The sequence below is a fragment of the Mobula birostris genome, chromosome 11 (assembly GCF_030028105.1).
Source record: "Mobula birostris isolate sMobBir1 chromosome 11, sMobBir1.hap1, whole genome shotgun sequence".
NCBI classification, from domain to species: Eukaryota; Metazoa; Chordata; class Chondrichthyes; order Myliobatiformes; family Myliobatidae; genus Mobula; species Mobula birostris.
This window is the reverse complement of record NC_092380.1, coordinates 109,575,585-109,636,532: the sequence shown is the minus strand read 5'-3', so window position 1 is coordinate 109,636,532 and position 60,948 is coordinate 109,575,585. Positions and strand designations below refer to the sequence as shown.

General features: G+C 42.7%; 1 protein-coding gene across 2 annotated transcripts; it reads left to right on the top strand.

The window, feature by feature from the left end:
* The first annotated feature begins 4,895 nt into the window (after positions 1 to 4,895).
* On the top strand, positions 4,896 to 28,868 carry LOC140205305 (ARL14 effector protein-like). 2 transcript variants are annotated; one of them, XM_072272831.1, is made up of 3 exons: positions 4,896 to 5,007; positions 21,053 to 21,189; positions 28,141 to 28,868. In XM_072272831.1, the coding sequence occupies exons 1-3, from the start codon at positions 4,969 to 4,971 to the stop codon at positions 28,367 to 28,369; spliced, it is 405 nt and encodes a 134-aa protein (XP_072128932.1). In that variant the 5' UTR covers positions 4,896 to 4,968; the 3' UTR covers positions 28,370 to 28,868. The 2 variants fall into 2 exon arrangements, with proteins under 2 accessions (XP_072128932.1, XP_072128933.1); XM_072272832.1 differs by lacking the exon at positions 4,896 to 5,007 and adding an exon at positions 5,014 to 5,129.
* The last annotated feature ends 32,080 nt before the right edge of the window (positions 28,869 to 60,948 follow it).

Genomic DNA, 60,948 nt, shown 5'->3' with positions numbered 1-60,948 from the left:
CTACCTCTGACATTTCCTCTTACCTTTCCTTCATACACCTTAACTGGATGCGCTCTGGTAAGTTAACATTAGAAACGATTGATGTTGACCGTTGCCAGTAACCTACCGGTCAGGAGTCAGCATGGCAGCCACGTCAAAAAGAACAGTGAAAAATAAAAGACTGTTGAAATAATGTCTCCTCAAACAGTTGTACTTTTTGCCAATTTGCGTGTTCATTGTTCCACTAAACCAAGGAACTAAGCAGCAGGGTATTTAAATACAATATTTTACATGCAATCATAATCATTAGTATTGGATCAACTTTCAAACGTTCAAGAGAATTATTTGAATGACTATTGGCAAAACATAATTACCAGTTTATGATGTCACCTTTTGTGATGTGAGAACATTCTTTATTTTCCAAAATATTTGATCATTAAGGATGTTCTTTTTAACATTTTTAAAATTCTGCAATGAATATACATTTAGTGGCTATTTCAGTAGGTATCTCCTGTACCTAATAAAGTGGCCACTGAGTGTATGTTCATTGCTCTGAACAACAACTGAACCTCTGCCTGCTTTTACACACTGAGTTTTTGCCACATGATTAGCTGATTAGATATTTGTATTAACGAGCAGGTGTACTTCATAAATTGGCCACTCAGTGTACATAAACTAATCTGATGCATTTATATTTATCGTGTTTTTAAAAAAAATTATGTTCTTTATGCGTACTGTGTTTTTTATGCTGCATCAGATCTGGAGTAACAATCATTTTGTTCTCCTTTATACTCGTGAACTGATGAATGCCAATAAACAATCTTGAATCTTGAAAAGGCTGATGTGACTTTAGTTCGGTACTCAAAGTAAAATTTATAGAGTAAAAAAGTGGTGTCCCTGTAGGCAATCCATGGTTTTCATATCAAAGAGCAGTGGCGGGAGAGGGGGCTAAATTTTTTGTTGGATTAGACATTTTATAGTCATAGTCATACTTTATTGATCCTGGGGGAAATTGGTTTTCGTTACAGTTGCACCATAAATAATGAATAGTAATAGAACCATAATAGTTAAATAGTAATATGTAAATTATGCCAGTAAATTATGAAATAAATCCAGGACCAGCCTATTGGCTCAGGGTGTCTGACCCTCCAAGGGAGGAGTTGTAAAGTTTGATGGCCACAGGCAGGAATGACTTCCTATGATGCTCTGTGCTGCATCTTAGTGGCTGAATGTACTCCTGTGCCCACCCAGTACATTATGTAGTGGATGGGAGACATTGACCAAGATGGCATGCAACTTGGACAGCATCCTCTTTTCAGATACCACCGTGAGAGAGTCCAGTTCCATCCCCACAACATCACTGGCCTTACGAATGAGTTTGTTGATTCTGTTGGTGTCTGCTACCCTCAGCCTGCTGCCCCAGCACACAACAGCAAACATGATCGCACTGGCCACCACAGACTCGTAGAACATCCTCAGCATCGTCCGGCAGATGTTAAAGGACCTCAGTCTCCTCAGGAAATAGAGACGGCTCTGACCCTTCTTGTAGACAGCCTCAGTGTGCTTTTATTTTATTTTCTCTTATTCTTTTATTTTAGGTGATATATGAAGACTGATCAACTGTAAAAATGGCATCTTGAGTTTATTGTCATGTGAACAAGGAACTTGCTGGCAGCAGCATCACAGGTACATAGATTCAAGATTGTTTAATGTCATTTCCAGTACACAAGTGTCTCCTCTGTGGATTGTCACCTTGTCGTGGTGGGGAAGCTTGTGTGGTCCTGTGATCCCGAGAGCAATGCCGTCTGGAGCTATGCTCCTGGTAGGGTCACCCATGGCGGTAAGGTCGAGGGTGAGGTCCCTGACAAAGAATAATCCAACCAAGACCTCAACAGTGGATAAGGCGGACGAAGTTACTTCGAACTCAACGGCTGTGAAGGTGGATGAAGGCTGCAACAAATCCATCAGCTCCCATCGTCGTGGTTTCCATGCCATTGGAATCAGTTGGTGGCTTTGTGAAGTATCGTGTGCTTCTTGGAGTGCAACATCAAGTACACGTTTAACAGGCATCTTCGCTCTGTGGGCCACTTCTTCAGAATGAAGACCATCATCCTTGACCTCGAGGGACAGCCACGATGACGACACAAGTGTAAAGAAGAACAAAATAATTCTTACTCCGGATCATAAGGTGACTGACAGGAAGTGATAAAGTAGTGGTGGTTGGGGGTGTGGAGGGGTTGGTTAGTGGGTGGAGGTGTTGATCAGCCTTACTGCTTGGGGAAAGTAACTGGTTTTGAGTCTGGTTGTCCTGGTGTGGATGCTACTTAGCCTCCTCCCTGATGGGAGTGGGACAAACACTATGAGCAGGGTGGGTAAGATCCTTTATGACATTTCTGCCCCTTTTCAGGCACTTTTTTTTGTATGTTCAGACAATGCACAAAATATAAATAATTCATAAATTATTATTGAATTGCCAGACATTGGTGCAAAAAAACCTCAATCAGAGACTTATGCATGATAGTGCAAGCAATAGTCCATAGTGTTTAATTGCTGAGGTAGGATTATTACAAATCCTTCAATGTTGTGAGGTGAAACTCTGGAACACTCTCACCAATGGCATAGACAACTTGCGGTAGTTGAAGGTGGCTACTTAAGAAGGCATCATATATCTCAAAGAAACTTCAATATCTAGGACATGCCTTCTTCTCATTTCTACCACTAGTAGGAAGTACAGAAACCCTAAGACCCACACTCAATGATTCAGGAACAGGTTCTTCCCCTCTGACATCAGTTTTCTGAACGTTCCATGAATCGCATTATTCCTGTCTGGTTTCACTATCTATCTATCTATCTATTTATTTATTTAGTGATTTATAGAAATGTTATGTCTTTGCTCTGTGAAGTGAGGTGAGGTGAGGGCCTCTGTCAATCAGAGTTGACTACGGATGTAGTGTCCTATCTGTCTAGGCCTGGGCATTGTGATGTGGAGAGCAGGCTGTTGCCCAGGTAGCAATCACCCCTTCTCCACACATAAGAACATAAGAAATAGGAGTAGGAGTAGGCTTTCTGGCCCGTTGAGCCTGCTCCGCCATTCAATAAGATCATGGCATCTGATGAACCCAAAAGAAAGGCAGAGACCAATAAAGTTGGTACCAGCAGCGTCACAGGAGTTGCCAGTCAGCATTGATCTCTATGTAGGACTGCCTTAGGGATTCCAGCTCCATATTTTCCCCCAGGATTTACTCCCGAAGCCTTCCCCATGAGTGGGTATAGCCATAAGGCAGTGGAGGTTTGAGATCAGAGTTTTCCTTCTCCTGGATGAGCAGCCAACCACAGCTAATGAGCTCTATCTGCATGAAGTGACTAGTTTTAAGGTGCCAGTAACCCACCTTTGACCCTTCTCCTGTCAGTAGAAACGGTTAGTAGCTAAACCACACGTGAAGGCCGGGAACTGGACTTGGATGTCAGAGGCTATCTGAGATGCACACCATTGGGAACTTGTCCCCATTACCACCCTCAGCTATAACAACCTTAAGGAACCTTTGCACTGTTTTGAAGCCTCATAACAAATTTCACAGTATGCGAGATAGTGATAATAAAGCCTGATTCTGACTATTAGAAAATAAGCAACAAATTCTGGTCTTGCCATTGATTTCCAGATCCTGCATAAACAAATAAATTTTAAAAATACAAAAATACAAAAGCAGATTAGACGGGCTGAATGGCCTTGTTCTAGACCGTGCCCCTCCTCTCAGGGTAACTTTCGGACCGCCTCCCAAAAGTCACGCCTTCCCCTCGCAACCAATGGATGACTGGGTAAATTTAATTCAGTCAGTCAAAGAACCACGCCCACAGTACGTTTGGTTCATTGTACAGTTCATGTTAAAGAATTGCTCGAAATAATGGAATACCATTGATCTCGGCTGGAATCAAGCAGTAATTAAGATTCGCAAGCCCGCATTTCTTAGTAGCTTCTGGTATTTAAATCGTGCTTAAGTACAATTGGTCAACCCTGCTCTGATGTCCTCGCAACCTTTTCCGCACTCTATTGGGTGCAGTCTGCAGTCAATCAACGTGATGTTACGGAAGGGAAAGTTTGCAGCTACTTCGTACGTAAGGTTGCTTCTTTGGTGAGAGAAACGGCGCTAACGAGCCAGGTCGAAGACCTTTCGTCAGAAATGGATATTCCCATTTTATTTTGGACCTCAAGCATCTGCAGTGGGTATTGAAATCATCATTTAAAACTGTAGCGGGTTCTGCTGTTCCATCAGCTACCTGGACAGGGGGGAGCCTACTTCATGAGCAAAAGCTTGCTCTCTGTATCGTATTGCCCTGGCTTGTGTATATGTAGACAGCTGGGACAAAACATACATGGTCGACCCCCAACCAACGAAGACCTCACTTTATTCATGCAGACCAGAAATACGAACTCAGGTGCAGTCAGGGAACGTATGTGGCAGGTTTCGATGCTCACCACCTCAATTTGCCGAGCTATTCTTGTTTGATTAAATGCAAGGCAATTTCCCGAAATCGACTTTGCCGAAAGCCAGTCATTTCAACATCTGCAGATTTCCTCGTGGTCACCTAAGCGAAGTCGGTTTCGTTCCAGCTCCTAACGTCATTGGTGTACTGTATTGTCAATCATGTGCAATCCCGCCTCCTTGCAGGGGGCGTACACTTCGTGGTTACCCCAGATTGGGCTGAAGACATAATAGACATCATAATCAGCCTATCAGTGTAGAGCATTTAATTACCATTGGTAGAGAATACTGGCAATCAACCTTTATAGCCCCGCCTTCCAGTGACTCGGTGAGTTGATTAGCAGCTCGATAGACGAATAGGAGATGAGAACTGTCAACTAGTCTGGTTGTCGATTGGTGGGTCCTGCCGTCATTGATGGTGTTTTCCCCGCCTTCTGCCGCCTCCCCCCCCCCCCCGGGTTGGAGCGCTGCAGCTAGGCGTCGTTCAACGGTCGCCTGGGGCGGCAAAATGCGGAAACTGAAAGGGGAACTGAGGCCACGGAAGCAGGTGAGCGGGGCGAGCAGGCGCGGATGGAGCGCGAAAGGCCTCCGTCCTCGGGCAGTGGCAATGGCTCCCGTCACAACGCCGGCAAGCGCGCCCAGCGAGCTCAGCCGGCGTCCGGCAGCAAGGTGAAGTATATTCGCCGAGCTTTGACTGCTGGGCAGCGATCGCGGGGGGGGGGTAGCGGAGTGGGCTGAGGGCGAGGAGAAGGCCGTCGCCGACCTTCGGGTGCGGTCCCTCCCCCCCACGTTCCGGTCATCAATCTGCAGACCACGCCCCTCTGACAATGCCCCGCCTCTCGGATTGGCCACGCCCCGTTCTTTAGGCTACTTTCCCCTTTCTGCTGCTTGGCCCCTCCCCACGTGTGTCGCTGGACACGCCCCCTGTCTATGACTTGTCCGTCATGGTAAGCTCCACCCCTTCCCTGAAACTCGGCCTTGTCCCCAACTATTTCCTCCCCAACTCCTTAAGACCTGGGAGCCATACAGGAAGCAATAGAGTACTATCAGTAAAGCAGAGGTTAAGTGTGTAATCTGGGAAAAAATCAACCAAATATGGCAAGAAAGCTGGGACAGGGAGGGGAAAGGGAGGCATTTATATCAAATGCAAAAAAGTGTTGCAGCTACTAGGGTAGGTAATGGAAACAGAAGAGAGGAAATTGTGTGGACTAGGTTAAGGCTGGGACACTGCATTAAACAAAACATTGAAAATGATAGGGAAACACCAGACAGGATTGTGTGAGGAATGTCAGGAAGAGGAGTCAGTAGAACATGTAGTTCTGAGTTGTAGGAAGTATGGGATACAGAGAGAGATGATGAGAATTAAACTAAGGGTATTGGGGATGCAGGAATTCACATTAAAAGGGTTGCTGGGCATGGGTGAGAGAGCACAGGTTAGGGTATTTTTAGCTTTCTTAAGGGGTACAGGGGTTTTTTATAGGATATGACGGATAAACAGGAATAGTGTACTAGGATGGCCAAAGATAGGTTAGGGTGTGTGTGTGTGTGTGTATGTGTGAGTGAGAGACTGGGTGAAAGGGTTTAGAATGTACGTCTATTGCACACTCCAGAACAGAAGGTGGTGGTAATGCACCATTAAGCTGGGTGCCAACCGCCATAAAACAAGACACAGACAGACAGGAAGCAATAGAGAGGAATTCAGCAGGTCAGGCGGCATCTGTGTGGGGAGGGGGCATAGGCAGTTGACATTTCCGTAAGATCATCAGATACAAGAGCAGCACTAGACCATTTAGCCCATTGAGTCTGCTAATCATCTCTGATCCATTTTCCCTCTCAGCTCCAACCTCCTTGTATCCCTTAAGTGCCCTGACTAATCAAAAATCTATCAACTTATGCATTAATATACCCAATGTTGTGTCCTCCACGGCAACAAATTCCACAGATTTGCTGCTCTCTGGCTAAAAGGACGCCTCTCTATTTTGAGGCTGCGTCCTCTGAGTTTATATTTAGTATCAAGACCTTCAAAGGGTTGACTGTCTATTTCCCTCCATGGATACTGCCTGACCTACTGCGTTTCTTCAGAATTTTGTGTGTTGCATCAGATTTCAGTATCTGCTGTTTCTTATCTCCTAACAGGAATAGAATTAGGCCTTTCAGACCATTGAGTCTGCTCGTCCATTCAATCAATCATGACTGATTTTTTTCCTTGCACCTTCCCCAGATTGCCTTTTCTAATCAAGAACCCATCAATTTGCCTTAAATACATCGAATAACTTGGCCTCCAAAGGCCAATTCCAGAGATTCACCACCCTCTGGCTGAATACATTCCTCTACATCTCAGTTGTAAAAGGATGTCCCTCTTGTTCTGAGGCTGTGCTCTTGGATCCTCGATTCTCCTATTAACAGGCATTTCTTCTCCATCTAGTCTATCCAGGCCTTTTGGTATTTGATAAGCTTCAACAAGATCTCCCCCCAGTCCTTTTAAACTTCACTTTCAGCTCCACATGTGAAATGTTTGTCATATGTTAAGCTATTCATTCCCAGAATCGTTCTTGCGAATCTTTCCTGGACCCGGTCAGCATACCTTCTACTCCCTGGGACTAGGCCACAGTTATAGGGAGAGAATCAGCTGGAATGGCTTTCCTAGGAGCAGAGGGGGCTGAGGTTATATCATCATCATCATCATCATCATGCCTTATGAGGTGGTTTTCCATTGCCTTCCTCTGAGCAGTATCTTCACAAGACAACTGCCCCCAGCCATTAAAAATACTCTTCAGGTATTGTCTGCCTGGCATCAGTGGTCATATAACCAGGACTTGTGATAGGCTGTTCATATGACCATCCACCACCTGCCCCCGTGGCTCATGTGACCCTGATCGGTTGTCGGGGGGGGGGGGGGGTGCGGTGCTAACCAGGTGCTACACCTTGCCCAAAAGTGACCTACAAGCTAGCAGAGGGCTGTAGCGCATTACACCTCCTTTGGTAGTGACGTATCTCCACCCCACCACCCTAGAGGTTAAATAAAGATAAAATCACTGGAGATGTAAATAAGGTCCCCCTAAAGCTAGAGGGGATGGATTTAAGGTGATAGAGAACTCTGCCAGGTGTTTCAGAGGGTGGTGGGTATACGGAACGAACTGCCAGTGGAAGTGTTGAGGCAGGAACAATTACAAAGTTTAAGAGAGACTTGACCATAGAACATTACAGCGCAGTACAGGCCCTTCAGCCCACGATGTGCGGACCTTTTTAACCTACTCGGAGATGGAACTATCCCGCAAACATGAGGAAATCTGCAGATGCTGGAAATTCAAGCAACACACCCAAAATGCTGGTGGAACGCAGCAGGCTAGGCAGCATCTATTGGAAGAGGTACAGTTGACGTTTCGGGCCGAGATCCTTCGTACGGCGAAGGGTCTCGGCCCGAAATGTCGACTGTATCTCTTCCAATAGATGCTGCCTGGCCTGCTGCATTCCACCAGCATTTTGGGTGTGTTGCTTCCTTCTGTACAGCCCTCCACTTTTCTATCATCCATGAGCCTGTTGAAAGGTTTCTTAAATATCCCTGTACCACCAACGCTGTCAGGACGTACCACACTCCCACCATGCCCTCTGTAAAGAACCTGCCTCTGATGGCCCCTTCAATCACCTTGAAGTGATTTGGGCAGGTTCATGCACAGGAAATGTTTAGGCCAGGGGTTCCATGGCATAAACTTTCGGAGTGTTTGTGTCGAAGCCAAACACGGAAAGAAGGGTCTCCCTTAGGAGGGCACCTTGGTTTGTGTGATTGAGCTTGGGACGAGGGCCTGTTTCTGTGCTGCATATACCTGACTCTGTTACTGGTGATTCTCCAGCACTCAAATTGGTTGCTGTTTTGTTTAGAAGCATTGCTTTATTTTGGGTTTCTTTTCACTCCCGGATATGAGTAGTGGTTGATAAACTCTGGTACTTTTTGATTAAAATACAGGGTGATAAGCCCTGAGCTTGTATTTTGAATTCCTGTATCCTCTCCTTATTAACAACACACACAAAATACTGGAGGAGCTCAACAGGTCAGGCAGCAGCTATGGAGAAGAATAAGGCAGCATTATTCCTCTCCATAGATGCTGCCTGACCTGCTGAGTTCCTCCAGTATTTTGTGTGGGTTGCTCTGGATTTCCAACATCTGCAGAATCTCTTTACGGAATGTATTCAGTGTATTTATCATTCAAAGTTAAAAGGAAATTTATAACCAAAGTGCATATATGTCACCAAATTTATTTTCTTGTGGGCATACTCAGTAAATCCAAGAAACATAATAGTCTCAATGAAAGACCCAGCCCCCCCCAAACAGAACAGACAACAATCTATGTGCAAAAGACAACTAACTGTGCAAATACAAAAGATAAAAATGAAATAATGCAAACACGAGGAAATCTGCAGATGCTGGAAATTCAAGCAACACACATCAGAGTTGCTGGTGAACGCAGCAGGCCAGGCAGCATCTCTAAGAAGAGGTACAGTCGACGTTTCGGGCCGAGACCCTTCGTCAGGACTAACTGAAAGAAGAGCTAGTAAGAGATTTGAAGGGGGGAGGGGAGATCCAAAATGATAGGAGAAGACTGGAAATAATGAAATAATGTTAAATAAATAACGAGAGCATGAGATGAAGAGTCCTTAAAAGTGATTTTGTTATTGCTGTGACAGGTAACTATGTCCACATTAGTAGCTGAAATCAAATTCTGTTGACCTTCCCCTCTTCACTGATGGTATGATGTACCTCAATTAGTTTCCAATTTCTGAAAGGAAAGATTTGACAGCATGACAAATGTCATTGGAATCTGGCATCTGTGGACACCACTGTGTGGTCTTTGTTATGATCTTCACGCAGTGACTTAAACAGGTTGAAATACTTGGCACTTTACTACAGGTTAAGACAGATACTGATATAAAGAGAGTGTGCCCATGTTAGGACGGGTAACCAATTGCTTTTAAAAAGCTGAATCTAAAGATCTCTTAAAGAGGTTGCTAAACAAGATAAGAGCCCACAGTATTACTAGTGTGGGCAGGAGATTGGATGACTAGCAGAAGGCAAAGAGTAGAAAACAAGGAAAGCAGGTTGCTTGCTGGTGATCAGTTGTGTTCGGAGAGGTTGATGTTGGATCTGTTGCTTTTTATATTTTATGTTAATGATCGAGATGACAGAATCAATGATTTTGAGGCCAAGTTTGCAGATGATACAAAGGTAGGTGAAGGGGCAGGTGGTGTTCAGGAAGCAGGGAGGCTGCAGAAGGACTTAGATAGATTAGGATAAATGGCAAAGAAGTGGCAGATGAAATATAGTGTAGGGAAGTGTATGGTTATGCACCTTGGTAGAAGTAATAAAGACATGGACTACTTTCTGAACAGACTGAATTCAGAAATCAGATGTGCAAAGTTTTTGGGAGTCCTTGTGCAGGATTCCCTAAATGTTAACTTGCAGGTGAGTCAGTAGTAGGGAAGGTAAATGCAATGTTAATATTCATTTGGATAGGACTAGAAAATAAAAGTAAGTGTATAATACTGAGGCTTTATGAAGTATTGGTCAGACTACATTATGAGCAGATTTGTGCCTTGTATCTAAGAAAGAATGTGTTGGCAGTGAAGAGGATGTGGAGGAGGTTCACAAGTGTGAGCACAGAAAAGAAAGGGTTAACATATAAGGAGCATTTGATGACTCTTGGGCCTGTAGTTGCTGGAGTTTAGAACAATGTGGGGGAATCTCACTGAAACCTATCGAATATTGAAAGGCTTAGATAGAGTGGACATGGAGAGGATGTTTCCTATAGTGGGAGAGTCTAGGACGAGAGAGCACTGTGCCAGAACGGAAAGATGGTGCTTTGGAACAGAGACGAGGAAGAATTTCTTTAGCCAGAGAGTGGTGAATCTGTGGAATTAATTGCCACAGATGACTGTTGAGGCCAAGTCATTAGGCATATTTAAAGTGGAGTTTGATAGGTTTTTGATTAGACAGAATGTCAAAGGTTACGGGGCGAAGGCAGGAGAATGGGGTTGAGAGGGATAATAAATCAGCCATGATGGAATGCCAGTGCAGATTCGATGAGCCATATGGCATAAATTTGCTTCAAAGCAACAGGTGCAAAATGCTGGAGGAACTCAGCAGGTTGGGCAGTGTCTATGGAAATGAATAAACAGGTCGAGATGCTTCATCAGGACTGGAAAGGAAGGGGGTCATAAAGGAGAATATAGAGGTATAAGAGAACATAGGATCTAAGGTTCTGACGCAAATGAAGCCTGTGTGAACATACAGGAAGAGCACATGAAATGAAGAACAGAGCAAGAACCTGGCCCTCTGAGCCTACCCACTGTTCAATATGACCAGCTTCATGTCTCCCCTGTAGCCCTTCTTTCCCATCTTTCAGAACAAGAACTGTCTGCTTCTTTAAATAACTCTGTCATCTTACCTCCATATATGACAGGATGGAAAATTGTAGAGATTCCTTACCCCTGCAAGAAAAAATTCCTCAGTTGTAAGTGGCCGCTTTCTTATTCGTAAAACAGTGATGTAGTTGTGTGGTGGGGTGGAGATCCGTCCCCACCAAAGGAGGTGTAAGGTGCTTCTCTCCTCCGCTAGCCTGCAGGTCACCCTTGGGCAAGGTGTAGCACCTGCTTATCCCCCGATCAGGGTCATGTGAAGCCACAGGAGCAGGTGGTGGATGGTCGTATGAGCAGCCGGTGCAGATCACAAGTCCTGGTTACGCAGTCACTGATGCCAGGCAGACAATCTGTGGAGCGTATTGATAATGGCTGGGGTTACCCATCTTGTAAAGACACTGCCCTGAAAAAGGCAATGGCAAATCACTTCTGGAGGAAAAAATCGCCAAGAACTATCATGGCTGTGGAAAGACTGTGATCGCCCATGTCATGTGACACGGCACAAAACAAATGAACGAGGGATGGAAGTGGTGTTGTACAGGAAGCCTGAGCAGTAGGGTAAAGGTAACACTCCTTAAAGTACAAGAGAACCATTCAAAAGTCTTATAACTGTGGGATAGAAACTGTCTTTGAGCCTGGTGGTATGTGCCTTCAGGCTTTTATGTATTTTGCCTGGTGGGATAAGGGTGAATGTCTGGGGTAGGTGGGATCTTTGATTATGTCGGCTGCTTTTTAGAGTCAGTGAGTAGTGTTGACAGTGTTGATGGAGAGAAAACTGGTTTCTGTGATTTCTGTGCTGTGTCCTCACCTCTTCTTGGCTTCTTGATGTCTCAGGCAGAGGATTTGCTATACCAAGCTGTGATGCATCCTGATGGTATGCTTTTTGGGGTGCACCTGTAGAAGTTGATCAGGTTCAGTGGCAACATGCTGAATTTCTTGAGCCTCCTGAGGAACTGTTTTTTGTTTGTAGGGCTGTTCGCCGAGCCTGGAGATTAGGTCACAAACATTTTCATCACCAGTCAAGGTGACGTCAGTGCGTAATTGAGTGTTTCTGCTGAATGCTCGTGTTTATATTGGTCCAACTTGTTCTGATTGGTTACTAGTGCACTGTCTTGGCCATGGCATCTACATGGTTGGACCAGGGCAGGGATTTGGTGATGTTTTACTCCTAGGAACTTGGAGCTCTCAACTCCCTCAATCTTAGTACCGCTGATGTAAAGAGGAACATGTGCATTCCCCCCCCCTTCCTGAAATCAATGACCAGCTTTGACTTTTGCTGAGGTTGAGGTAAAGATTTTTGTCATGACATCATGTCACTAAGCTCTCTATCTCCATAATTTACTCTGACTCACCGTTATTTCAAATTGAACTCCAATTTCCATTAGTTTTCTTGTTTGTGGGCAATAAGGCACTTGCTTCTCTTTGCATTTTCATCTGCTATGTTTTTCAACAGCTGGCACTTGTATTTGGCGTGTGCATTTTATTGCTTTTTGTTCACTTTTAGCCCTCGTCGGGGATGGCATGATGAGGTTTTAGAGCGCATCCAGTTCCCAAAGGAGCTGTTAGAGCAGTCAGAATGATGATGAGTTTCCCAAGAGTATTTTTGCATGAAGGTGTGTAAGAAATGATTATTGTCAACATTTACAGTGCCTTTGTCCCCTATTCTAATTGTAGCTGAGAGATTTATTGAGGGAAAAGGTTGGCGAGCAAGTGCACATTTGTAAGGGTTTTTAAATAAGTGCAACTTTTAATACAAGCAGGAGAAATTCATTCTCCAGCCACATCTCTGGTTATGGCCGATCCATTGTAGCTTGAATGACTGCCAAATTTACATTAGCAGAGAAAGCCGGTGTATTGTTACCCGAGTGAAAGCATGAATGTTATGAAGTGCAGCATCTTTCAAATCAATGCAGTGATTGGTTACTTACTTACTTAAGCCCATCACCTTTACTGGGGCATAGGCCGCCGACAGTAGCCCGCCAGAGTCCTCTGTCCTGCGCCAGAGTTTCACGCTGTTTCCAGGTACACCCCATCTTGGTGTATCCTTCCTTTCCCAGGGGTGAGGTCCTTGCAGCTTCTGCTGGCATATCTGTGGCTCTGGGTTTTTACGGTATGGGGTTGCTAGTTGCATGCCCAACTGTCCTCCTTTCACAGCCGGGTTTGGGACTGTCCATGGGGAGTTCATACCCAACCCTCCTCCTTTCACAGCCGGGTTTGAGACTGTCTGTTGTGGAGTTTGCAGTGACGGGTAACATATATACAAAACAGCAGGTTGAACTCAGTAGGTCAAGCAGTGTCTGTGGAGTGGGAATAAGAGTGAATGTTTCAGGTGGAGACCCTTCATCAGGCATCAGGCCCTTCTGCAGTGGTGCTCCTTGATGCTTGATTTGTTTCTTTAAAAAAGGACAAAATTGAAGGGGCATCTTCAGAATCAGAAAAACATACAAAATATAAAAAAAATTAAATATATTAGTGCAGAAATAGAAATGTAAAAGGTAGTGAGCTAGTGTTCGTGTGTTCAATGTCCATTTCGGAATTGGATGGCAGAGGGGAAGAAGTTGTTCCTGAATCGTTGAGTGTGTACCTTCAGGATTCTGTACCTCCTATCAGATGGTAGCAGTGAGAACAAGGCATATCCTGGGTGATGGGGGTCCTTAATGATTGATGCCATATTTTTGAGGCATTACTCCTTGAAGATGTCTTGGATACTGCAGAGGTGAGTGCCCATAATGGAGCTGGCAAGGTTAACAACTCTGCAGCTTACTTCAAGCCTGTGCAGTAAACCTCCCACCCATACTCGACGGTGATGCAGCCATTAGAATGCTCACTCTGGTACATCTGTAGACATTTGGGAGTGTTTTTGGTGAAATACCAAATGTCCTCAAACTTCTGAAGAAATGTAACCACTGTTGTGCCTTCTTTGTAGATGCGTTGATATATTGGGTCCAGGTTAGATCCTCAGAGATATTGATACCCAGGAAATTGAAATTGCTCATTCTTCCCACTTCTGATCCTTCTATGGTGTGTGTTCCACATCTTTCCCTTTCTGAAGTCCACAATTAGTTCTTTGGTGTTACTGAAGTTGAGTGCAAGGTTGTTGTTATGACACCACTTAACAAGCTGGTATACCTTGCTCCTGAATGCCCTCTCGTCACCACCTGAGATTCTGGAATTGTCTTTAACAATTTTAAAGCTACTAAATTATTGCAATAATCCTTTGCTTCTAAAGCAGTCCAGGTTTACAGCAGATGTTGGCAAGCAGATCATGAATTTGAAATAATATGAAAATTGACCAACGGCACAAATTGGGAATAGCATTCTACATCATTTTGTGGATTAATGGGCAATTCTATAAAATGTTCTGTGCTAGTTTTGGCTTTGAGTTGAGTAACTTGAGTAGTTGAGAATAGTTGGGTACTCATTTAAAAGTAATGAATACTGCCCAGTTCAATGATGGGGAAAGTCCTCCCCATCATTGAGCGCCTGCTACAAGAAAGCAGAATCCGTCGTCATGGACCCCTACCAGCTCTTCTTGCTGCTGCCATCGGGAAGGAGGTGCAGGAACCGTAGGCCACATGCCACCATGTTGAGAAATCGTGATTACTCTTCAGCCATCAGGCTCCTGAACCAGAGGGATAACTTCACTCATGTCAACATTGAACTGAACCACTTAACACAACCTATGGATTCACTTTCAAAAACTTTGCAACTTGAGTTTTCAGTATTTATTTATTTATTATTTTCACAGTTTGCCTTCTTTTGCCCATTGGTTACTTGTTAGTTTGTGTGTGTAGTTTTTCATTGATTCTGGTGTATTTCTTCTACTGAATGTCTTCAAGAAAATGAATCTCAGGGTTGTATATGGAGACATATATGTATGTTGATAATAAATTTACTTTGAACTTTGAAAATTTCAAATAATAGTTCATTATTCCATCAGGAAGTTCCAACAGCTTTTCAGTGTTTGACTTGTCGGTCATTAGGTGATTGATTCATGCAGATTGGGCCCTTAGCCCAACTCCCAGATGATCCAATACCCATCATGCCAGTCCTACACTATTGTGTTTAATTGTCCTCACTTTCCCATCAATCCCACCCAGGTTCTACCATTCACTTGTACTAGGGGCATCGCTCTGTCTCCCAATAACCCAGCAGCCTGTGTATCTCTGGACTGTGGGTGAAGCTAGAGTATTGAGGGGAAACCCACGTAGAGAGCACGCAAGCTCCATTCAGCATTGAACTCCATGTTTCTAGAGTTGTAGGGGAGCAGCTCATGTGGGGACATGCCTGCATTTGAGTCTTGGGACTTCTTGAAAGTTTCTGGGACAGAATAGTGGACATGAAGACCACAGAGGGCATGGAAAAGAGTAGTGAAATTTGCCCCCAATGTAGAAAAGGATCATTGGGATCTTATAGAGGTATACAAAATGATGAGGGGTATAGATGAAGTGAATGTATGCAGGCTTTTTCTTTTCAAATTGTGTAAAATCTAGAACTGGAGATGATAGGTTTAGGGCGAAGAGTGAAAGGTGAAAGATGAGGGGAATCTGGAGGGGAAACTCTTCACCCAGAGGGTGAAAAAAGCTGCTAGTGGAAGTGGTGGATGCAGTTTGACGTGTGACATTTAAGTGAAGTTTGGATAGGTGCATAGATGGGAGGGATCTGGTCCAGGTACAGGCAACAGGGACTAGGCAGGTGATTAGGTTGGTATGGACTATCTGGGCCTGTTTATGTGCTGTGGTGTTCTATTACTTTAAGATTAGGTGGTATCTGTTAAAGTTATATTGAGCAAATAACTCACTTCGATGGGTATCCTTAAAACAACCTCTCCTCCTATGACTTTGTTTCCACCTTCTGCTACCTCGGAAAAGCAGCCAACATAATCATTCTCTCTTCCTCCCCACCCTCCCCCCACATCAGTGGAAGATAATATGTACTGCCAGATCTAGATGACTTCTGTCCCACTGCTAATTGAACAGACTGTCCTCAAAGATGTATTCTTGCTCTTTCAATCTACCTATTTTTTTTAATATAATTTTTATTGAATTTTCAAAATGTATCTACCTATTTGTTGTCCTTACACTTTATATGTCTAACTACACAGCACTCTCTCTGTAATGGCAGTACGGCATTCTACATTCTGTTTCTCTCCTTACTACCTCACTGTAATTTTGTATGGTATGATCTGCCTGGAGTGCACAAAAAACAAAATCTTTTCACTGTATTTCAGAACATGTGGCAATAATAAGCCAATGCAGTCTGTGGGACTTCTGCCCAAGGGTAGTCTACACCTCAGATTTGGACTTTGGTGTGATGCAATTTCTGCCCCAGTGGTGTTTCCCCACCAGAATACAACTTCAAAGTTCAGAGTAAATGTATTATCAACATTTGAAGGGTTGATTTGAAGGTAACTTTGAAGGTATGAGATGTGAATTAGCTAAGATAGACTGACAAATGACACTTAAAGGATTGACGGTATATATGCAATGGCAGGCATTTAAAGATTGCATGGATGAACTACAACAATTGTTCATCCCAGTTTGGCAAAAGAATAAATCAAGGAAGGTAGTACACCCGTGGCTGACAAGAGAAATTAGGGATAGTATCAATTCCAAAGAAGAAGCCTGCAAATTAGCCAGAAAAAGTGGCTCACCTGAGGACTGGGAGAAATTCAGAGTTCAGCAGAGGAGGACAAAGGGCTTAATTAGGAAGGGGAAAAAAGATTATGAGAGAAAACTGGCAGGGAACATAAAAACTGACTGTAAAAGCTTTTATAGATGTGTAAAAAGGAAAAGACTGGTAAAGACAAATGTAGGTCCCCTACAGACAGAAACAGGTGAATTGATTATGGGGAGCAAGGACGTGGCAGACCAATTGAATAATTACTTTGGTTCTGTCTTCACTAAGGAGGACATAAATAATCTTCCAGAAATAGTAGGGGACAGAGGGTCCAGTGAGATGGAGAAACTGAGCGAAATACATGTTAGTAGGGAAGTGGTGTTAGGTAAATTGAAGGGATTGAAGGCAGATAAATCCCCAGGGCCAGATGGTCTGCATCCCAGAATGCTTAAGGAAGTAGCCCAAGAAATAGTGAATGCATTAGTGATAATTTTTCAAAACTCGTTAGATTCTGGACTAGTTCCTGAGGATTGGAGGGTGGCTAATGTAACCCCACTTTTTAAAAAAGGAGGGAGAGAGAAACCGGGGAATTATAGACCGGTTAGCCTAACATCGGTGGTGGGGAAACTGCTAGAGTCAGTTATCAAAGATGTGATAACAGCACATTTGGAAAGCGGTGAAATCATCGGACAAAGTCAGCATGGATTTGTGAAAGGAAAATCATGTCTGATGAATCTCATAGAATTTTTTGAGAATATAACTAGTAGAGTGGATAGGGGAGAACCAGCAGATGTGGTATATTTGGATTTTCAAAAGGCTTTTGACAAGGTCCCACACAGGGGATTAGTGTGCAAACTTAAAGCACACGGTATTGGGGGTAAGGTATTGATGTGGATAGAGAATTGGTTAGCAGACAGGAAGCAAAGAGTGGGAATAAATGGGACCTTTTCAGAATGGCAGGCAGTGACTAGTGGGGTACCGCAAGGCTCAGTGCTGGGACCCCAGTTGTTTACAATATATATTAATGACTTGGATGAGGGAATTAAATGCAGCATCTCCAAGTTTGCGGATGACACGAAGCTGGGCAGCAGTGTTAGCTGTGAGGAGGATGCTAAGAGGATGCAGGGTGACTTGGATAGGTTGGGTGAGTGGGCAAATTCATGGCAGATGCAATTTAATGTGGATAAGTGTGAAGTTATCCACTTTGGTGGCAAAAATAGGAAAACAGATTATTATCTGAATGGTGGCCGATTAGGAAAAGGGGAGGTGCAACGAGACCTGGGTGTCACCAGTCGTTGAAAGTGGGCATGCAGGTACAGCAGGCGGTGAAAAAGGCGAATGGTATTATGGCATTTATAGCAAGAAGATTTGAGTACAGGAGCAGGGAGGTACTACTGCAGTTGTACAAGGCCTTGGTGAGATCACACCTGGAGTATTGTGTGCAGTTTTGGTCCCCTAATCTGAGGAAAGACATCCTTGCCATAGAGAGAGTACAAAGAAGGTTCACCAGATTGATTCCTGGGATGGCAGGACTTCCATATGATGAAAGACTGGATGAACTAGGCTTGTACTCGTTGGAATTTAGAAGATTGAGGGGGGATCTGATTGAAACGTATAAGATCCTAAAGGGATTGGACAGGCTAGGTGCAGGAGGATTGTTCCCGATGTTGGGGAAGTCCAGAACGAGGGGCCACAGTTTGAGGATAGAGGGGAAGCCTTTTAGGACCGAGATTAGGAAAAACTTCTTCACACAGAGAGTGGTGAATCTGTGGAATTCTCTGCCACAGGAAACAGTTGAGGCCAGTTCATTGGCTATATTTAAGAGGGAGTTAGATAGGCCCTTGTGGCTAGGGGGATCAGAGGGTATGGAGGGAAGGCTGGTGCAGGGTTCTGAGTTGGATGATCAGCCACGATCATACTGAATGGCGGTGCAGGCTCGAAGGGCAGAGTGGCCTACTCCTGCACCTATTTTCTATGTTTCTATGTTTATCAAAGTACATATATGTCATCATGTATAACCCTGAGATTCATTTTCCTGTGGGCATACTCAATAATCTATTGGGCATTCAACCAGAGTGTAGAAGACAATGAAATGAGCAAATACAAAGAGAAAGAAATAAAGATAATAAATAAGCAATAAATATCGAGAATATAGTCATAGTCATTCTTCATTGATCCCGGGGGAAAATGGTTTTTGTTACAGTTGCACCATAAATAATAATTAGTAATAAAACCATAAATAGTTAAATAGTAATATGTAATAGTAATATGCCAGGAAATAAGTCCAGGACCAGCCTATTGGCTTAGGGTATCTGACCCTCCAAGGGAGGAGTTGTAAGTCCTTGAAACTGAGTCCATTGATTGTGGGAAGATTTCACTGAAGTTGAGTGAAGTTATCCCCATTTGTTCAAGAGCCTGATCGTTGAGGGGTAATAACTGTTCCTGAACCTGTGATGCAAGTCCTGAGGCTCTTGTACCTTCTTTCTGATGGAGCAGTGAGAAGAGAGCATAACCTGGGTGGTTGGGATCCCTGATGATGGATGCTGCTTTCCTGTGACAGCGTTACATGTAGATGTGCTCAATGGTAGGGAGGGCTGTACCTATGATGGACTAGGCCATATCCACTACTTTTTCAGGATTTTTCTGTTCAAGAGTATTGGTGTTTCCATACCAGGCTGTGATATATTCTCCACTACACATCTATCTTCTGACCTTGTGTTGATTAGGTTTGAGAACAATTCCTGGTATTTTTCGAAAAAATAAACTGAAACTAAAATTCTGAATACCACCCAGCTGATAAAGTAGTTACTACTTTGATTTAAGGCAGCAAAGTTGCTTTAAATTTTTTTAAGGCAGAACACATGGAACACTGAACATTACAGCACAGTACAGGCCCTTCAGCCACGATGTAGTGCAGACCTTTTAACCTATTCTGAAATAAATCTTAACTTTTCCCTCCAATGTAACCCTCCATTTTTCTGTCATCCATGCACACATCTAAGAGTTTCTAAAATGTCCCTAATGTGTCTGCCTGTACCGTGACCCCTGACAGGATGTTCCATGCACTCTCCATTCTCTGTGTAAAGAGCCTATCTCTGATATCACCCTATGCTTTCATCCAGTCGCCTTAAAATTATGCTCCCTTGTATTAGCCATTTCAACCCTGGGAAGAAGTCTCTGGCTAACCTCTTGATCTATGCCTCTTATTGTATTCTACACCTCTTATCTTTCGTTCCTACAACAACAAAGGCTGAATGTTTTTATCCATGCTTTTCTTGTGAAGTTAGTTGTGCAGTTATGATAAATGCTGATATTTAAGGAAATAATTGATGACTAGAATGTTCCAAACTGTTGGGGGATAATATACAACAGTCTGTGGAATTAAAATTGAACCACTTAACCATTACAATGGGCCACAGTTCAGTGCATACTATAGCTTGAGAGAAAGGTGCTGTAGCACATGACCATGTAAAATTAAGTATATAGCCAGGATAATGTCAGGGATTGTAGTATAAATTATATAAAAAAAACATTTCTCAAACTCTGTTCCACATTGAAATGCACTCCTTTGAAAGGGCCTGGTGGTCACAATGATTTGATGTCACAGATGACTTTTGTCCTACTGTAACAAAAGGAATGACAAAAAAAAGCCAGGAGATATTATTAATTGCTGTTGAACAAATTTCCTCACTGGTTGGCAGAAGTTCAGAAAGCTACAGTGTGCTATTGTTCAGGAAAGTTTTGGGTACTGTTACGACTGAATTGGGGAGACTATCAGACATCGAAGCAGAATTAGACCATTCAGGCCATTGAGCCTGCTCCGTCATTCCACCATGGCTGATTTATTATCCTCCTCATCCTCATTCTCCTGCCTTCTTCCCATAACCTTTGACACCCTTACTAATCAAGAACCTATCATCCTCCACTTTAAATATAACCAATGTCTTGGCCTCCACAGGCCCCTGTAGCAATGAATTCCACAGATTTGCCACTGTCTGGCTAAAGAAATTTCATTTAACCTCTGTTCTAAAAGGTGGTACTTGTATTCTGAGTTTATGCCCTCTGCTCCTAGACTCCCCCACTATAGGAAATGTCCTCTCCATGTCAACTCTATCTAGGCCTTTCAATATTCCTCAAGTTTCAATAAGATCTCCCCCAACCCCATTTTTCTAAACTCCACCAAATATAGGCCCATAGCCCTTCATGCTTTAACCTTTTCGTTGCCAGGATTATTCTCGTGATCCTCCGCTGCTCCCTCTCTAATGCAAGCACATCGTTTCTTAGATAAGGGCCCAAAACTGCTCCTGTCACTCCCAGGTGTGGTCTAACCAATGCCTAATAAAGCCTCAGTATCACATCCCTTGCTTTTATATTCTGGCCTCTTGAGGTGAATGCCGGTACTAAAAAGGGATCTGACAAGGTTCTCTAGCTGAGAAGAGGGAGGGGAAAGGGACTGGAATTGACACAGCCCACTCTTTTTATTCTGCAACAAGCTTGGGTCAGAAGCAAGCTGTCTTTGTATGAATATTCTTTATCTTTTTGATCGCATTTAATTCCCATAGGCACGGACCACAAAAGCACTTAGGTCATTACAGTTTGCAAATCCAGGCCGTCAGATAAAAGAATTTACTCCGGAAACCAGTCGGAGAGTGAAACGGAAGCAGCAGACGAAGCAGCCAAATCAGTCTAATGCAGACAGGTAACATGGTGATGTGCTTTTGATTTTCTTTCTTTATTCAGAGACACAGAGCGGCCCAACAAGCTGCACTGTCCAGCAACACACCTGTTTAGCCCCATCCTAAACACAGGACAATCTACCACAGCAACACACCTGTTTAGCCCCATCCTAAACACAGGACAATCTACCACAGCAACACACCTGTTTAGCCCTGTCCTAATCACAGGACAATCTACCACAGCAACACACCTGTTTAGCCCCATCCTAAACACAGGACAATCTACCACAGCAACACACCTGCTTAGCCCCATCCTAATCACAGGACAATCTACCACAGCAACACACCTGCTTAGCCCCATCCTAATCACAGGACAATCTACCACAGCAACACACCAGTTTCGCCCCATCCTAAACACAGGACAATCTACCACAGCAACACACCTGCTTAGCCCCATCCTAATCACAGGACAATCTACCACAGCAACACACCTGCTTAGCCCCATCCTAATCACAGGACAATCTACCACAGCAACACACCTGCTTAGCCCCATCCTAAACACAGGACAATCTACCACAGCAACACACCTGTTTAGCCCCATCCTAATCACAGGACAATCTACCACAGCAACACACCTGTTTAGCCCCATCCTAATCACAGGACAATCTACCACAGCAACACACCTGCTTAGCCCCATCCTAAACACAGGACAATCTACCACAGCAACACACCTGTTTAGCCCCATCCTAAACACAGGACAATCTACCACAGCAACACACCTGCTTAGCCCCATCCTAATCACAGGACAATCTACCAGTCTTTGGACTGTAGGAGGAAACCCACACACTCACAGGAAGGACGTACAAACTCCTTACAGACTGCATCAGAATTGAACTCCGAACTCCAGCAACCTGAGCTGTAATCGCTAAACTACCGTGGTTTTGCAAATATATTTTGGAGAATACATACTAGATACTAGGTCACTGCAGTCTCTCCTCAAAACAGCAAACCTGCCATCCCTGGCGCTGGTCTGGAATCACAATTAACCTCAAGGAGGATGTTTAAACTCTTTACAGGTAGCGGTGGAATTGAACTCCAAACTCAGACCTGAGCTGTGATAGTGTCATGGTAACCACTACACTACCATGGTACCTTCATTACGGGGAATGATTAAGTCTGGTCCAGGCCTGCTTCTGATGAAAGAAAATAATTTATTTTGATAAAGTTCTATTGGTGGTAGTTAAGATGGTTTTTAATGTTTTAGTTTTGGGAAAGATATGGATGGAGGAGGTACAAAAATTGGTACAAAATTTATCCTTAAGCTTGGTTCCACTTATGGATGGTAAAACAATCCTGTGCTTTGTAACAACAGAAGTTTCCATATGTTTGTAAAGGCACCATGCATAGATAGAATTTTGAGAGTCTAGATACAGTGCTTTGAAAAAGTATTCAGTCCCCACTACCATTTTCACATTTTACCCTCTCATTTTCTAAGTTTAAAATATATTGAAGTAGGATGTTTGAGCTAATCTATAAAACGTTGTGCATGATGTCTAATCAAAAGGAAAAATCCAAAACTTGTCAAATAACTAAAAATTTAAAAAGCAAAACTGTGAGGCTGAAAAAGTATTCATCCCCCTTTCAATTACTGTGCTAGCTTTCTTCAGGTGCAAGGTACTGCCTTACCAACGCAGCCAGTTAGTTGCTGTAGAAAACCGGAGCATCACTTCCTTTCAATCAATTCTTGCTTTTGTCTGTAAAGTCCAACAGTATGGTAGATCTGTAACAGATCAAACCAAAATGAAGACAGAAGAGCATTCAAGACAAGTCAAGGAAATGATAATAGAGAAGCACAAATCTTTGGAAGAGTACAAGACCATCTCAGAGGCGTTGAACATACCACATACCTCAAGAGCTCAGTGCAGTCCATCGTGAAAAATTGGGGGAAAAATATGAGCCACAGCCACACTGCCTAGGTCAGGCCGCCCCTCTAAACTTCATTACTGGAGAAGGATGACGCTTGTAAGGGAGGCTGTCGTGATGCAAGTGAGCTGTAGAAGTCGGTGGCTGCAACTGGAAATGAAGTTCATGGCTCCACAATCTCTCAGACCTTGTACAAAAAGGGAAGACTAAAATAGAAGATCTCCTTGCCTTTAAAGACTTTGCAAAGCATCACTAGAAAATACTGTAAAGATGTGGAAGAAGATGCTGTGGTCAGATGAGATTAAAGTGGAACTTTTTGGTGTCAACACTAAACGGTACAGGTGGCACAAATCTAAAACTGCACGTCAGCCAGGTAACACCATCCCTATTGTAAAGTATGGTGGAGGTAGCATCACGCTATGGGGATGCTTTTCAGCAGCAAAGACTGGAAATCTGGTTAAGCTTGATGGGAAGATGAAAACTGCTAAATACAGAAAGCTCTAAGATAAAAACATGCTAGCCTCTGCTAGTAAAGCTTAAACTGGAGAGGAAGTTTGTGTCAAACAAGGGAAAATCCGCAGATGCTGGAAATTCAAGCAACACACACAAAATGTTGCTTTTTGGGCCGAGACCCTTTGTCTTTCAGTAGGACAACAACCCAAAGCACACTGCTAGAGCAACCATGGAGTGGCTTCAAATGGAGAAATTTGATGTCCTTGAGTGGCCCAGTCACAGTCCTGACCTTAGCCTTACTGAACATCTCTGGCAAGTCCTCAAGATTGTTGTCTAAACTGCTCCCCAACTAACCTGGCACCGTTTGAGCAATTTTGCAAGGAGGAATGGGTAAATCTTGCTCCATCGTGTTGTGCAAAGCTAGTAGAGACTTATCCAAAAGACTACTGGCTGTAGTAGCAGTAAGAGGTAGTTAAACTAATCACTGAGCAAAGAGGATGGATACTTTTGAACTACCATCATTTCAGTCTTAGAATTTTTAGTTTTGCATGCTTTATAATTTTCCCTGTTCTTGGTCTCTACTGTGGAAAAAAGGAGCATGTGATTCACAAGTAAATATTCTCATTTATGTTGATCAAAATCTCTGGTTGTAATACTCGTTTGTGTAAACAAAGGGTTGGGGGCTGAATACTTTTACAAGGTGCTGTAGAGTACGTTTCCAATCGTGGGAAAGGGTAGGACCAGAGAGCACAGCCTCAGAATAGAAGGACGTACCCTTAAGAACAGAGATGAGGAGGGATTTCTTTAGCCAGATGGTGGTGAATCTGTGGAATTCATTGCCACAGAGGGTTACGGAGGCTAGGTAATTGGGTATATTTAAAGCAGAGGTTGATAGGTTCTTGATTAGTAGGGATGTCAGGTGAATTAGTAGGAGAATGCAGGTGAATAGGGCTGAGAGGATGAACATATCAGCCATGATCAAATGGTAGAGCACACTAATGAGTTGAGTAGCCTGATTCTACTCCTATGTCTGAAAAATGCCAGAAAATTATTTTTCCATGGATATGTTCTTTGTGAACCCTTATGGACAATTGGGGTACTGCATACAGTTCTGGTCACCCACTATAGGAGGGATGGTGATTCTTTGGAGAGGGTGCAGATGAGGTTTACCAGGATGCTGCCTGGTTTAGAGGGCATGTGTTATCATGCGAGGCTGGATAAGCTTGTGTTGTTTCCTCTGAAGTGGTGGAAGCTGAGGGGAGATTTGATAGAGGTTTGTAAGATTATGAGAGGCATAGATAGAATAGAGGGGGAGTATCTTTTTTCCAGGGGTAGAAATGTCTAATACCACAAGGCATGCATTAAAGGTGAGAGGGGGTAGGGTCAAAGGGGATATTGCTGGTAAGTTTTTTTTACTCAGTGGTGGATGCCTGGAATGTGCTGCCTGATATGGCGATAGAGGCAAGTACGTTAGAGACATTTAGATTGGCACATGAATATGAGGAAGATGGAGGAATCTGGACGTTGTATAGGTAGGAGAGATGAGTTTTGGGGTGTTTTTGATTTACTTTATAGCTGGTTTGGCAAAATGTTGTCAACGTAGAACTGAACAGCATAGGTACAGGCCCTTCAGATCACAAAGGATTTTGGTTTAGATTTTGTGAGCCAGTCTAACGCACGAGCATTCCAGCTGCTTGCTTGTGTATTATTTGGCCCTCTGCAAACGTATCCAGAAAACTAGCAACCTCATCATTAAAACGGTGTCATCAAATCTGTCCGTGGGTCTGTAATTTGCTTTCACTTCCCATGCATGTGACATAGTAATCACAGATTGATTGAGATTGCGACAAACACAGGCATGCCACTATCCTTACTGGGTATTTTTTTTCACATAATTCTCAAGCAGATTATGTAATATCAGATCACTTACAAACTGCATTTGTAACTGCTCTGGAATCCATTTTCGGGTCTACCAGGTTAATGAAATACTAGGCTAGTTTACTTGTTAAATATCTTATTAGTTACACTTTGAGCCACATGGTTTTAATTCTGCACATGCAATAGTAAGATGGGAATAATTCATCATTAATTATGTTCCTAATCAAAGAGCTACTTGTATTAATTCCTGTAGCAGTTTCTGTTTTATCTTCAGCCATCTAAACTACAAGCCTGAATCAAAACAAAACTGCTGATGTTTTTAATAATTTCTTTGCTTTAAGTTGAAAGCCTCCATAGCAAGAAAGTTGGATTGTTTCTCTAAATTACACCTTGCCCATCACCTCCCTCTGGTGCCCCTTCTCCTTCCCTCTGTCCCCAGGCCCGCTCTCTTCTACTATCAGCTCTTTGCCTCTTCTACCTATCACTGCCAGCCTATACTACTCCTCCCCCACCTTATTATTCTGGCATCTTCACTCTTCCTTTCCAGTCCTGGTGAAGGGTCTCGGCCTGAAACACTGACTGTTTCTTCCTCTCCATAGTTGCTGCCTGACCTACTGAGTTCCTCCAGTATTTTGTGTGTGTTGCTCTGGATTTTCCACATTTGCAAATCTCTTCTGTTTCTAACCAAAATAAATCTTGCTGCTCTTTCTAAATCCTGTTCAGTTTAAATTTATTTTCCGATTACCTGGTTTCTTCTTGACATTCCTTTAGCTCTTCACCGGGTTGACTCAACGCATCACTGGCTCCAGCCTATGTGCCTTCAAGGACATGCCTACAGTATATACAGAAAGGTGCTGGAAAAGGGTTAGAAACATCATTAAGGATCCCACCCATCCTGCTCGTAACAACCACACCAGGGCTACCAGACTCAAAAACAGTTACTTCCCCCAATCAGTAAGATTGATCAACACCTCCACCCACTAACCCACCCCTACACACCCCCAACCACCACTACTTTATCATTTCTTGTCAGTCACCTTAGTACAGCCACCCCAGTGCCTAGCAACACTTTATGGACATACAATCAATCAATGTATATAAGCTATCTTGTGAGTCTTTATCTATTGTAATTTAAAAAAAAATTGTGTTATCTAATTGAATTTTTACTTGTGCTGCATCTGATCTGAAGTAACAATTATTTCATTCTCTACACTTGTATGCTGGAAATGACATTAAACAATCTTAAATCTTGATCTTGAATTTTATATGGAAATGGGGCAGAGACAAAGCATTGCAGGCATCCATGTAAATTGTTCTTTGTCAAAACCAAAAGAAAAGTGAAAGGATTAAGACTATCTTTGCTTTTCCATTATTAATGGAATGTTTCTTTAGACTGAGAATATCTGTGAAGGTCTGTAACTGAAAAAGGTCAAGGTCAGTCATAAATAATACCTGCAGGGGTGTAGAGTGTGTCTGTGTATGGCAAAGGGAAATAGCTTAATTCTATTGTATTACATTACGATTCATCTTTCTTGTATAGAGAAGGAAGCAATATGCTTAAAGAAATAAATTAAACTAAATAATTGCCATATTTAAATAATTCTTCAAAGAGAATTTTTCTATACAAAATGTTTATAAAATATAAAACCTCTTCTGAGGACTTGCAGTCAATACAGGGAGGCTGCTTTTCCAAGCTTGGGGTGTATAGATGGAGAGGTCAGACTTAAAGGTAAAGGGCTTGGCTGCTGGAGATTGAGAATTTGAAATTACCTCTTTGGAATGCTTTCCTCAGTGAGCTCTGAGGGCTTAGTTGATAAATATATTCAAGATTTAGATCGATTAGATCTTTGGAATCTCATGGGATCAAGGGATACAGCGAGAAGCCCAGACAGTTGAGTTGAGCCATGAACTTATTGAACAGTGAGTCAGTTTCAAGGTGTCGTATGTTAATAACTGCAGTGTGTAGCCAATAATGAGACATGATCAATAAGTTTAAAATTCACCGTGTGGAACAGCACCGCAGTACCATTTGACATGCAGCTGTAGGTGCAAAAGACGAGATCAGCTTGAAGTTTATTCAGGATATGATGTAGACATACAAAATAATGAAATATAGTTTCTGTAAACGGAAGTATCATGTGCTTTTAAGGTTGACAAATGTGCAAAACACCTCATGCTTGTAGAATAGTTGTACCATGCAAGGCATGATTTTCTTTTACCACTTGTTGAATTCTGCCCTTTGATTCTATAAAGATCATCTCTTTACACTGTCCTGTGCTGCACAAATCTGTGGATCTGGCAGAGTGAAGGTGTAGGGGAGGGTTGGATGCAGAAAAGATTGTACAGATTGAGGGAGCCCAGGAACGGAGGGCACTGCTACAGAATGGAACAGGTGTTCCCAACTATTTTTATGCCATGGGCCAAAACCATTAAGCAAGGGGTTTGTGGACCCCAGGTTGAGAACCCCTGGAATAGAAGAGTATCCTTGGAATTCATTACCGCAGACTGGATTAGTGAGGGTGTCAAAGGTTACATGGAGAAGGCAGGAGAATGGGGTTGACTGGGATAAAAAATCAGCCACGATGGAATGGCAAAGCAGACTTGATGGGTTGAATGGCCTACTTCTGCTCTTATAGTGTTGTATCATCTTATAGTTCATGGCTTTATGGTTCTAAGTTGGTGTGTACTTGAATGCTTAGACTCACTGATTTTTCTTGCAGGCAGACGATGCCCGTAAAAAGCAAAGTTTATGACAGTCAAGGACTCCTCATCTTCAGTGGACTGGATAGGTGTGATTGTTTGGACGAGCATTGTTTGGGTTGCTTCTACCCCTGCCCCAACTGTGGATCCCAGAAGTGTGGCATTGAATGTCGTTGTGACCGAAAATGGTTATACGAGCAAATTGAAGTGGAGGGCGGCGAAATAATTCGAAATAAAAATGTTAACTAGGTTGCTGGGGTGGGGTAGTTATAAAAGATTTTATTTATAAATTTAACCTAAAATGTGCCATTATTGTCTGCAACCCATTGGAACTGCATCCTTGTAAAAGTGTTGGTATTTAGCTGGCACTTGATCCAAGGTATATTCTGCAGAAAGGAAACCTGTCACAAATCTCTAAAGATATACTAGCATATTTAATAGTTTTTAATGTTAGAGCAATTTAAATATATAATTGGCAGTGTTAATGTGATGTGCTGTAAGTGCTAATGTTTGCTAGAAGAGTTTAACTTCCTCTTCTACTTGTCAACCAATTTGAATTGTTGAATTCAAATTTTTTTAAGCAATAACTTCTAATTTTCATTCACTTTGAATTACTGGGTAATTAAAAATAATCAATGGAAGATTGTATTTTGATTGTCAAGACTAAGTTGTTTCCACCTTGGCTATTAAATAAAGCTGTTTCTTTCTGTCACGCTGTGCTGCTGCATATTAAAGCTGCTGGACGCTATTTGTTTGTCTGACTGCTCATTTTTTTTCCAAATGCACCATTTCCTTATCAGTGGGGCACTTTGAGTGAGTTACATGTACTGAATTGAAGTTATCAAAGATGCATTAGATGGAGAGAAAGAGAGAGAGACTCCCTGACTGAATATTACAGCACATTTTTTTATGTTAAAGAACAAAGATAACAGGATGATTTCTATAGTTACAATTCTCTCATAATGCTTCTTTTGAGTTACATGTAGTTTCCAAATGCCTGGATCTTACTGCCAACTCACCCAAAGTAATTGTTAATTACTGTCATATTCATGCAATGGGATGTCGATTGCACTCATGCATATGCAGACAAATCAGTTAAGTGCCGGTTTCCTGGTCTCCCTGGTCTGTATTTTACTGTCTGGTGCTGTATTTTAAATTTAACCTACAATCCATATTCAGATCTGAAGGACAAACACAAGGAAATCTGTAGATGCTGGCTATCAAGGTAACACACACAAAATGCTGGAGGATTTCAGCCGGTCAGACAGCATCTTTGGAAATGAATAAACAGTCGACATTTCGGGCCGAGATCATTCATTTCCATAGATATTGCCTGATCTGCTGAGTTCCTCCAACGTTTTGTGTGTGTTGCTTCAAATCTAAAGGTTGGTTGCTGAAGTCTATGTTCATTATATATCCTAACACTCAAATTGCACCCTAACAATAAGATGAGACATCTACTGAGTTGAGGTTATCAAGACCACATTGGATATGGTCAGACATGTACTGAGTTCAACCTCATCAGAACTCCATTGGGTATGGTCAGATGTGATGCAGCTTTGAATCTCTTAAGCCACTGTCCTATGCCTTGGAACTTTATCATGTCTAACTGCTGTTACATCAAATAAGAGGCTAGTGCAGTTTTAGTATGTGTTCCATTTTGGAGTATGTGTTAAGTATCCTTATTGCATTTATTTGGAGATGCTGCCCATTAGAGCCCACAGTAGTATAGCAGTTTGCGCGATGTTGTTGCAGCTCGAGGTGTTCCAGAGTTTGGAGTTCCATTCGGGCACGGTTTTGTTAGGAGTCTTTGTATGTCCTGTGGAATGCATGGGTTTACTCTGGACCCTCTGCTTTCCTTCCACAGTGCAAAGGTGTACCAGGTAGATTAATTGGTCATTGTAAATTGTCCTGAGATTAGGTTAGGGCTAATCTGGGTTTTTGGGGATTGCTGAGGTGGCATGGTTTGAAGGGCCCACTCCGTACTGTATCGCTAAATAAATAAATAAATTGCACCCAGGTGACCAATGAACCTACTACCTCTCCAGCATTGTTTTCCAACAGTTCAATATCTACCTTCACCTCTCTTTTACACTTTATGTATCTGTAGAAAGTTTTGGTATCCTCTTTAATATTATTGGCTAGCTTACTTTGTATTCCATCTTTACCTTCTTAGTGACTTTTTTAGTTGCATTCTGTTGATTTTTAAAAGCTTCCCAATCCTCTAACCTTCCACTTAGCTCTATTATATGCCCTCTCTTTGGCTTTTATGTTGGCTTTGACTTGTTAGCCACGGCTTTGTCATCTTTCCTTTAGAATACTTATTCCTGTTTGGGATGTATATATCCTGTGTCTTCTGAATTACTTCCAGAAATTCCAGCCATTGCTACTCTGCCATCATCCCTGCCAGTGTTCTTTTCCAATCAATTCTGGCCAATTTCTCATGCCCCTTTTCTCCACCATAATACTGATACATCTGACTTTAGCTTCTCCTCAAATTTCAGGGTGAGTTTAGTCATATTATGATCACTTTCCCCTGAGAGTTCTTTATCTTAAGCTCTCTAATCAATTCTGTATCATTGCACAACACCCAATCCAGAATAGCTGATCCCCAGCAGGCTCAACCACGAGCTTCTCTAAAAAGACATCTCGTGGGCAGTCTAGAAATTCCCCCTCCTGTAATCCAGCACCGACTTAATTTTCCCAATCTATCTGCATATTGAAGTTTCCCCGTGACTATTGTAACATCATCCTTTTGGCACGCATTTTTTGTATCACTTTGTAATTAGCAGACCACATTCTTACTACTGTTTGGGGGTCTGTATACAACTCCCAACAGGATCTTTTTACCCTTGCAGTTCCTTAGCTCTATCCATAATGATTAATCACCTTCCAACCCTATGTCACCTTCTTCTAATGATTTAATTTAATTTTTTACCAACAGAGCAATGCTGCCTCTTCTGCCTTCGTGCCTGTCCTCTTGATTCAATGTGTATTCTTGGACATTAAGCTCCCAGCTGTAATCTTTCAGCCATGATTCAGTGATGCCTACAACATCATATGCAATAGAAAGGAAGGACATAAGCCAGGAAGATATGGAATCGATATGGGTAGAGCTGCGTAACACTAAGGGGCAGAAGACGCTGGTGGGAGTTGTGTACAGGCCACCTAACAGTAGTAGTGAGGTCGGAGATGGTATTAAACAGGAAATTAGAAATGTGTGCAATAAAGGAACAGCAGTTATAATGGGTGACTTCAATCTACATGTAGATTGGGTGAACCAAATTGATAAAGCTGCTGAGGAAGAGGATTTCTTGGAATGTATGCGGGATGGTTTTTTGAACCAACATGTCGAGCAACCAACTAGAGAGCAGGATATTCTGGACTGGGTTTTGAGCAATGAGGAAGGGTTAATTAGCGATCTTGTCGTGAGAGGCCCCTTGGGTAAGAGTGACCATAATACGGTGGAATTCTTCATTAAGATGGAGAGTGACATAGTTAATTCAGAAACAAAGGTTCTGAACTTAAAGAGGAGTAACTTTGAAGGTATGAGGCGTGAATTAGCTAAGATAGACTGGCAAATGATACTTAAAGGATTGACGGTGGATATGCAATGGCAAGCATTTAAAGATTGCATGGATGAACTACAACAATTGTTCATCCCAGTTTGGCAAAAGAATAAATCAAGGAAGGTAGTGCACCCGTGGCTGACAAGAGAAATTAGGGATAGTATCAATTCCAAAGAAGAAGCATACAAATTAGCCAGAGAAAGTGGCTCACCAGAGGACTGGGAGAAATTCAGAGTTCAGCAGAGGAGGACAAAGGGCTTAATTAGGAAGGGGAAAAAAGATTATGAGAGAAAACTGGCAGGCAACATAAAAATGGACTGTAAAAGCTTTTATAGATATGTAAAAAGGAAAAGACTGGTAAAGACAAATGTAGGTCCCCTGCAGACAGAAACAGGTGAATTGATTATGGGGAGCAAGGACATGGCAGACCAATTGAATAATTACTTTGGTTCTGTCTTCACTAAGGAGGACATAAATAATCTTCCAGAAATAGTAGGGGACAGAGGGTCCAGTGAGATGGAGGAACTGAACGAAATACATGTTAGTAGGGAAGTGGTGTTAGGTAAATTGAAGGGATTGAAGGCAGATAAATCCCCAGGGCCAGATGGTCTGCATCCCAGGGTGCTTAAGGAAGTAGCCCAAGAAATAGTGAATGCAGTAGTGATAATTTTTCAAAACTCGTTAGATTCTGGACTAGTTCCTGAGGATTGGAGGGTGGCTAATGTAACTCCACTTTTTAAAAAAGGAGGGAGAGAGAAACCGGGGAATTATAGACCAGTTAGCCTAACGTCGGTGGTGGGGCAACTGCTGGAGTCAGTTATCAAGGATGTGATAACAGCACATTTGGAAAGCGGTGAAATGATCGGACAAAGTCAGCATGGATTTGTGAAAGGAAAATCATGTCTGACGAATCTCATAGAATTTTTTGAGGATGTAACTAGTAGAGTGGATAGGGGAGAACCAGTGGATGTGGTATATTTGGATTTTCAGAAGGCTTTTGACAAGGTCCCACACAGGAGATTAGTGTGCAAACTTAAAGCACATGGTATTGGGGGTAAGGTATTGGTGTGGGTGGAGAGTTGGTTAGCAGACAGGAAGCAAAGAGTGGGAATAAACGGGACCTTTTCAGAATGGCAGGCGGTGACTAGTGGGGTACCGCAAGGCTCAGTGCTGGGACCCCAGCTGTTTACAATATATATTAATGACTTGAATGAGGGAATTAAATGCAGCATCTCCAAGTTTGCGGATGACACGAAGCTGGGTGGCAGTGTTAGCTGTGAGGAGGATGCTAAGAGGATGCAGGGTGACTTGGATAGGTTGGGTGAGTGGGCAAATTCATGGCAGATGCAATTTAATGTGGATAAACGTGAAGTTATCCACTTTGGTGGCAAAAATAGGAAAACAGATTATTATCTGAATGATGGCCGATTAGGAAAAGGGGAGGTGCAACGAGACCTGGGTGTCATTATACACCAGTCATTGAAAGTGGGCATGCAGGTACAGCAGGCGGTGAAAAAGGCGAATGGTATGCTGGCATTTATAGCGAGAGGATTTGAGTACAGGAGCAGGGAGGTACTACTGCAGTTGTACAAGGCCTTGGTGAGACCTCACCTGGAGTATTGTGTGCAGTTTTGGTCCCCTAATCTGAGGAAAGACATCCTTGCCATAGAGGGAGTACAAAGAAGGTTCACCAGATTGATTCCTGGGATGGCAGGACTTTCATATGAAGAAAGACTGGATGAACTGGGCTTGTACTCGTTGGAATTTAGAAGATTGAGGGGGGATCTGATTGAAACGTATAAGATCCTAAAGGGATTGGACAGGCTAGGTGCAGGAGGATTGTTCCCGATGTTGGGGAAGTCCAGAACGAGGGGCCACAGTTTGAGGATAGAGGGGAAGCCTTTTAGGACCGAGATTAGGAAAAACTTCTTCACACAGAGAGTGGTGAATCTGTGGAATTCTCTGCCACAGGAAACAGTTGAGGCCAGTTCATTGGCTATATTTAAGAGTTAGATATGGCCCTTGTGGCTACGGGGGTCAGGGGGTATGGAGGGAAGGCTGGGGCGGGGTTCTGAGTTGGATGATCAGCCATGATCATAATAAATGGCGGTGCAGGCTCGAAGGGCCGAATGGCCTACTCCTGCACCTATTTTCTGTGTTTCTATGTTTCTATACCTGCCAATCTGCAACTGTGCTGCAAGTTCATCTACCTTATTTCATATACTGCATGCATTCAAATATAACACCTCTGTCCTGTATTTACCCTTCTTGATTTTGTCCACCTTTTATGTTGCCACTCATCCTGTTGACTGCAGTTTTACCCTACCAGCACCCTCTACTCACTGCACATAGCCTCTGTTTGTAAACCAGCTACCTCGTCTTCAGCACGATTATCTGTCTTTCCTACGATACTTCTTGCATTGAAAGATATGCAGCTCAGGACACTAGGCGCACCATGCCCAACGTTTTGATTCCTCTCCATTAACTGTTCTGGTACTCTGGTTTCCAATCCCCTGCAGCTCTAGTTTAAACCCCACCATTGCAACATTATCAAACCTTCCTGCTAGGATATTAGTCCCCCTCCAGTTCAGGTGCAAACCGTCCCTTCTGTGTAGGTCCCACCTTCCCTGAAAGAGAGCTCAATGATCCAAAAACCTCCTATACCAGCTCCTTAGCCATGTATTAAACTGTATAATCTTCCTAGTTCTGGCCTCACTAGCACATGGCATGGATAGCAATCCTGAAATCACAACCCTGGAGGTCCTGCTCTTTAACTTAGTGCCTAACGCCCTGAATTGCCTTTGCAGACATGATCCTACCCATGTCATTCTTCATGGTCACATCTATGTAACGGACCTAGGATAGGTCCTCTGAGGTGCTGACACACAGGAACTTGAAGCTGCTCACCCTTTCCACAGCAAACTCTTCAATGTTGACTGGTGTGTGATAGTCTTACTTCTGACTTTACTGATATGGTGAGCACAGGGTCCCCTGAGTACTAATAAACAAGCTTCAAAACCGGGTATCTACCTCCCTCTGCAACGGGATCCTTAACCTCCTCATCAGGAGACCACAGTCAGGGAGGAACGGTAATAACAATGTTGTGTGATCTGCCCTATTTGACCTACACTCATGACTGTATGGCTAGGCACTGCTCAAACACCATATTTAATCCAATGACACCACTGTTGCTGGCAGAATCTCAGATGGTGATAAGGATATGCACAGGAGTGAGATAGATTGGCAGCTAGAGTGGTGTTGCAACGACAAATTTGCAGGCAACGTCAGCAAGGCTAAGGAATTGTGAAATTCAGGAAGGAGAGGTTTGGAGAACACTCATCAGTCCTCACTGAGTGGTGGAAAAAGTGAGCAGTTTGTATCAACATCTTAGAGGTTCAACCCTCGGGCCAACATATGGATGCAATCACAAAGAAGGCACACCAGCGACTATACTTCATGAGGAGTGTGAGGAGATTTGTTATGCCACTGAAGAATCTGTCAAATTTCTGCACGTGCATGGTGGAGAACATTCTGACCGGTTGCATCACCATCCGGTACCGAAGCTCCAATGTACAGGATCAGAAGAAGCTGCAGAGGCTTGTAGATCCAGCCAGCTCCCTCATGGACACAACCCCCCCCCCCCAAACTGTCAAGAACATCTTCAAGAGCTGGTGCCTCAAGAAGGCAGCATCCATTGTTGAGGACTCTCACTATCTGGGACGGCCTCCTCTCATTGCTACTATTGGGGAGGAGGTATGGGAAACTGAAGATCCTCACATTGTTTTAAGAACAGCTTTTTCCCTCTGCCATCAGACTTCTGAATGGTCCATGAATCCATAAACACTACCTCATTATTACTCATTATTACTCTTTTGCACCATTTCATTATTACTCATTATTACTCTTTCGCACCAGTGAACCATAGAAAACCTACAGCGCTTATTTATTTTTCTGTGACATAGCAGTTTTTATATCTTGCAATGCAGTGCTGCCACAAAACATAAAACTTCACGACATACATTCAGTGGCCACTTTATTAGGTAAACCTGTACAACTTGCACGTTAATGTAAATATCAGCTTATCCAATCATGTGGCAGCAGCTCAGTGCATAAATACACGCCGACATGTCCAAGAGGTTCAGTTGTTGTTCTGACCAAACATAAGAATCAAATTATCAAATTATTTAAATTGATCAAAATATGGTATTGCTTTGCACTGCTGAAGCTATATGTTATAACTATGTGGTTTTGTCAGTTTTAGTCTTTGGTCTGTCTTGTTTTTTGTGATATCACTCCAGAGAAACATTGTATCATTTCTTAATGCATGTATGCATTTCTAAATGACAATAAAGGAGGACTGAGTGTTCTCATAATAATCTAAAAGTGTGAGTTAATAAGAGAAAATCTGCAGATGCTGGCAAGCCGAGCAACCTTACAAAATGCTGGAGGAACTCAGGAGGCCAGGCAGCATCCATGGAAAAAAGTATAGTCGACGTCTCTGGCCGAAACCCTTCAGCATGTCTGCATGTGATCTAAGTGAATTTGATAGTGGAATGATTGTTGATGCCAGACGGGGTTTAAGAATCTCGGACACTACCGATCTCCTGAGATTATTAAGCATAACAGTTTCTAGAGTTGACAAAAATCATCAGGTGAGTGGCAGTTCTCTGAGCAAAAACACCTTGTTAATTAGAGAAGCCAGAGGAGAATGGCCAGACTGGTTCAAGCTGACAGGAATGTGACAGTACAACTAAAGTCAGAGTACATTTATTATCAAAGTACATATGTATAAATTACTGAAATGTCAACTGTACTATTTTCCATAGATATTGCCTGGCCTGCTGAGTTCCTCCAGCATTTTGGGTGTGTTGCTATGTATAAATTATATAACCTTGAGATTTGTCTGCTTACAGGCAGCCTCAAAGCAAGAAACCCGAAAGAACCCAATTAAAGAACGACAGACCAACACCCACTGTGCAGAGAAAGAGAAAAAAACACTAATCATGCAAACAATAGAAGTAAGCAACAGCATGCCCAACCTAATTGAGTCCTTCAATCCAAATCGTCGGAACAGCCTGGAGTAGGCCCAAATCCTTGGTCTCAGTTCATCATATGAGCGGAGCCTATCACCTCGAAGCTCGAAGACATGAAGCACAGCAAACGGAATAGTCTCACAGCCTCGGTGCTGTGGAGAGAGGAGTGGACGTTGCAGGAGAGCAAGTGATAGTTTACCACAATTTCCTTCAGAAAAGGTGTTATTAATAATGTTTTTAGTCAAATTTCTTGCCTTTTCAACTAACAGTATCTGTCACTCATCTTCAGTGCCATCTTAAACCGGAAGGGGCCATTGTTGTATGGTTAAATAACCATGCGTTACAACAGTGGTGTGCAGAAGAGCATCTCTGAATGCACAGCATGTCGAACCTTGAAGTGGGTGGGTTACAGCAGCAGAAAACCATGAACATACACTCAGTGGCCACTTTACTAAATAAAGTGGCCACTGAGTATATGTTACGGCGTTGTGGTTATATTAGTGCTCACTAGGTGTCAGTAAAGCATTTAATTTCAGGAGCTGGATCTACTCAATAGCACTAGTGTTGAAAGACTCATTGCAGAGTCTATGGATTAATAATTATCAAAACGTTACTTCCTTCCCTGGTTTATTGTGCTTCAGAGAGTATGAACAGCTGAATAAATGCAGATGGTTCTGTTGTTTGTGGTTATATTTGCACATTTCAGCATAATATTGGCCCATTTGCTTCAATAAAATTATGATTAATATAAACTGGTTCCTTAAGGTTAGCATAGCTGGAGGTGGGGGAGGGAGGAAAATTTAGTGGGTATAAACTTCCACTATCTATTAAATACTCCCAAAGGTGTACATCTCAAATAGCCTGTGACAACCAAGTCCAGCTCCTGGCCTGCACATATGGCTCAGTTACTAAGCCGGGTGGAACCGTTTCTACTGTCTGGAGAAAGCTGCCATAGAACTAGTAGAATATAAAACAGAAGGGTGGGATCCAATACAACCGATGGATGAATATGAAATGTGTAAGTATCTGGGACATCAACAAGCAAAAGAAATAGACCATAGTGCTGTAAAGGAAAAACTTTCGACAGAATTTAATTCAAGCTTAAGAAAGTCTGTCAAACAGAGTTCAATTGTAAAAATATAACAAAGGCAATAAGCTGTTCACTGTGCCTATATTAACACATTCTCTTGGCATAATATCTCAGTCTGAAGCCAATCTAGAAAATTTACGAAGGAAAATAAGAACTGAAATGACAGATTTTAGAAAGTACTATGTATACTCAAACACACTTAGGTTAACAGGATCTAGGACAGAGGGTGGAAGAGGAATAACAGACATAATAAATTTGCACAACAGATCAGATAAAATTTCTAAGGGACATATTTTCATCAGTGAAAACAGGATTCAGCACTCCACTCGAGCATCTACAATTCTGATAAGAAGTACACACCACTGAACCCAGAAAAATGAAGAAATGATCACTATTGAAGAAAAAGTTAACCAATATGACCCTCCGTGGAAGACATTCCCATGATCCGAGCAGACTCGATGTCGATAAGGAAGCGTCAAAAGCCTGGCTCAGGGTTGCAGACTCTTCCCAGAAACAGAGGGGTTCCTTGTGGCAATACAGGACCAGTGGTTAACACAAAAAATGATCAAAAATACATAATAAAAGACCAACAAATTCAAGTTGATAAATGCAGAAAATGCCAAGAGAAACCAGAAACACATTACAGGATCCTGCAGCAGCTTTACACTGGCACAACCAAGTGGCAAACATCGTTCATCATAATCTTGCTTTAAAATACAAACTCATAAAAGACGACATAGCTTACTAGTGTGATCCAGTTTTAGTGACAGAGTCCTGCAAACTATATTATGACTGATCCATTATTACAGATAGGCCAATCCACTATAACTGTCCGGATATAATGTTTCAGGATAAACAAGACGGTTAATAGATAGTTAGTAGATATAACCATTCCAAACACAGATAACATACAGAAATAAACAAGTGAAAAACACTAGAAATATGCTGCATTAAAAGACGAACTTGAAAGACTATGGAACATGAACAGGGTATGCTTTGTCCCGATAGTAATATCTACAACTGGGATCGTCCCAAAGTCACTACACAATAGCATTAAACAATTAGGCCGACACAGCAATATTTATGCAAATCTCCAGAAAGCCACAATACTAAACACTACTCGAATAGTCTGAAAGTTCCTAGCAATTGGGAAATGATCGTGCTTGGCTATGCTTGTATTTCAGGTTTTACCATCTTGAGCTGAGAAAAAATAAAAATAATAATAATAGCAACTTATTTATAGACTACTTTTCATACAGATGATGAAGTTCAAAGTGCTTTACAATGGGATAAAGTGCAAACATGAAAATAAAATAAAAAAATAAAAATGAAAATAAAAGACAAAAAGATGTCAATTAAAACAAAAGTTAAATAAATAAGTTTTGAGCTGGTGTTTAAAAGTGTCAACTGAGTCTGCCTCCCTTACGGAAACATAGAAACATAGAAAACATACAGCACAATGCAGGGCCTTCGGCACACAGAGTTGTGCCGACATGTCCCTACCTTAGAAATTACCTAGGGTTACCCACAGCCCTCCATTTTTCGAAGCTTCATGTACCAATCCAGGAGTCTCTTAAAAGACCCTATCGTATCCGCCTCCACCACCGTCCCAGCCCATTCCACGCACTCACCACTCTCTGTGTAAAAAACTTCCCTGACATCTCCTCTGTACCTACTTCCAAGCACCTTAAAACTGTGCCCTTTCGTGCTAGCCATTTCAGCCCTGGGAAAAAGCCTTTGACTATCCACATGATCAATGCCTCTCATCATCTTTTACACCTCTATCAGGTCACCCCTCATCTTCCTTATAGTTTTAGGTATTAAATTCCACAGTTTCGGAGCGTAGTTCAAAAAAGCTGACTTGCCAATTATCTTTTGAGGGAGATTGTTTAAATTTAAGAGACCAGCGGACGATGACCTGAGAGCTCAAGCGGCATTAAAAAACAAAAGTGACTCTGTGATGTACTCTAGCCCCAGACCATTAAGAGCATTAAAATCAAATAGCGAACTTTAAAATCAATTCTGAAAGATCCAGGAAGCCGATGCAGGGTGGTTAGGGTGAGAGTTAGGACGATTCAGGAGTCTGACGGCAATGGGAAAGAAGCTGTCCTTGAGTCTGGTTGTCTAGGCATGTTCTCCCAGAAGGTAGAAGAGAGAAAAGTGAATATTGAGGGTGACAGGCATCCCTGATGATACTGTCAGCCTCCTGAAGCAACACAGCACAATGATGGACTGAATGGAAGGAAGCGACGAGCCTGTGACGGACAATTCCATACCAATGAAGTATAGGATGTGGTTCCCCCACTGTCTTTAAACGGAGGGAGGAGCTGTGGGTTCGGGGACAGCAGGAGATGGAGACCTAGGGAATGTTCCGAATGACATTGGCAGCAGAGGGTGAGGAGTTTACTCCCAAAAGATAACTCCATCTCCAGAGTGTGGAGCACGAGTGGCTGGAACCATGGGGACAACAAAACCACACCCTGTGTGCGCGCGCGCGCGCGCGTGTGTGTGTGTGTGGGTGTGGGTGTGGGTGTGTGTGTGTGTTTGTATGTGAGAGAGAGAGAGAGAGAGAGACAGAGACAGAGACAGAGAGAGAGAGACAGAGAGACAGAGGGAGGGGAGAGCAAGAGAGAGAGGCAGACAGAAACAGAGAGAGGGAGCGAGAGAGCGAGGGAGGGAGAGAGAGACAGACAGAGAGAGAGAGGGAGAGAGAGAGATATGGAGAGAGAGAGAGAGGAAGGGAGAAAGACAGACAGAGACAGAGACAGCAAGAGGGAGAGAGAGATAGAGACAGAGAGAGAGAGAGGGAGAGAGAGAGAGAGGGAGTGTGCTTGTGTGTATGTGTGTCTGTATCTGTGTGAGAATATGTGTGTGCGTGAGCAAGTGCATACCTATGTCTGTGTGTGTCATAGGGAGTGAATGAATGTGTGTGTAGAAGCTGCGGCAAGGCAAGGGTTAATTAATGTCAGGCACGCGTAGATACAGATAAAACGCAAATAGCCCAGGCAAGAAAGGGTCTTTGAAGAGCAGAGCCACCTTTTGCATATCTACCTATGTGTTACTGGAGACAAAATAACAATATAATGAAAGGATACGAAACACTCAGCAACTAAGGGACAATTGCTTTACTAACTTCAAAGTATCATCAGTTGTCAGCTTGTATGCTGAGTTGACTTTTAACACCTGTATTGTGAATGGTGATTGATCTTGCAAGTAGAAAGTCAAACATACACAATTTACCAAATGGCCAATATCCATAACTGGTCGTCAACTCTGTATAAAAGTGGCATTCAGAATTCAGAACAGTGTGGTGACAGGGACCATGCTGTTCTCAAAGCGTACAAGTGTGGTTGAGGAATAAGTGTGCATGTATCGGAGTCCTGTTAATTAGCGACGATATGTGTGTGTGTGTGTGTGTGAATAAGTGTGTATGTGAATGTGAGTGTGTGTATGAGAGACGGAGAGTGCGAACGTGTTTGAGAGAGAATGTGAGTGCATGAGAGGAAGTGTGTACAACAAGGTGATTGTGAGTGTACGAATGTGTGCACGAGAGAGCACATTTGAATGAGAGTAAATGTTTGTCTGTGTGTTTGCAGGTGTGTACCTGAGATTTTGTGTGTTAGTAGTGTGTGTGTGTGTGTGTATGCAGTTCTGTACATACTGTACTTGGAGTATTGGCATCTGTGTCCACTTGCATGTGTACGGAAGAGGCCCATGCGGCCAAGAGGTTGTCTTGGACCTCCTTTCTATTGGACCAGGTCCTTGCAGTGAGGTTCAAGACCACTTCCATTTAAGAGATTCAATGCACAGGCAACATTCAGGAAAGAATGGAGGGGAAATTTAAATTTGAAATTCCTTGGTGTTACCATGTCAGTGGATTTGTCCTGAGAACATAACAAGGAAGGCATGACAGCACGTTTTGCTGAATCGGGAGATCGTTTTGCTGAACATCTACGCTCTGTCCGCCAGAGAAAGCAGGATCTCCCAGTGGCCACACATTTTAATTCCACATCCCATTCCCATTCTGACATGTCTATCCACAGCCTCCTCTACTGTAAAGATGAAGCCACATTCAGGTTGGAGGAACAACACCTTATATTCCGTCTGGGTAGCCTCCAACCTGATGGCATGAACATTGACTTCTCTAACTTCCGCTAGGCCCCACCTCCCCCTCGTACCCCATCCATTGTTTATTTATATCCACACATTCTTTCTCTCTCTCTCTCCTTTTTCTCCCTCTGTCCCTCTCACTATACCTCTTGCCCATTCTCTGGGTTTTCTCCCCCCCTCCCCCTTTTCCTTCTCCCTGAGCCTCCTGTCCCATGATCCTCTCATATCCCTTTTGCCAATCAACTGTCCAGCTCTTGGCTCCATCTCTCCCCCTCCTGTCTTCTCCTATCATTTTGGATCTCCCCCTCCCACTTTCAAATCTCTTACTAGCTCTTCTTTCAGTTAGTCCTGACGAAGGGTCTCAGCCTGAAACATCGACTGTACCTCTTCCTAGAGATGCTGCCTGGCCTGCTGCGTTCACCAGCAACTTTGATGTGTGTTGCATGACAGCACCTCTATTTTTGTAGAAGCTTGCATAAATTTGGCATGCCATCTAAAACTTTGACAAACTTCTAAAGATGCACAAACTTCGAAGTATCCTGACTGGTTGAATCGTGGCCTGGTATGGAAACACCAATGCCCAGGAATGGGAAAGTCTACAGAAAGTGGTGGATACAGGCCAGTCCACCAGACACAAAGCCCTCCACATCAATGAACACATCTGCAATGAGCTCTGCCACAAGGAAGCAGCATCCATCATAGATAGATAGATAGTCATACTTTATTGATCCCGAGGGAAATTGGGTTTCGTTACAGTTGCACCAACCAAGAATAGAGTATAACTATAGCAATATAAAACCATAAATAATTAAATAATAACATGTAAATTATGCCAGATGGAAATAAGTCCAGGACCAGCCTATTGGTTCAGGGTGTCTGACCCTCCAAGGGAGGAGTTGTAAAGTTTGATGGCCACAGGCAGGAATGACTTCCTATGACGCTCTGTGTTGCATCTCAGTGGAATGAGTCTTTGGCTGAATGTACTCCTGTGCCCAACCAGTACATTATGTAGTGGATGGGAGACATTGTCCAATATGGCATGCAACTTGGACAGCATCCTCTTTTCAGACACCACTGTGAGAGAGTCCAGTTCCATCCCCATAACATCACTGGCCTTAGGAATGAGTTTGTTGATTCTGTTGGTGTCTGCTACCCTCAGCCTGCTGCCCCAGCACACAACAGCAAACATGATCGCACTGGCCACCACAGACTCGTAGAACATCCTCAGTATCGTCCGACAGATGTTAAAGGACCTCAGTCTCCTCAGGAAATAGAGACAGCTCTGACCCTTCTTGTAGACAGCCTCAGTGTTCTTTGACCAGTCCAGTTTATTGTCAATTCGTATCCCCAGGTAATTGTAATCCTCCACCATGTCCACACTGACCCTCTGGATGGAAACAGGGGTCACCGGTGCCTTAACCCTCCTCAGGTCTGCCACCAGCTCCTTAGTCTTTTTCACATTAAGCTGCAGATAATTCTGCTCACACCATGTGACAAAGTTTCCTACCGTAGCCCTGTACTCAGCCTCATCTCCCTTGCTGATGCATCCAACTATGGCGGAGTCATCAGAAAACTTCAAGAACCCTGCCATCCTAGCCATTACTACCATTGGGCAGGGGGTACAAAAGCTTTAGGACCCACATAAACGAGGTTCAGGAACAGTTATTACCCTTGAACCACCGGGCTCCTGAACCAGTGTGGATAACTTCACTCACCTCAACTCCCAACTGACTTCACAACCTGGAGATTCACTTTCATGCAGTATTTGTTATGCATAGTTTTTCATAACCTCTGTTGTATTTCTTTATTTTCCTGTAAATGCCTGCAAGAAAATGAATCTCAGGGTACTATATGGTGACATAAACTGTAGGTACCTTGATAATAAATTTACTTTGAAAATTATCATTCACTCAAAATTAAGCTCCAAGGCCAAGACCTCCTTGAGCAATTGGATCCTGGATTTCCTCACTAGCAGACCTCAGTCAGTTTGGACTGGCAGCAACATTTCCTCGACAAACACCATTGGCACAGGAGCACCACAAGGCTGTGTGCTTAGCCTCCTGCTTGACTCACTTTATACCTATGACTGTGAGGCTAAGCACAGCTCTAATGCCATATTTAAGTTTGCTGATGGCACAGCTGTTGTGGGCTGAATCAAAGGTGGTGACAAATCTGTATATACTGCAGGAGGGAGATTGAAAATCTTGCTCAAATGATGCCAAGGCAAGAACCTCTCTCCCAGCTTCAGCAAAACCAAAGAGCTGGTTATTGACTCCAGGAGGAGGTCCATGAGCCAGTCCTCATCAGGGGACCAGAGGTGGAGAGGGTCAGCAACTTTAAAATTCTTGGCGTTATCACTTCAAAGGATCTGTGCTTAGTCCAGCATGCAAGTGCCATTACAAAGAAAGCTTGGCAGCACCTCTACTTTCTTAGAAGTTTACAAAGATTCAGCATGTCATCTAAAACATTGACAAAGTTCTATATATGGATGGTGGATAGAATACTGACCGGCTGCATCATGACCTGGTATAGAAACACCAATGTCCTTGAACAGAAAAGCCCACAAAAGTTAGTGGATACAGCCCAGTCCGTCACGGGTAAAGCCCACCCCACCATTGAGCACATCCACAAGGAGCACTGACACAGGAAAGAATCATCTATCAAAGACCCTCACTATCTAGGTAATGCTCTTGTCTTGCTGCTGTCATCAGGAAGGATGTACAGGATCCTTGGGTCCCACACCACAGGTCCAGGAACAATTATTACCCCTCTGAACTAAAGCGGATAACTTCACTCAACCCAACACTGAGCTAATTCCATACACTATTGATTCACTTTCAAGGATTCTACAACTCATGTTCTCAATATTATTTATTTATTTACTTACTTTTTTTGTATTTGTACAATTTATTTGCTTTTGTACATTGGTTGTTTGTCCAGTGATGTATAGTTTTTCATTGATTCTATTGTGTTTCTTTGTATTTACTGTGAATGTCTGCAAGAAAATGAATCTTAGGGTTGTGGAGGGTTGTGAATGGTGACATGTAGTATGTACTTTGATAATAAATATACTTTGAACTTTGAAGTTTGGACATTTCAGGTCTTGTTCCTCATGAGAAAGATTAAAGATTAGCTTTATTTGTCACATGTACATTGAAACATACAGTGAGATGCATTGTTTGCATCAACGATCAGAACAGTTTGAAGATGTGCTTTGGGCAGCCCGCAAATGTCGCCAACTATACCATGCCTACAGTTCATTAACCCTAACCTGTATGTCTTTTGAGATGTGAGGAGAAACTGAAGCACCTGGAAGAAATCCATATATTTGTGGGGAGAACATAGAAGCTTTTTACAGGAAGCAGTAGGAATTGAACCCTGATCATAATCACTCTAAACTAAAGTGTTATGCAATCTCACTTGGTCAGGAAAACCACTGGGATTGTGAAACGGGCCCAGCAGAGATTGCACTTTCTGAGGAAGCTTAAACAAGCATCACTCCCCACTAACATCTTAACTACATACTACAAAGGTGTGGTCGAGAGTGTGCTGACCTTTAGCATCACAACCTGGTACTCCAGCTGCAGTGCTGTTGACAAAAAAGCCTTGCAGAGGGTGGTTAGGGGAGCAGAGAAGGTTATTGGGGTCTCCCTACCTTCTGTCCAAGACCTCTTTCAGAGTCGATGCCTCCAGAAGACACGGTACATCATTGAAGACCCCTCACACCCTCTCCATGAACTGTTTGTTCTTCTGCCATCAGGCAAACGTTACAGGAGCATCAAAACTAAAACCACAAGGCCACTAAACAGCTTCCTCCCACAGGCAGTCAGACCGTTAAATAACTGCTCTACCTGACTCTGCTTTGGACACTTTTCACTTGCACTGGACACTTATAACTTGATTTTAACTGACATGTGGCTGTTGTGTTTTACTATTTATTGTTATGTTTATTATTTAGTGTTGCGTTTGTTATGTTATGATTGCACTGCTCCTGGGAAACGCTGTCTCATTCTGCCCTGCAGAGCTGATGTATGGTTAGAATGACAATAAAGTTTTTTGATTCTTGAATCTTGAATCTTAACCGCAACACTACTGTGTCACTCTCAGAAATTCAGACCTGCCCATTCTGATCTTATCTGCCGCGTTTCCAGCACTGAGCTCCAAGAAATTCATTGTTGACTATAAGGTGCTTTGGAACGTGGAATTCATCTAAAGGCCAACACTCCATAGATATGGGAACAAAATTAGGCCATTCAGCCCATTGAGTATGCTCATCATTCCATCATAGCTTATTATCCCTCTCAAACCCATTCTCCAACCTTCTCCAACCTTCTCCCTGTAATTTTTTGACCACCTTGACTACCCAAGCTCCACTTTAAATATACCCAGTGACTTGGCCTCCACAGCAGCCTGAGGCAATGAATTCCACAGATTCACCACCCTCTGGCTAAAGAAATTCCTCCTCAACTCTGTTCTAAATGGACACCCCTCTTTTCTGAGGTTGTACCCTTTGGTCATAGCCTCCCCACTATAGGAAGCATCCTCTCCATGTCCACTCTGTCCAGGCCTTTCAATATTTGAAAAGTTTCAATGAGGTCCACTTTCATTTTTCTAAACTCCAGCAAGTACAGGCTCAGAGACATCAAAAAGGTCCTCATATGTTAACCCTTTCATTCCCAGAAACATTCTCACGAGCAAGAACATTCTCGTAAGCATTCCTCGCGCAGGTCTTGGGGAGGGCTACAGTGTTAGATGTGTCTGGCTTCAAAATGGAAGTGAAACACCCCTGTACACTTTGTTGAAGAGAGCTGCAGGTCTTCCCCATTGCCCTGAGTAACATGGCTTAAATAAAAGCAGATCTGATCTGCTTCACACTGATGCCTAACGTGTATACAGTATAATATTACAGAAATAACAATGCCTGAGAAGTATTTCATCAGATGTAAAGTGCTTTGGGACAGAATTAGAATCAGATTCAGGTTTAATATCTCTGGCATATGTCATGAAATTTATTTTTATGCAGCAGCAGTACATTGCAACACATAATAATTTAAAATGTTCAAAGTAAATTTTATTATCAAGGTACATATATGTCACCATATACAACCGCGAGATTCATTTTCTGGTGTGCATACTCAATAAATCTATAGAATACTAACCATAACAGAATCAATGAAAGACTGCTCAGCTATGGCATTCAATCAGAGTGCAGAAGACAGCAAGCTGTGTAAATACAAAAAGATGAAATGATAATAATAATACATAATAAGCAATAAATATTGAGAAGATCAGAGGAAGAGTCCTTGAATGTGAGTCCATTGGTTGTGAGAACATTTCAACAACGGGGCAAGTGAAGTTGGGGGTTGATGGAAGTTCTCAATGATGGATGCCGACTTTTTGAGGCATCGCCTTTTGGAGGTGTCCTCGATGGTGGGGAGGCTAGTGTCCATGATGGAGCTGGCTGAGTTACAACTTTCTGCAGCTTTTTCCGATCCTGTGCAGTGGCCCCTCCACACCAGATGGTGATGCAACCAGTTAGAACGCTGTCCATGGTAGATCTGTAGAACTTTGCACTAGTCTTTAGTGACATACCAAATCTCCTCAGACTCCTAATGAAATATAGCCATCCCATGGTTTTGAAAATACCATCCCAAGACAGTGCCTCTCTTCCTTGCATCCATGCTCGGCAGAATTTGACTTCTTTTTTACTCATTCCAGCAGATAAAATTGATGTTATGCTTAGGCACCTATTTTCATTTTTATCGATTTAAATTTTCAAAATTGCACAAAATTAGAGGTGAGAGGGCAAGCAATTTATCAACGTCAGTATACTATAGTATGGCTTATATAATCACTTGTCAAATATAAGAAAGAAAATGTGCATAAATCAATAAATCCTACCAGCTTTAATTCCAGGTGTTTATTTGCCCACTAACATTGCACTTGTAAAATAGAATCGAAGGCAGAAAAATAAACCTCAGATCTATTATTGCAGTGTGCACATTAATGATTTTTAAAAAAATGTTTGTTTTGCCCATCTGTAAGAGTGAACTGAAACGACTGAAGTTTAGTAATAAGATCTAATCCTGACGAGGTGCTTTATGGACAAGCTTTGGTCAATGGCCAAGAAATCCGGACAGAAGGAGTTGTGATTGTTATGTTCCACAGGGGTGTAAAACAACCCTGTGATTAATTAACTCACCTCTGATGAGCATTGATGGCTCTGTTTCTATATTTTAAATATATATATGATCATAAGACCATAAAACACAGGAGCAGAATCGGGCCATTCAGCACATTGAGTTTACTCCATCATTCAATCAACCCCAGTCTCCCGCCTTCTCCCCACAACCTTTGACCCCCTTACTGATCAAGAACCCATCAACCTCTGCTTTAAATATTCCCAATGACTTGGCCTTCACAGCCATCTGTGACAGAGTTCCACAGACTCACCATTCTTTGGCTAAAAAATTCCTGCTCATCTCTGTTCTAAAGGGATGTCCTTCTATCCTGAAGCTGTGCCCTCTGGTCCCAGACTCCCCCACGATAGGAAACATCCTTTCCACATCCACTTCATCTTGGCCTTTCGATATTCAGTTAGTTCCAGTGAGAATCCCACCCCCCCCCCATATACCTGATAGTTCTGATGGATATGTGATCAATCAGAACGCAAGATCTACAAAAAACTGGAGGCTGTAATATTTCAGGGTAGCAAAAGAGCACAAGAAACAGGAGAAGGTTATTCAGCCCATTGTACACAGAGGAAAGGTGTCAATTTAACTAATTACATACGTCTGCACATAGAGTCATAAAGCATCTCACAGAAAAAGGCCTTTCAGGCCATCAGATCTGTGCCAGTCAGGTCTTCTGCCTATTCCCATCTATCTGCACCCAGACCACAGCCCTCTTTACCCCTCCTATCCAACTACTAATCCAAGCTTCTCTTAAGTATTGCAATTGAACCTGTATTTACCACATCCTCTGGCATCTCGTTTCACACTCTTGCCAGCTTCTGAGTGAAGAAATTCCCCCTTAAATATTTCAATTTTGACCCTAAACCTATGACCACTAGTTCTCAACTCAGGCAACCTGAGAGGAAACAGGCTACACAGGTTTACCCTTGCAATGCCCCTCACCATCTTGTATACCTCTATAAGATCTTGTATCTCATCGCCTTGTATACCTCTATAAGATCTTGTATCTCATCACCTTGTATACCTCTGTAAGATCTTGTATCTCATCATCTTGTATACCTCTGTAAGATCTTGTATCTCATCATTTTGTATACCTCTACAAGATCTCCCCTCATTGCCCTGCACTCCAGGGAATAAACTGCTAATGTATTCACTCTTTTCCTGTAACTCATGTTCTTAAGTTCCAGCACCATCCTCGTAAATTTTCTTGGCACTATTTCAAGCTTTTATCTTTTCTGAAGGTAAGTAACCAGAACTGCATATAATACTCCAAATTTGGCTTCATCAGTGTCTTAACATCTTAACACCTGAACTCAATACTTTGATTTATGAAGACAAATATGCCAAAAGCTCTCTTTATAACCCTATCTGTCTGTGATGTGACTTTCAAGGAAATATGAATCTGTATTTCCAGATGCCTTTGTTCTACCACACACCTTAGTGACCCACTGCTCACTGTGGAAACCTTAACCTGGTTAGTCCTCCCAAAATGCAAAACCTCACACTTGTCTGCATTACATTTTACAGCCCATTTTCCCAACGAGCCCAGATCACGTCAGAAGTTTTGATAGCTTTCCTTACTGTCCACTAAACCCCCAACCTAGGTGTCATCCACAAGATTCCGGGAATTAAAGGATTTACATTTGAGGAGCGTTTGATGGTTCTGGGCCTGTAACTGCTGGAGTTTAGAACAATGATGGGGAATTTCATTGAAACCTATTGAATATTGAAAGGCCTAGATGGAGTGGAGGTGGAGATTATGTTTCCTATAGTGAGGGAGTCTAGGAACAGGGGGCACAAAGTTCAAAGTAAAATTTATTATCAGCGTACATACATGTCACCACATTTAACTCTGGATTCTTTTTTCTGTGGGCATACTCAGCAAATCTATAGAAGAGTAACTGTAAACAGGATCAATGGATAAGAAACTGTGCAAGTTCAGATAGCCTCAGGATAGGAGGGTGCCTCTTTAGGACAGAGGTAAGGAGGAATTTATTTAGCCCAGAGGGTGGTGAACGTGTGGAATTCATTGTCACAAACAGCTGTGGAGGCCCAGTCATTGTGTGTATTTAAAGGTGAAGTTGATAGCTTCTTTATTGGTCAGGGTGTCAATGGTTATGCAGAGAAGACATAAGGCAGGAGATTGTGATGGAGAGGAATAATAAATCAGCCATGATGCAATGGCAGAGAAGAATTGATGGGATGAATGGCCTAACTCTGCTCATATGTCTTATGGTCAGTATCCCCCCATCCTCTGCCAGTTCAGGGATCGTATCTGCTCCTACCATTTCCCTTGGCAGTGTGTATCAGGTACCTACCACCCTCTTGTCTCACTCATACCCTCTAAACGTTCCCATTCTTTCCTTAAAATTATGCCCTCTTATATTTGACATTTCTGCAATGGGAAAATAACTTTGACTATTTCCCCATCATCATTATGCACCCTGTCTTATGATGTGGGTGATCATGGTTTTAACCATGAGCATGACTGTTCTTGGCAATTGTTTTTGACAGAAGTAGTTTGCCATTATCTTCTTCTGGGCAGTGTCTTTACATGAGTGTCTGCCTGGTGTCAGTGGTCGCATAACCAGGACTTGTCATATGCCCACCTGTTCCCACGGTTTCACGTGACCCTGACTGGGGATCTAAGCAGGTGCTACACCCTGCCCAAGGGTGACCTGCAGGCTAGTGGAGGGAAGGAGCACTTTACACTTTTGTGGGTAAGGAGTTATCTCCACCCCGCTACCCATTTTTTCTCATGGGAAAACAAGAGGGTAAAGTTTTAAAATGAGTGAAATTGGAATTTGAGTTGGTTATTATTCTCACATGTACGGAGACAGTGAGAAGCTTGTCTTGCACACTGTTCGTACAGATCAGATCATTACACAGTGCATTGAGCTCGGACAATAGCAGAATTCAGAATGAAGTGCTCCAGTTAGGGAAAGTGCAGTGCAGGCAGACAACAATTTATTTATTTAGGGATACAACGCAGATCAGGCCCTTCTGTCCCAACAAGCCACACCACCCAGCAACCCATCTATTTAACACTAGTCTCATCACATGACAATTTACAATGACTACCAACCACTGCATCTTAAGAATGTCTGAGGAAACTGGAGCAAACTCGCACACACGGGAATGATGTACAAACTTCTTCTACAGGATGTTGGAATTGAACTCTGAACTCTGACATCCTGAGCTGCAATAGCTTACCACTACACTACCGTGGCACCCTAAGGTGCAAGGCCATTGACTGTCTGGTCAAAAGTCCACCTTATTATGCTAGGGGACCATTTAAAAGTCTTATAAGATGGGCTAGTGTCACGTTTCATCCCCAGCAGCTGTGCAACAGAAGACTCTCTGATCTACGGGCTGTTCCCGGGGACACACACGGAGACCAACATCCAGTGCTGCTGGCAGATCATCAGCTCGGTGAAAGACTCTCTTTTGTCGGCCTGAAACTTGATGATCTGCCAGCACATGGAGATATCCGTGGGAGAATGCTGCCGACTGGCACATTCTCGGCTGCAGGAGTACGTGCTGAGGGACGCACTGAAACCTGGTGCAGCCACCGCAAGGGCCCGGTGGGGAAGGACCACAGTTTAGGGTTCGTCCCCCGCGGGAGTGGGAGGGGTCGGGTGGCGGGGAGTATACCCCTCAACAATGGTGTGGAAAGGTGAAACAACGGATTGCCACGTGGGTGGCTAGAAGTGTGGAAATGTATAGACCGTAATGGAAACATCTGTAAAGGATTGAGAGTCATTGAATGGTTTACTGTACATAATTTTATTTTTGAATAAAGTATATTTTGAAATAAAAAATAATAAGAGCAAGGTAGAAGCTGTCCCTGAGCCTGGTGGTTCATATACTCTTAGGCTTTTGTATCTTCTGCACAACGGGGAGGGGGAGAAGAGAGAATGTTCAGGGTGGGTGGGGTCTTTGATTATTCTGGCTGCTTTACCGAGGCAGTGGGAAGTTTAGACAGAGTCCATGGAGGGGAGGCTGGTTTCGTGATGCGCTGAGCTGTGTCCACAACTCTCTGCGGTTCCTTGCGTCGCTGGGCAGAGCAGTTGCCGTATCAACCCCTGATGCATCGACGTAGAGCGAGCAGAAGAGGTAGGAGCCAGAGTGGGGAATAGGAGACCAGGCAAGGGGTGAGGGGGAGAACTACCAGGTTAGAGAAACTGATGATTATATCATCAGGTTGGAGGCTACCAGCTGGAAGGTGAGGTGTTGCTCAGCTTCAGCCTGAGAGTGTCAGAGAAGGAGGGTGTCTCAGTTACGTAGCCACCACTTGAACCATACACCCCTTCTCCATTCCAGTAAAAAAAAACGGTATTAAAGGCAGTACCACTACAGAGAAAGGGATCATAACCTTGCTGGCGATCTTGTAACCAATTACCCTTTAATTGCATCATACCATCTGAAATAGATCTGTAATTGGAAAAAAAAACGCTCTGACATTCTGTGAAACTCACAGATACGTGTACTATTTGCACTTTATTCAAATGTAAATTTTCCCTATTATGCAATCAAAGAAGAAAAATCGTGGAAAATTGAAATGTCAATAGTAATTTCTGGCCAGCTGCCTGCCTCTGCAGTGGGCTCCTCATCACTCAGACATCACTCGAGCATCGTCTCAAGGCAGGCTGTGGAATTAGCATAGAGGAGGCTCACTCCCGGATCCTTGGGAGTCCCTGTGGTCGGGTGGCAGGGCCAGAGAGCGCAGCCATCGGCTGTAATTGTTTGATGAATGGACTTTTCACTTTGCATTTGGGAAACAGGTTGAGGGGTAGAAGTAAGGCTGACACATTTGTGAAGCACTGTGACACAGATTCTACACTCCGTGCTGTGCTCTACATCATCCCGTCGCTTTAAATAACTGGCTGTGATTTTTAATCCTTTAAGTAGGAAACCAAATCTGCAGAGAGTGAAGCCTACAGAGGTGGTGATGACTTCTGCTTCTGAGGAGCCTCAGGACTCATACCACCAGGTTCAGGAACCGTTATTAGCCATCAGTCTCTCGAAACAAAGGGGTTAACTTCACTCACCCCATCACTGAACTGTTCCCACAACCTATGGACTCACTTTCAAGGACTCTGTGTCTCATGTTCTCCATACTTAAGGATTATTCATTTATTGCCAGTATAGTTTTGTATTTGAACTGTTTGTTGTCTTTTGCACATTGGTTGTTTGCCTGTCTTGTTGGGTGTAGTCTTGAATTGATTCAATTGTGTTTCTTTGTATTTACTGTAAATGCCTGCAAGAATAGACAACAGACAACAGGTGCAGGAGTAGGCCATTCGACCTTTCGAGCCAGCACCGCCATTCACTGTGATCATCGCTGATCATCCACTATCAGTATCCAGTTCCTGCCTTCTCCCCATAACCTTTGATTCCGCTATCTTTAAGAGCTCTATCCATCTCTTTTTTGAAAGCATCCAGAGACTTGGCCTCCACAGCCTTCTGGGGCAGAGCATTCCACATATCCACCACTCTCTGGGTGAAAAAGTTTTTCCTCAACTCTGTTCTAAATGGCCTACCCCTAATTCTTAAACTGTGGCCTCTGGTTCTGGACTCACCCATCAGCAGGAACATGCTTCCTGCCTGCAGCATGTCCAATCCCTTAATAATCTTACATGTTTCAATAAGATCCCCTCTCAGCCTTCTAAATTCCAGAGTATACAAGCCCAGTCGCTCCAATCTTTCGACATATGACAGTCCCGCCATCCCGGGAATTAACCTTGTGAACCTACGCTGCACTCCCTCAATAGCAAGAATATTCTTCCTCAAATTTGGAGACCAAAACTGAAAATGAATCTCAGGGTAGAATATGGTGATGTATATGTACTTTGATAATAAACTTACTTTGAACTTTGAACTTCTATTTAGGTGATCACAGGATGCGGATGTCCCTGACAAACTGGCATCTATTGCCCTTCCTCAGTTAACCCCCGAACTGTGTGACCATCCTGGCCGTTTGGGCAGGTGGAAGTTAACAACTTTGGTATGGAGTCACGTACAGGCCATGGAGTCATAGTCATTGAGGCCCTCCACTGGTCGGGTCCAAGCATGGATATTGTGTCCTAGCTGTCTACGTGATACGCAAGCCAGGGCAGTGCAATGTGGAGAGCAAGCTGTCGCCCATGTAGCAGGCTCCCCCTCTCCACACAGCTGATGAATCCAAAGGATTGGCAGAGACCGATACAGTTTGGCACTAATGGTATCGCAGGAGTTGCCAGTCAGTGTTGAACTCAACAAAAGACTGCCTTAGGGGCTCCAGCTCTGGATTTTTCCTTGGTGTTCACTCCTGAAACATAACCTACATATCTGTCATTAAGGAGTCAATCACCCAGAACATGATCTCTTCTCATTGCTACCACCAGAGAGGAGGTACAGGATCCTGAAGACACACACTCAACGTTTTAGGGACAGCTTCTTTCCCTCCACCATCAGATTTCTGAATGGACATTGAACCAGCTCATTAACATCACCTGTTTTTCTCTCTTTTTGCCACTTGTTCAATGTAATTTATATAAATATATACATATATAGTTCCTAATAGTTGTTATACCTGGGGGTGGTAGTGAGGATAAGCTCCTACTACCTATTAAATGCTCTCAATGTCTTGTGTCTCAAACAGCCTCTGACAAACAAGTTCAGCTCCTGGCTTTCACGTGTGGCTTAGGTACTAAGCCCAGCAGAACCATTTCTACCGACAGGAGAAGGGGGGTCACTGGTGCCTTAAAACCAGTTGCTTCGCGCAGATGGCCATTTCCCTGGGCAGATGGAAGTTGACAATTTTGGTATGGAGTCACATTTTGGTATGGAGTCATAGAGTCACTGAGGTCCTTCGTTGGTCAGGGTTGATCCTGGATATTGTAGTTGTCTACATGATGAGCAAGCCAGGGCAGTATGACGTGAAGAGCAAGCTGTTGTGCATGTAGCAGGCTCTCCTCTCCACGCAGCTGAGGAACCCAAAGGAAGCAGACACCGATACAGTTTGGCACCAATGGTGTTGCAGGAGTTGCCAGTCAGTGTTGAACCCGTCGTAGGACTTTGGTATGGAGCCATAAAGTAAGCAACACATAAACGGGCCATTCAGTTCATCCTGACCACAGCATCTTCCCTGCTAGTCGCAGTTGCCCATGTTCAGTCCATTACTCTCCAAGCCTTTCCCCTCCATTTACCTATCCAGGTACTGTACCTCTTAAGTGTTGCAATGTTGCAACTCAGGAACAGCCATCATCCTTCAATGATCAGACTCCTGAACTGGAGGGGATAACTTCACTCACCTCCACACCGAACTGATTCCACACCTATCGACTCACTTTCAAGGACTCTACAACTTGTGTCCTCAATATTATTTATTTATTTATTTATTATTATCATTTTGTTTTTTTTTTGCATTTGCACAATTTGTTGTCTTTTGCACATTGGTTGTATGTCTGTCTTTGTTTACCTGCGTTTTTTTCATTGATTCAATTGTGTTTCTTCATATTTACTGTAAATGCCTGCAAGAAAATGTATCTTGGGGTTGTATTTGTGGCTGTCTGTGGAGAGACAGATCTCAAGGTTGTATAATGTATATGTACTTTGAACTTTGAACTTTGTACCCACCTTCAACCACTTCGTCTGGCAGCCCATTCCGGGTTTCTCACTATCATCTGTGTAAAGAAGTTGCCTCTGATGTCTCTTTTAAATCTCTCCCCTCTTATCTTGTACCTGTACCCTCTAGTTTTGGACTCGCCTACCCTGGAGAAAAGACTATGTTCAGACCAAGGAATGACGGTATACTTCCCTTCTTGAAGGATTTACGAGGATGTTTCTGGGACTCGAGGGACTGGGTTATAGGGAGACAAAGGAGACTGCAGAAGCTAGAATATGAACCAACACATGAAATGCTGGAGGAACTCAGTGGGTCAGGCAGCTTCTGTGGAGGGAAATGTCTCTTAAACTAATTTTATCTGATCCCACTAAAGCTAATCTTTAAAGTTAATCTTTAAAATCTCTTTTCCTCCTCTGACAGCACATGCCTGGCATTAACCATTCATATAGAGAGGACTAGAATATAAAAGTAAGGATGTAATGCTGAGGCTTTCTCAGACATTGCTCAGACCACAGTTGGAGTATTGTGAGCAGCTTTGGGCCCTTTATATAAATATTATGCTGGTTTTGGAGAGGGTGCAGGGGAGGTTTACGAAAATTATCCCAGGAATGAAAGGGTTAATGTATGAGTATCGTTTGAATGCTCTGGGCCTGTAATCACTAGAGTTTAAAAGAATGAAGGGGGATCTCATTGAAACCTATCAAATATTGAAAAGTCCTAGACAGAGTGAATGTGGAGAAGATATTTCCGATACTGGGGGAGTCTAGGGCCTGAAGGCACAGCCTCAGATTACAAGAACATCCCTTTAGAGCAGTGATGAGGAGGAATTTCTTTAGCCAGAGGGTGGTGAATGTGTGGAATTCATTGCCACAGATGGCTGTGGAGACCAAATCATTGGGTATATTTAAAGCAGAGGTTGATAGATTCTTGTTTAGCAAGGGCATCGAATGTTACAGAAAGAAGACAAGAGAGTGGGGTTGGGAGGGATAATGCCTTATTTGTGGCACTTACTGGGAGCATTGTTGATGAAGGTCCCAAAGCATTGTTGAGGATCTCTACCACCCATCCCGCAATCTCTTTGACCCACCACAGGAGATCAGGACTAGGACTGCCAGACTGGGTACCAGCTTCTTTCTCCAGGCTCTGAGACTGATGAATACGCTGCCACCACCAAAGTCTCATACTACAATGGTGAGCTATCTACTGTTTACCTGTGCTGCACACTATATGCATTTTGAGTTATATATTATTAACTTATTTATTGAAATATTTTGTTATGTGTGCTGTGTGTGATTTATGTTTTGTGGGTGCACTGTGGTCCAAAGGAACATTGTTTCACTTGGCTGTATATATAGATATATGTATATACTGTTAGATAACAATAAACTTGAACTTAGACTTGGAATCAGCCTTGACGGAATAGCAGAGCATACTTGATGGGCTAAATGGCCAAATTATGCTCCTACATATTGTGGTCTCGTGGTCTATGGTCAACCACTCTCAGAGCAAGAAAACCTGCCTCTTGAATCTCCTTTAAAGTGTTACCAAGTTATATTGATATACTGCAGAAAGCATTCTATGTGGATGCATCTCGAGTTAGTACGGCAACTGCTCTGCCCAGCAGTACAAGAAACTGCAAAGAATTGTGGGCACAGCTCAGTGAATCACAAAACCGGATTCCACTCCATGGACTCAGCCTAGGCTTCTCCCTGCCTCAGTAAAGCAGCCAGCATAATCAAAGATCCCACCCACAGCAGACTTCCTCTCTTCTCCTCCTCCTGTCAAGTAGAACACATACCACCAGGCTCAAGGACAGCTCTAACCCCATTGTAATCAGATTATTGAATGGTTTCATAGCATAATCAGATGCGTTCTTGATCTGACAATCTTGTACTTTGGGCACCAGTAGCGTAGTGGTTAGCTGTATTACAGTGCAGGACGTCAGAGTTCACAGTTCAATTCCAGTGCCCTCTATAAGAAGTTTGTAAATCCTTCCCATGTGTGTGTCGGTTTCCTCTGGGTGCTCCGGTTTCCTCAAACATTCTTAAGATATACCAATTGGTAAGATAATTGGACATGGTAAATTGTTCTGTGATTAGACTAGTTTAAAAAAAGAGTTGCTGGGTAGTGTGGGCCTTTTCCGCCCTGTATCTCTAAACGTTGATGGAAATACCATAGGAAAATTTGGATTAGGGGAAAGAAACGAACGAGGTGAGAAATGGGTAGAATGGTGCAAGATGAATAATCAGGTCATTATGAATACCTACTTTAAAAACCATCCAAGACCTGGAAAAGTCCAGGTGGTAACACTAGAAATCAAATTGACTTTATTACTATAAACCAAAGATTTAGAAACTTAAACAACAGGAATTCTGCAGATGCTGGAAATTCAACCAAAACACATCAAAGTTGCTGGTGAACGCAGCAGGCCAGGCAGCATCTCTAGGAAGAGGTACAGTCGACTTTTCAGTTAGTCCTGACGAAGGGTCTCGGCCTGAAACGTCGACTGTACCTCTTCCTAGAGATGCTGCCTGGCCTGCTGCGTTCACCAGCAACTTTGATGATTTAGAAACTTAGTGACTCAATGCAAAACATATCCAGGTGCAGACTGTAATAGTGACCATAACCCAGTATTATGTCATGTTAAAGTAAAACTTAAAAAACTAAAGAAGCAAAAACCTGAAAAATCCCTTGACTACTCGCAATTAATTAAAGATGGAAACTTAAGACAAAAATTTACAATTGAAGTAAGGAATAGATTTCAAAGTATAGAAATAGAATCTGTTAAAGATGATAGCAATCATGTAGAAATGAAATTTAACTCTCTAAAGGATGCCTTGGTAGAATCAGCAAAGTCAGTGATTCCTAAAAAAGAAAAAAGCACAAAGAATAAATGGATGACAGATGAAATCAAAAATCTAATGGAAGAAAGGAGACGGAAGAAAGCAAATCCTACAGAATATAAGTCCTTAGATAAAAAAGTTAAAAGCTTCTGTCAAAAAGCCAAAGAAGAATGGTTAAACCAGGAATGTGAGCAAATAGAAAGAATCCCTATTACTGATCCAAAAAGGTTACATTATCAAATCAAGAATATCACTGGTAAGAAGCTCCTCTGTTCTTCAGTGGACATTTGAAAGCAAAGGACGGTACCATTATCATGGAAAAAGATGAGATTATGAACGGATGGACTGAGTATATTCAGGAATTGTTTGAAGACGATCGAGGTGAAAAACCAGAAATTAAGAAAAACATTGAAGGTCCAAGTAATTTAAAATCTGAAGTTCGTAATGCAATAAATAAGATGAAGAAAGGAAAGGCAGCAGGTCCTGATGAATTAGTAATAGAACAAATTACACCCTTGAAGATTATGGAATTGAAAAACTTACTGATTTAATCAATGACATTTATGAGACTGGAATAATACCAGAAGAGATGAAAAAATCAGTATTTATCACTCCTCCTAAGAAACCTGGAGCAATAGAATGTGAATTATATAGGACCATAAGTTTAATGAGTCATATCACCAAGATACTTCTAAGAATTTTGATGACAAGAGCTAAAAGTAAGATAAAAGCTGAAATAGGCAAAGAACAATGTGGTTTTGTGAAAGACAAAGGTACAAGAAATGCAATATTGATGTTAAGGATACTATCAGAACGAGCTATTTTTGTTTGCTTTATCGACTACACCAAAGCATTTGATAAAGTGAAGCACAATAAATTATTTGAAATATTACAGAAAACTCTAGATATAGATTCGAAAGACCTCCACCTAATCAGAAATCTGTACTGGGAGCAAACTGCCACTGTAAGAACAGATGGAGAAGTGAGTCAGTTTATGAAAATCAAGACAGGCTTTAGACAAGGGTGTGTTTTCTCCCCTGATTTATTTAATGTGTGCGGTGAAGCAATATTACAAAATATAAGAAACATCTTGGGAATCAAAGTTAGCGGTGAAAACATCAATAATTTCAGATATGCGGATGACACTGTGTTAATTGCAAGTATGGAGGAAGAACTACAAAACTTAATTGATATAATTGTTGAAGGAAGTGCAAAAGGGGGTCTACCTATCAATTGCAAAAAGACAGAATGTATGGTGATATCCGAAAAGAAGTAGAATCCTATCTGCAGGCTGAGAATAAATGGGGAAGACGTAAAATAAGTAAAGAACTTTTGCTACTTAGGAAGCTGGGTGACATCGGATGGCAGGTGCGACTTGGACATCAAAAGGAGAATAGGGATGGCAAAAGACACCTTTACAAGAATGAAGAGTATACTGACCAATACTAAACTAGGCATGACAACCTGCCTCAGAGTACTGCAATGTTACGTTTATCCAGTTATGTCATATGGCTCAGAATGTTGGACAATATCTAGTAACATGAGGAAATGAGTTGTAGCAGCAGAGATGTGGTATTTGAGGAGGATGCAAAGAATATCATAGACAAGATGAATATCTAATGAGGATGTCATGAACAGAGCAAACACAAAAAGAGAAATAATGTATGAGATCATGAAAAGGCAACGTAACTTCATTGGACATGTGATTAGGAAAGAGGAGTTAGAATGCACAGTAACTATGGGAAAGATTGAAGGGAAGAAAGCAAGAGGAAGACAAAGACAAATGATGATGGAGACAGCAGCCAGAGAACTGGAAATGAATACCAATGAATTGAACCACTTGACCCGAAACAGGAGTGTGTGGGCCATGGCAGTCAAAGCTCAAAATGGGCATGGCATCTTGAATATAAAGAATGTAAAAAGAATCTTAAGAAAGAAATTAGAAAAGTTAGAAGAAGATACGAGGTTGCTTTGGCAAGTAAGGTGAAAATAAATCCAAAGGGTTTCTACAGTTATATTGATAGCAAAAGGATAGTGAGGGATACAGTTGGTCCCTTAGAGAATCAGAGTGGACAGCTATGTGTGGAACCAAAAGAGATGGGAGTGATTTTGAACAATTTCTTTTCTTCGGTATTCACTAAGGAGAAGGATATTGAATTGTGTAAGGTAAGGGAAACAGGTAGGGAAGTTATGGAAACTATGATGATTAAAGAAGAGGAAGAATTGGTGCTTTTAAGGAATATAAAAGTGGATAAGTCTCTGGGTCCTGACAGGATATTCCCTAGGACCTTGAGGGAAATTAGTGTAGAAATAGCAGAGGCTCTGACAGAAATATTTCAAATGTCATTAGAAATGGGGATGGTGCCAGAGGATTGGCGAA

Bases quoted from the DNA above. Each gene is read 5' to 3' on its own strand.
- LOC140205305 (XM_072272832.1), top strand. From the start codon at position 5,031: ATGGAGCGCGAAAGGCCTCCGTCCTCGGGCAGTGGCAATGGCTCCCGT. The intron at 5,130-21,052 runs GTGAAGTATATT...TAATTCCCATAG, and splicing joins AGCCGGCGTCCGGCAGCAAG to GCACGGACCACAAAAGCACT. The intron at 21,190-28,140 runs GTAACATGGTGA...TTTTTCTTGCAG, and splicing joins AATCAGTCTAATGCAGACAG to GCAGACGATGCCCGTAAAAA.